Source organism: Myotis myotis, unplaced genomic scaffold (assembly GCF_014108235.1).
Source record: "Myotis myotis isolate mMyoMyo1 unplaced genomic scaffold, mMyoMyo1.p scaffold_m19_p_6, whole genome shotgun sequence".
Classification (NCBI taxonomy): Eukaryota; Metazoa; Chordata; class Mammalia; order Chiroptera; family Vespertilionidae; genus Myotis; species Myotis myotis.
Window position 1 is genome coordinate 88,877,715 of NW_023416368.1, and position 72,089 is coordinate 88,949,803.

At 45.3% G+C, this 72,089-nt stretch overlaps 1 protein-coding gene across 1 annotated transcript; it reads right to left on the bottom strand.

Annotated features, from left to right (window-relative positions):
- Positions 1–19,316: 19,316 nt before the first annotated feature.
- On the bottom strand, positions 19,317–20,810 carry LOC118658560 (dual specificity protein kinase CLK3-like). The gene has a single exon (XM_036314063.1). The coding sequence runs from the start codon at positions 20,793–20,795 to the stop codon at positions 19,317–19,319; it is 1,479 nt and encodes a 492-aa protein (XP_036169956.1). The 5' UTR covers positions 20,796–20,810.
- Between the last annotated feature and the right edge of the window lie 51,279 nt (positions 20,811–72,089).

A 72,089-nucleotide genomic window follows, 5' to 3' on the forward strand; every position in this document is an offset into this window, starting at 1 on the left:
ACAAAATCCATGTTTTAAATTATGCATTACAATATTCTCAGGGTTTTGTACATTCTCAGAAAGGCCCATACATATTCAAATTCTAATTTTTAGCCCTAAATGGTTTGGTTCAGTGGATAGAGTGTAGGCCTGTGTACTGAAGGGTCCCAGGTTCAATTCCAGTCAAGGGCATGTACCTTGGTTGCGGGCACATCCCCAGTGAGGGTTGTTCAGGAGGCAGCCAATCAATGATTCTCTTTCATCATTGATGTTTCTATCTCTCTCTCCCTCTCCCTTCCCCTCTGAAATCAATAAAAATATATTAAAAAAAAACAAATTCTAATTTTTACAATGTAGTTAGAAAGGACATCAGCATCAGTTCTTCCAATATCCTACCCAGAGAGGTAGACACCTTCACAACAGCCCCAGCAGATGGGCACCTGGGCCTTCCTGGGCTTCCTAGCATGAGAATTACAGAAGGATTCACCTGTTATTTCTATAGCAACTCTCAAACTTTAAAAGACGTTACAATTGACTTTGTTTAAACAATATTTTGAAATTTTATTTTTATTGATATCTGTGAACATTCCCTGAAATTCAAACTTTTTGGGAAAATGCATTCATAAAGTATTTAATGATATGAATTATGCACCTTGAGTTGTGGTAGGTGTTGCAGTTATAACATTCATACATGTGGAAAATGTAAGACAAATCCTGTAACCTCCTAAGATAAGAGCACTGAAAGTCAAAAATCTGTGTTCAGAAAATAAAAATAAAAGTTGGCAAGGGTATGAAGAAATTGAAAACTTTATACATGGTTGGTAGGAATGTCAAATGAGAGTCGCTGGGGGAAAGGTTGACAGTTCTTTAAGAAGTTAAACATAGAATTACATGAATCAACAATTCCACAACTAGGATATATCCAAAGAATTAAAAATAGGGACTCAAACAAATACACCTACATGCATGTAAATAGTAACACTATCTACAATAGCTAAAAGGTGGAAACAGCCCAAATGTCCATCAACAGGTAAATGGGTAAAAATGGTGTTATATACATACTGTGAAATATTTCTCAGCCATAAAAAGAAATAAAGCATTGATGTGTGCTACAATGTGGATGAACTTCAGAAACATTATGCTAAGTGAAAGAAGCCCGACACAAAAGGTTGTGTATTGTACGATTCCTTTCATGTGAAATACCTAGAATAGATAAATCCATGGAAACAGAAATCAGATTGCTGGTTGCCAGGGGCTGGGGTGAAGGGAACATGAAGGGGTGACTACTTACTGGATATGTAGCTTCCTTTTTGGGTAATGAAAATGGCTTAGAGGTAGAGAGAGGTGGTGTTTGCACAACATTGTGAATGTACTAAATGTCACTGAATTATTTTGTATGAAATGCTTAATTTTATGTTTTGTGAACTTCACACCAATAAACGTTTTTTAAAAGATCTGTTTTCAAGTCTCATCTCTAAGACTAATCTCTCATGTGTCTGAGCAATTTGCTTCCCTGCTCTGGGCTTAAGTCTTCCATCACATGTAGCTCATTAAAACTGATTGACACTGGCCAGTCAGCATGGGCCATATCTAGAACCACAAAACTGATATCCCAAATTAACTAAAAAGCACTTCAGTATTTCTGAGATTAAATGATCATTAGGAACTGCATCTAAGAATTTCTCTCTTCTATTACTCAGCAAAATTAATTTTTAAAAGAATAATATTAGCCTGGCCAGTGTGGGTCAGTGGTTGAGCATTGACCTATGAACCAGGAGGTCATGATTCCATTCCCGGTTGGGGCACATGCCCAGGTTGCAGGCTCAATCCCTGGTGTGGGGAGTGCAGGAGGCAGCCAATCAATGATTCTCTCTCATCATTGATGTTTCTATCCCGTTCTCCCTCTCCCTTCTTCTGTGAAATAAAAATATATTTCAAAAATAAAAAATAAAATAATAATATTATCCCCACACCAAAAGAATTACTAGCACACACCAAACAAGGGAAAGACACATGATTGGCCTGCCACCCTTTTTATAAATAAAGCTTTATTGGAACACAACCACACCCATTTGTTCACATGGTCCCTGAGGATGCTTTCATGCTACAATCAGAGTCGAGTAGGAGTAGTTACAACTATGGCCTCCAAAGCCTGACACATTTATATTGCCTGGCCACTTACATAAAAAGTTACCAACCATATTATAGGATAACCTAAGCAGAAAATTGTCAGCAATACAAACACTTGTGCATAAGATAATAAAACAACAAGATGGCATACACAGAAAGTGAGATTGAAACCACAGGGAAAAGACACAAGGGAGGGGCCAAAACCCTCCTTTGTAGCCATTTGAAAAACAAGGAACATGAAAGATGTCTCTGGGAACCAAATTACTGCATAGAAAGTAGCCTAAACATTGTGATATAAAGGACCAAAAAATTAAATTATCTTTTATAAAGAGAAGCAGAGAGATTAAATGGGCAAGTGTCGCTTAAAAATCATAACTCTCACCTTTTAATATTTCAAAATCTCCCTTTTTAAAATTAAAGGGATGCTTTTAAGAAAAGCTCTTCCCTGTGGTGACAACAGAATTATTTGAAGTTCAGAGATTATTGCAATTGAACATCAGCTTCTTTTGCTTCTAAGTTCAAATAAAATTAAATTAATTAATTTTAAAAACAGGATCTGTTGTATAACTCAGTTCTCCTAAAAGTATACCCAAATGTTCCCCTTTCTATAAATGTATTTTCAGAAAAAGATGTCCAGAATGGTGCTACTCTACTTCAATGATAATTATTTCTAAGTGGTATAGTTAGAGGTGATTTTAATGTCATCTTTGTATTTTCCTATATTTGTTTGAAAACTTAAATTATTCTCTTTTTTTGCAAAAAAAAAAAAATGTAAATTTTCTTAAAAAAGGGAGACTCGAGGCAAATAGCTAAAGTGTCATCTTTTAGGTGGTGGCATCTGGATGACTGGCATCTTCTTCCATGAAACTTTGTCTATTTTTGAATGTTCCTCATTTGTAACCAGTATTTTAAATACTATTTTGACTGATTTGTTCTTTGAAATTGCCCAAAGTACCTAGTATTAGCAAGACACATAATCCATGTTCATTAAAACTTTTATTGATTTTTTTTTTTGCTAAAATTTCCTGGGGAATGTTTACTATTCTCAGTGGCAATAAGATTTTAAAATATGCTTGGCATAAAATTACTTGTAATTTATTTTATATCTTATTAATTTCAGCGGAAATACTACTGAATCCTTTTGTAATAACAACAAAAGAGAAAAATCACTTTACGTAGTTTTAGATGCCCCCAAGACTTTGCCTTTTATGACAAACTAATATATCTAAGTCATAAAATTTTCATCCTTTCTTCATTTCAGTCTTCCTCACCACAGACAGTAGATAGCAGCTATCTGGCCAAGTGCACTCCCCCACATCCTCAAAATCTCTGGCAAAGTTAACCCATTCTGGTTTTAGAGACTTCTTCTCCTCCTCCTCCTCCTCCTCCTCCTCCTCCTCCTCCTCCTCCTCCTCCTCCTCCTCCTCCTCCTCCTCCTCCTTTTTCTTCTTCTTCTTCTTCTTCTTCTTCTTCTTCTTCTTCTTCTTCTTCTTCTTCTTCTTCTTCTTCTTCTTCTTCTTCTTCTTCTTCTTCTTCTTCTTCTTCTTCTTCTTCTTCTTCTTCTTCTTCTTCTTCTTCTTCTTCTTCTTCTTCTTCTTCTTCTTCTTCTTCTTCTTCTTCTTCTCTCTTTCATAGTACTCAGCCTTTTCTAATGTAAAGATCTTGAACTTTCTAGGATTTGTCTTTCTTTCTATCAATTACCTACATCCGTGGTTGGCAAACTGCAGCTCGCAAGCCACATGCTGCTCTTTGACCCCTTGAGTGTGGCTCTTCCTAAGCCTTAGGGGTACCCCAATTAAGTTAATAACAATGTACTTACCTAAATGTTTAAGTTTTAAAAAATTTAGCTCTCAAAAGAAATTTCAATAGCTGTACTATTGATATTTGGCTCTGTTAACTAATGAGTATGCCAACCACTGAGATCAACACAACATCAGAGTAAGCCTGATAGTGCCGAGAAAAAGAGGATGGTGGATACTCAGAAACAAGGAGACTAAAAACTCATAAACACAGACAACAGAATAGTGGTTACTAGAGAGGAAGGGAGTGGAGAGGACAAAGAGGGTAAAGGGGATCAAATATATGGCGATGAAAGGGAACTAGACTTTGGGTGGATAGCACACAATAGCATATACAGATGTTGTATACAGGAAACTTATAAAATGTTATTAACCAATGTTACCCAATAAATTTTATTTTCTATAAAAGGGAATGAGAACCAACAATACCTAAGAGCTCCTCCAGGTCTAACTTAGGACTATGCTCTTCCTCAAGCAGATTTCAACCTATTGAAATCATTGATAAGTAATACAGGAGCTAATTAAATCATCAAATATGCACTCTGTTCAGTGAAGAAGGGTGATCAATATGGTGGGCTGTAGTAATTGAGTATGATGGACTGGGGAACTTGGGGCTTGTGCCGGACCCCAAAGGCAAGTAAGGCTTAGTTAAATGAGAAGGAAAAGGGAGGAATGGAATTCCTAGAGAGAAATGTCATTAGCAAAGTGCGGAGATGAACAGGGGCATGGACCCAGGGTGGAAACCACATGAATGGCAGGGGGCACAGAAGAGGTGCTGAACTGGGTAGAATGAGAAACAAATTGTGAGATCTAGTGTGTATAATCCTATATGGAACCATGACATTAAGAATTTAGAAATAGGTGCTAGTTTATAGGGTTCCAACTGCGTTCAGCCACAGGCAGTTTTAGAGGGTCATCCTTTCTCTTTCTCTACCCATATCCTGGCTGTTGTCTCAGCACCTCCCTCCCATATTCTATTCCATCAGGACAGGAAGAAGGATGGAGTGAAGTGGGCAGCCTGGCTATGGTTGATCAGAGTAAGGAGACACTGGAGAGCAGATGGGAAAATTCAAATAGGAAAAGGAGAATAAAGAAGAGGGAAGAAATCTGCTCTTCTCTTTTGCAACCTTTCCCTGAACCTTAGCGCTATCAGTTATGGACAGAAGACACCAGCATCATCTAACAGTGCTTGTGGAGATGCAGCCATTCATGCTGAAGCTGGTGGCCCTCCTGGGCTGTCTAACACACTGCCTACTCTGGTAGCTTGCTCCCCTTGGGTGTCTTATAGGAGTAATGTCAAGCTCAATGTGGCTAGAATGGAGCCCATCTTCTTCCTCATCACCAGCTCCTACTCTGTGTTCATTTTTCTCACCACCATCCTTTCAGGTATCCAAGTTGGTCACCTTTTTATCCCTCAAATCCCACATCCAAGTGTCTTCAAGGTTAGTTATGGTAACTCCACCTCCAGAGCATCTCTTGATTTCATCCCCTCTTTTTCACTTCCATTGCCATTGTCAATTTTGGTCCCTTGTTACCTCTAGGACATCAGTCTTTCAACTGTCCTGCCCATCGTCTTCCTCATCCCTACTTCCTTTACCACTTTCTTGATGCCATGTCTAGGATTTTTCTTCTCATGCTAGATTATCATGTCATGCCCTTGCTTAAAAATTTGTCACTACCTCTAGCAGAATGCCTGGTATGCTATGTCAGGCCCTCTGAATTCTGACTCTAGCCATAGTTTTGGCCTCACCTCTCACTCTTTCCTCACATTTGCCCTGTTTAACAGTTAACTTATTTATTCATTTATTTCCTTAGCCTTTGTTAGTGGTGTTTCTATAGCTCTAATGTGTGCACTGTCATTCCTTCATATTTTTCCCTACAACGATATTTTGTTTCCTTTTAAGCTCATTTCAAACAACTCATCTTCCTGGAAATCATGCTGCATCTCCCAGCTAGAATGTGCTCAGAACACAGAAAACCATAATGCATCTGCTGAGAAAGGGAGTGACTCAATCAATGAATGAATAAAGAGATTAATAAAAGATATAATTCTCACCTTTGAAGTATTCTCTTTCATTCCAAGCTATCTTTTCTTGGTCAGGCTGAGCTTTCCCAGAGACTGTTCTGATTGATCCACAACACCCACTTAAGTATGAATGATTCACCAGTTAAATCTAGGATTTAACTAGTTTTTTTTGTAGGCTCTTCTGCTCAGGGTCTGTAAGAGCAGCTGCAGGCTAGGCTTCGGCACTGTGCTCTGAGCCTTCAGTTTGACGTTTTAGGCCTGAGAAAACACTAGCAAGTTCAAAGGCAGACCACACACCTGAATACAATGTTTAGAAGGCCATTTTAAGACTATGCTCCTGGACCAAAACGCTGAATGCACGTGGCAGCTCCCTTAGCTCTCCAACACCAATGAGCTTTGTGGATTCTTCACCTTTCTCTTCTCTCCCATCCAACCTGACCTGCAGACTTGGAGGGCTTAATGAACAATGACCTTAAGTTCCCTGCCCCAAATTCCTACACTAGGGATCTATTCCTTCATAGTATCTGATACTGTAAAGTAGCACACACCCCAAGGGTTACAATTAAGTCATTAGAGCCATAACCTGAGACAACCTTAACCTTCAATAGCTGAGGACACCACAGCCCCTAGGAAAACAGAATAAAAATGTTTAAATGTGGGCACAGAGGGTGTGAGCAGAGTACAGAGAACTCCTCCACAAGGCATTATGGGAGCAACTTAGGCAAGTAGCAGAAAATTTCTAGGAAATGAATCCTGATGGGACAGAGGGGTGAGGAAAGGGCTGATAGAGAAGGTATAATTCCTCTTCATTTCATAGATGGGAAAGCCTAGACACAATTAGGTCAGTTTACAAACTCTGGGTTAACCAATTAGTCATGGGCTAGTCCAGAATTTCAAGCTAGTCTTTTGACCTCTAGTTTATATTTCACACAACCCTGCTTCTAAATGTGTCTTTTCAGTAGCAAAATAAGTTTAGCATACATCCTGTAAACCTACCATCTAACTAAATTTTTACAAACAATGGTTACCAAGTCTTGGGAATGAGGGGGGACTCCTGGGAACCTGGAGGAATACTTCCTGACCTTTTCCCTGGCCTCTCAATTGACAAGATCTCAAACATGCTCAAGATGCTATTACTCTTGCTAATCTTTGTGAACTTCTGGCTCCAAGGTCAAAAATTATCTCCTGATGTCTATATGCTAGCAAGTACCCCATGCAAACTGAACACCAGTGTATTAAACTGGCTGTTTTGAGCTCCTACCTGCTCCTCCAGCAACTATATTGAACTATTCAAAGTGGTAAGCTGGTGTGTGGCAGTTGCTCAGACTGAAAGTGCCCATCACTCATGGAGGGTGGCACAGTCTCCAGAGTTCCTGTGTCTTTTGCCAGAGCCAGCATTTTTTCTCAAAGCCTTTACTCATCTGAACAATTTATTTCTCCAGCATGCCCTTCATTGCCATCAGCATTGTTCACTTACCCAGAAAGCCAATCACCAGGTGCCAAGAGAAAGTAAAGGTTCCTTGTAGGAGATTTAAAGGGTGGCTTAGACTGAAGATGTGAAGTGGGGACTGGTGACAGCAAGAGAAAGGAGGGGTGCCATTGGAATGAGAGAAGACAGTGCTTGAACTCTGAGATGGGACACGAGTAGGCACAGGTGCATAACACATGGACACAGACAATAGTGGGGTGAAGGCCTGGGGCAGGGGGCAGGTGTGGACTAGAAGGGTTCAATGGGAGAAAATATGTACTATTTTCAATAATAAAGATTTAAAAGTTGGCAAATGTTGGGGTTGAGGGACTCAGCTAATAATATCCCTTTCTTTCACCTGAATTCAGAACCAAATGAGAGAGTTTCAGGAGTCAGACAGATGAAGATATATCAAAACAGTGACATTCCAGAAGAATTTTTACTGTAAAAAAGAAGGAATTCTTACCATTTGCAACAGCATGAATGGAACTGGAGAGCATTATGCTAAGCGAAATAAGCCAGTCAGAGAAAGATAAATATCACATAATATCACTCATTTGTGGAATATAATGAACAACATAAACTGATGAACAAAAACAGATCCAGAGACAGAGAAGCATTGATCAGACCATAAAACCTCAGAGGGTAGGTAGGGGAGGTGAGATAAGGGTGAGAGATTCAACCAAAGGACTTGTATGCATGCATATAACCAATGGACACAGACACAGGGGGATGAGGGCATGAGTGGGGGGATAAGGACACATATGTAATACCTTAACCAATAAAGAAAACAAAAGCAGTGACATTATTGCCAATAAGGGCCAGGTGGAGACATATCTTAATCAGGTCAGACACCCTAGGTGTTGACTATATGCCCAGCCTCAGATAGCTCCGGACATCAGGCCTGCTCCTCTAAGACCCACTGGGAAGTGGAGCTGAGCTCCTCTTCTGTAGACAGGCTGGCTTAAGAGAGAAGAAAGTGAAGGTCCACATGTGCTCTCCTCTTTCTCCCAAACTCACCAATCAGAGCGGCCGGAGTATGGGCACAGAGGCCCAAAGAGCTCCTCTAATGGAAGAGCCTCCATCTAGAACTTGATGTGTGGGGAATAAGCATCCTGTCCCCTAGCACCTAACATTTGTGTGTCCTTTACAGCTTATAAAACACTGCAGTCTATTCGGAAGAGAGGTCTTTATAACAAGCCACCACGTGATCCAAACTATTGTTTTCATATCTACTTCATCAATACAAAAAATGAGGTGTAAAATGGTAGGTGAACTGACCCTTTCTTGTTGTCCAGTCAGTAGAGAGTAGAGCTGAAATCTAAATCAGACCTCTGATAAATTTTTGAAACGAGGTTTCAAAAACTATTACAAACAGGTCAGGCAAGAGAGGCCTGCAGCCAGCATTGTTAATAACTTCACGGAAGTGAACAGACAGACTGATTGAGTTTGTGCAGGTAGCTGAGGACCAGGGAGCAATTTTTCATTTAACAAATACTGACCTGCTGCATGCTGTGCACTGGGGATGAAGCTGCAAACAAGACAGACAGGATTTCTGTCTAGTAGAACTTGGGTAGAAGAGGGAGGTGTCTAGGATTCAAGGAGATCTTCAGGAGGGAAAGCAGGTCACAGGGGTTTCTAGGAATGCTACTGGGCCCACATCCCAAGAGGTCACTGAAGATTCAGGATTAACCCCCAGTGAAATTGACTATGGTTGTAGTTTTGAGAAGTCAGGCTGGCCTTGGGGTTCAATGCAGTGAAACGAAGGTGTTGAACCATCCATGCCCATTGAACTAGAGTAGCACAGCATGGTCTAACTATAACAAAATAAAGCTTCCTGCTCTGCTACTTCAGCATTTCTTTGTGCTCACGATTTTCCTATTTAGCTTATTATATTTTTCTCTGCATCATTCAATAAAGTTATATCTTAAAACCCCAAAATTTTAGAGGATGAACCAAAATAAAAGAAAATCACCCATGTTAAAGCTAGGACTGCTAGACAGGGACTGAGAAGTGAGGTGTGGTGGTCACCAAAGCCAATACTTGAATAGCCTGGGAGGACTAGTGAAATGGGCAAATGGTGTGATAAAAACGCATGAATGGGGGCACCAGGAAGTTCCCATGGTTTGATTTCCCATCACTTGGTTTGAAAACCCACTTAAACCCAGAGCACCAGAATGTAGACTCTTTCTTACTGGGTAGTCTTCCTACTTTCAGTTTGATAAAAAAGAAACAGTGATTAATGACTGGAAATTACCTTCAGATGTCCAAGAGTGGAGGACTGCAGAGTGGGCTCTGCCAGCATTTATCACCTTGAGCCTTACCTCTCAGCCATGTTCTCCCAGAGTTATGTGGTGCCCCCAGAAGGCAGAGAGAGCCTGTCTCCCTATCTAGGTGTGACGATGCTCCCCCAGGGAGCCGCAGAGCCCTCTCCTTACACATGCTCTCCTGAGTCCGTCTGTGCATAGCAGGCTGGTCAGAGAAAGCAAAGCAGGGCTCAGCTCACACTCAGTTCAGAGGAGTATTTGGAACAGGTATTTGATGTCCAGAATTCATCACTCTTTTCAAGTCTTCCCAACTTGCAATATCTACCTTAGATTTGACAATGATCATCTGTGGCTTCTGTTATTCTGATATCTCACATTTAAGGTTATCTGATAAGGTCCCCCTCCCCCACCCCACCCCCCCCCACACACACAAATGTTTAATTTGTGAACAATAAATGCATCCACTCTATAAGAGCAATGAACTTTTTAGCATCAGGTTGTTGTTACTTATTTAATAACTAGAGGCCCAGTGCACAGATTCGTGTGTGAGGGGGGACCTTGGGGTCCCTCAGCCTGACCTGCACCCTTTAGCAGTCTGGGAACCCTCAGGGGATGTACAACTGATGGCTCAGTCAGACATCCTTACGCTGCTGCGGATGTGGGAGAGGCTCCCAACACCGCTGCTGCATTCACCAGCTGTGAGTCCGGCTTCTGGCTGAATGGTGCTCCCCCTATGGGAGCACACTGACTACCAGGAGGCAGCTCCTGCATTGAGTGTCTGCCCCCTGTTGGTCAGAGTGCATCATAACGACCGGTCATTCCACCGTTTGGTCAATTTGCATATTACCCTTTTATTATATAGGATAATTTAATGTCATGTGAAGTGAATCAACAATTATGGACTTCCCTGAATAGAGTATCTCTAAATGCTCATCATAACTAGCCTCCTGACTTTGCCATTAATTGATCAAAACCTATCCTATCAAAACATCAATCAGAAAGAATATATGCACCCCTATGTTCATAGCAGAGCAATTTACAATAGCTAAAATATGGAAACAGCCCAAGTGCCCATCAGTAGATGAGTGGATAAAAATGCTGTGGTACATCTACACCATGGAATACCATGCAGTTGTAAAAGAAAGGATTTCTTACACTTTGAGTCAGCATGGAGGGACCTGGAGAGTATTATGCTAAGTGAAATAAGACAGTCAGGGAAAGATAAGAATCACATGATCTCACTCATATATGGAATCTGATGAACAAAATAGATTCAGAGACAGAAACATGAACAGACTGATCAATCTCAGAGGGAAGGCAGAGGTCGGGGTTGGTGGGGAGAGATTAACCTGGAACGTATATGCATATATGCATAGCCCATGGAACCAGACAATAGTGTGGTGAAGGCCTGGGAGGGGCCAGTATGGAGTGGAGAGTCTTAATGGGGAAAAAAGGGGAACATTTGTAATACTCTTAATACTAAAGACAAATTAAAAATATCTGTCCTTCATTTTTTGTTTCTTCAATAGCTTTATTGAGGTAACACTGCAGATAATAAACTGTGTATATTTAAGTGAACCATTTGATGTCTTGATATAGTACACCCATGAAAGCATACCATAATCAAGACAATGAACATAAATATCACCCCAGATTTTCCTCATGCCACTCTTCCCGCTTCCTGCTCTCCTCACTCCACACCATTAACCTAAGAACCTACGATCTGTCATTATAGAATGTTGTATATTCTATGATTTTATACTGATGAAATCATATAGTATGTACTCTTTTTTGGTTTGTTTTATTTTTCATTCATAATTCCTTTCAGAGTCATTCATGTTAACATTTGTATCATTAATGTATTCCTTTTTATAGCCAGTAGCATTCCATTGTATGAATATACCACATTTGAAATTATCTGTTCAAGCCCTTCATCTGTTTATAGGCATTTAGATAGTTGTTCGCTTGGGCTATTACAGATAGAGCTCCTTTGAACACTTACATATAAATCTTTGTATGGACTTATGCTTTTCTTTCTATTGGGAAAATACCTAAGAATAAAATGGCTACATCACAGGGTATGTGTATGTTACTTATTTTAAGCTGCGCCACTGTTTTACAAACTGGCTGTACCATTTTACATCCCTAACAATTTATTAGAGTTCCATTCTCCATATTCTCTCCAATACTTGGTAAGATATATATATATATATATATATATATATATATATATATATATATATATATATAATTTATATATATATATATAATTTATATATATATATAATTTATATATATTTTATATATATATAATTTATATATATAATTTATATATATATAAATTTTAGCCATTTTTAATAAGTATATACTGAGTCTTACACTTCCCTAATGATTGATGTTGCTCAGTAACTTTTCAGTTGCTTTTTTGACATATGTATATTTCTTTGGTAAGTTGTTCAAATCACTTGCCGATTTTTTAAAAATTTGGCTATTTTCTTACCAATTTGAAGAGTACTTCATATTCTAAATACAAATCCTTTATCAATTGTATACTATGCAAATACTTTCTATCAGTGTGTGGCTTCTATTTTATCATTTTATACAGGTCTTGCAAAGAACAAGTTTTTCATTGATGAAGTTTCATTTACCAATTTGTTCTTTTATGGGACACGCTTTTGGTGTCATACCTAAGAAGTTACAAAGATTTTCCCTGTATTTTCTTCTCGAAGTGTACCAGACTTAAGTTTTACATTTAAGTTTATGATTCATGTAGAGTTAATATATTAATGTTGTAAAAGGTGTGACTCAAAGTTTATTTTTTTATATACGAAGGATGTTCAACTGTTTCAGTACTATTCATTGAAAAGGCTAGCATTTTTACACAGAATTTTCTTTGTAGCTTTGTAAAAAAAAGAAACAGTACTCCATATTTGTTTTGGCCTATTTTTATGCTATTATATCCAATTGAACTGTTTAACTATCTTTACATCAAAACCATACTGTGTTCATTACTGCATCTTTATAGTAAGTCTTAAAATGAGGTGCTGTTAATTCTTCAATGTTTTCAAAGTTGTTTTGGTTATTGTAGATAGTTTGCATTTCCATGTGAATTTTAGAATTGGCTTTTTAATTTCTACCTAAAACTTTGTTAGGATTTTATTGGGATTGCCTTGAACTTATAAATTATAAATCAATTTAGGGAGAGCTGACAATATTGCTATTGTTATGACAATAATAATTTATGAACATGGATGTGTTTTATTTACTTGGGACTTAGTGAATTTCCTTCAGCAATGTTTTCAGTTTTGAGTGTATGGAAATCTTTTGTCAAGTATTATATATATTTGATGGTATTATAAGTGCTATCTTTAAATTTTCAATTTCTGTTTTTTTCTTGCGAATATATAGAAATATAAGTGATTTTTGTGTAGAGATCTCATATCCTGCAATTTTCTGAAGTAACTAATTGTAATATATACATAACAACTTCTACTTAGACATTTATGTTGGCATCGACATTCATGTTGTCTGCATATAAAGACGGTTTTACGTCTTCCTTTTTTCCTTTCCAGTTTGTTTTCTTGCCTTATATCTCTTGCTAGCATCTCCAGTATAATGTTGAATAGAAGCAGTGAGAGTGAACATTCTGATTTTAGGGGAACCATTAAGTACAATGTTAGCTGTAGGATTTTGAAGATCAGGTAGAATAAATTCCCTTTTATTCTTAGTTTGCTAAAAATTTCTTTCACAGCATACATTGGATTTTGTCAAATAAAGCATTATCATAATTTCTCAAAATGACTGAAAAAGATCAATATCTAAAAGCAGCCAGAAAAAAAGACACATTATTATGTACAGAGAAGCCAAGGTAATGATGGCAGTAAGTTTACCATCATTAAAATAAAAAAAATTAAAAAATGGTAAGAAAGAACATAGTGGAGTAGCATCCTTTAAGTACTGAAAGAATAAAACTGCCAACTTAGCAATCATACCAAGTTAAAATGACTTTTAAAAATGAAGGCAAAATAAAGACTTCTTCAGATATACAAAATTTGAAAGGATTCAGCACCAGCAGACTGGCACTGCAAAAAAAAATGTAAAAGGAAAATGACACTAAACAGAAATACATATCAATACCAAAAAGAAACAGAAAAATGGTAGCTATGTAAATATATATATATATATATATATATATATATATATATATATATATATACACACACACACACTAGAGGTCCGGTGCATGAAATTCGTGCACTGGGTGGGGGGGGGGAGTGTCCCTCAGCCCAGCCTGCCCCCTCTCACATACTGGGAGCCCTCAGGTGTTGACCCCCATCACCCTCCAATTGCAGGATCGGCCCCTTGCCCAGGCCTGACGCCTCTGACAGAGGTGTCAGGCCTGGGCAGGGGACCCTCATTTCCCCCCATCACTGGTTCTGCCCCAAGCCCAGGCCTGATGTCTCTGGCCCAGGCGTCAGGCCTGGGCAGGGGACCCCCAGACCCCTCCGATTGCTGGTTCTGCCCCTTGCCCAGGCCTGATGCCTTGGCCAGAGGTGTCAGGCTTGGACAGGGAACCCCCATCTCCCCTGGATCACTGGCTCTGACCCCCGCCCAGGCCTGAGGCCTCTGGCCCAGGAATCATGCCTGGGCAGGGGACCCCCATCTCCCTCTGATCGCTTGCTCCACCCCCCGCCCAAACCTGACGCCTCTGACCCAGGCTTCAGGCCTGGGCAAGGGGACCATCATATCCCTCCAATCCCCGGCTCCACCCCCCACCCAGGCCTGATGCCTCGGCCAGAGGAGTTGACCCTCATCACCCTCCGATCACCAATCACTGGATCGGCCCCTTGACCAGGCCTGAGGCCTCCGGCAGAGGTGTCAGGCCTGGGCAGGGGATCCCCAGCTCCCCGCGGTTGCAGGCTTCACCCCTGCCCAGGCCTAACTCCTCTGGCCAAGGCACTAGGCCTGGGCAGAGGACTCCCAGCTCCCCGCGATCTCCCGCTCTGCCCCTGCCCAGGCCTAACACCTCTGGCAGAGGCATTAGGCTTGGGCAGAGGACCCCCAGCTCCCCGCGGTTGCAGGCTCAGCCCCTGCCCAGGCCTAACGCCTCTGGCCTAGGCATCCGGCCCAGGCAGCGGGGACCCGTAGTGGCAGCAGGCTCTGCCCCTGCCCCTGCAGGACGCCCCTGGGGCCGACTTTGCCCTGCCCCCCACCTCTTAGCTCCCCCCTGGGTTTCCGATCACTGTCAGTGGCAGGGGGCTTCTTCCTGCTTTCCCTTTCGCCTCCCTGCATTGTGCCTACATATGCAAATTAGCCACCATCTTTGTTGGCAGCTAACTGCCATCTTAGTTGGCAGTTAATTTGCATATAGCCCTGATTAGCCAATGAAAAGGGTAGCGCCGTACGCCAATTACCATTTTTCTCTTTTATTAGTGTAGATAATTTTTCCTTTTTATTTAAATCATTTTTAAAATAGTTGATTTTTTGAAGCAAAAATAATAATATAGGATGGTGTATGTAACATGTGAGAAAGGAAAATATCTGTCAGCATTGGAACAAAGGAGAAATGAACACATACCAGTGTAAGTTCTTACACTGTACATGAAAATGGTACAATATCACTTGAAGGTAAACAGTGGTGAGTTAAAGATGTAACCTATAAACACTAAAACAACTACTAAAATAATACAACACAGAATTACAGGTAACAAGTGAACAAAAGGGATAACATGGAATAATAAAAATTAGTCAATTCAAAAGAAGGCATGAAAAGAACAGATGGGAGACAAAAGTGAAATGATGAGTGATCTAAATCCAATCGCATCAGTAAGTGCATGAGTTGTATGCTCACTCTCATCAGGACTGTCACTTCTCATTTCCCCCGCCCCACCCCTCTCCCCCACTTTGCATCTAGCACAGGCACAGGCATGGGCTTACTGAGCATTTGGCCTTTACAACAAAAATTATCCTCCTCATTTTACTAGAGATTAAGGCTTGAAGTTCAGTTACTCACACAAACTCACACCGAAAGCTGTAGCTGCTTAAGACTATAACTAAAGGCCCGGTGCACAAAAATTTGTGCACTCGGGGAAGGGGGGGGGGTGGTCCCCTGAGCCTGGCCTGTGCCCATTTGCAGTCCAGGGCCCCTTGGGGGATGTCCACCTGTAGACTTAGGCCCACTCCCTGGGGGATCAGGCCTAAGCTTGCAGTCAGACATACTTCTGGCAGCCAGGGAGCCCTCGGGGAAGTCTGACTAAAGGCTTAGGCCCCCAAGGGAGCTGTGATGAGGAAGTTGGGGTGACAAAGGAGCCACACTGTCCTGCCCCGCCGCCCTGGGTCCGGTCGCACACGGGACGCCCGCGGCCCCCAGTCGCAGAGAGCAGGCCCGGATGGCGGCGGGGCGGGTGGGATGGTGCTGTCCTGCCCCACCACCCTGGGTGGCAAATAGCAGGCCCAGATGGTGGCAGGGCAGGTGGGATGGCGTTGACCCACCCTGCCTGCAGTATGCAAATTAGCCGCCATCTTTGTTAGCGGTTAATTTGCATTTTGCACTGATTAGCCAATGGGAGGCGTAGTGAAGATACTGTCAATTACCTTGTTTGTCTATTATTAGATAGGATTCCCTGTCCAGATTCCAAGTCTGAGATGTTTCTAGGTACTGAAAACTCCCTGTTATAATAGTGGGGGGCAGATAGGATAGAGCTGAGAAAAGGGCTATAACCCCAGTGATGGTGGACCTAAGGTGAGATGCAGTCTTTTTGACATTCCTTTGTTGGGCTGACCTGCTCTCTGAATGGACAGCACCTCACCCACATTCACCCCTCTGGCCTTCTCTCTATGCTCAGGTTGTTACACATTCTCAGGCAAGCCCTATGTAAGGTCAGCTGAAATCCTCCCAGATCCACTGACCAAGCTACGCTGCCTGGGACAGGGCTGCGGGCACCTGGAGAATGAATGGCATCCTCCTAATTTGCCTAGAAATGTCCTCTGGGTTAGCAGTGGCCCTCACTACTCCCCTGGCCCATCCCTCAACTGGGAATTTATTAAAAAGAGGAGGTGCTTAACTCTCTGTTGTATTCTCACAGAGGATTCTCACTCAAGGCCTGCCTCATGGTCCATGATCCTTACAGAGTGGCCAGAGCCATATCCCAGTGCTGGCGAGGGTGTCTGCTGCTTCTCTTCTCCGCCACTTTGGTGTATATGCATGAGGGGTAGGCAACCACTATGCCTCTAGGAATCTAACTGTTTTAATTACTTCCCTTTCCTTTAACCTTCTCCCGCCCCCAGGGGTGGAGGTGTATCTGGTTTCATGATCTCCCATCTTGAATGGCAATCAGTGTTGCACCAGACGTGGCTTCTCCTATCCTTGACTTTATCTTAATAAATAATCCAACATATTTAGCAGAAATCATTACATCTTTGTTTAGGGATTAGGACTGGAGATATATTTAAACTGCGCTGAGCACTGGTAATCCTGAAAGGGCTGAAGCAATCCTGAGAGCACAATGGGGCCACAGCAGTGAGTGCGCTCGCTCAGCTGCAGCTGTTATTAAGGCAGCTGTCTGCTCAGCACAGAGTAGATAAGGGAAAATCAGTATGCGTGTGCACATATGTATACGGGCTCACTCTGCTGTGCATGGGTGCATGCAAATACACCTGCCTGCACACTCCAAAGGCATGAACTCATGTAATTATGTTTGCAAGCCTAAGCAAGCTCATATGAGCTCACACAGACACAGGCATTTGTGGAAAGTGCCTGTTTATGCATATGAAATCATATATGCCCACTCATATAATTTTGCACATGCACACATGACTACCTCCCTACACTTCTGGTGGTACAAATACGCAAACAAACAGCTGTTCTGTAGCCCTCTGGAACAAGGCATCGTGCTCAGAGTGTGAGTCCCAAGGTTTCACATGTACAGCTTGCAAACAGCTCTGGATCTGTTTTCGCTATTTCTTCCTGCGTCTGTGCACAGCAGTCTCCATCTCCTGGGAGTTTTAGCAGAACCTTCCTTGGCTGGCTTATGATGCCAGGGGTCACTTGGAAAGACTACTAGAGCCTGATTTATTCAGTTTCCCTTTGCCCCAGGAGTTAGGACACTAGGAGCTAGATTCATTAAAGCATATCAGCTATCTGCCCACAGACGTCATGAGGCTCAGTACTGCCTCAACCATAGGTGGCCTTGACATATCTTTCATTCATTCATTCTCTCAATAGGAATGTCTAGGGTTTTTGCTGGGTGTCCTGTGCAATGTGTTGCATGGTGTAGAAGTACTTATGAGGTATATTTCTGTCTTTCAGGGTCTTGTGGGAAGGGGTACAGGCCTACATACAAGCATCAGTGATGTAACAGTAAAAGGCAGTTACATAATGGTACAAAAGGTTCCAATTGAGCAGGTGTCCAGGGTCCATGAAACTATGTTCAGGAGATTGATCAGGAGATGCCCAAGAATGACGCACAGGTCTCAGCATCTAGCCATCCTCAGGGCTAATATTTAGTACAATGATGTAGTAGGGATGCACAGTTGAGTCCCAGGGGGAAAAGCACAGGTAGGGACTGAGGAATCCATGTGCAGGTTTTTCATGCTCTTTCCTTCCCCTGATGGGGCACACTGAGTACACTATTCCAGTGAAAACACAGTGACACAATGTTTCTGCCAAGGAAAGTCCGGAACTCAGCGCCCAAGACTATTACTGGGGCTAGTCATAGAGGCACATACCTATGCATATGCCCAGCACATGCCAAGACTCCAGCCTCTTGGAAGGCAAGCCTGTTCAGCATAGACATAGTCTAGTGGTCAGCAAACTGTGGCTCGGCAAACCACGGCTCACGAACCACATGCAGTTCTTTTACCCTTGAGTGTGGCTCTTTCATAAAATAATGGCTCTTCCACAAAATACCAACTTCTGCACATGGGCCACAAAGTTTCAATCGCACTGTACGTGCGCGCCTGCAAGTGGTATTTTGTGGAAGAGCCACACTCAAGGGGCCAAAGAGCCGCATGTGGCTCGTGAGCCTTGGTTTGCTGACCACAGGTCTAGGCACAGCGAGTCACTCTTGCCATTTAGGGGAAGTATTATATGACTGTAAGGACCTGCTTGCCAGCCATGTACCCAGATGTAAGCAAGCGTTTGTGAGGATAGCAGTGTCAGACCTGCTCCGTCTACTCTTTTCTGCACAGTGTGGTAGGAAAGAGTGGGCAGTTCTAGGAAGAGAAAGATGAGCATGGGCTGGAAGGTTAATGGAGCAGAGAGCTCTTGAAGACTGATTGGGTTTGAGCAACAGGCAGGACTGGAGGTGGGTGGAGAAGACTGAAAGGCTCAGTTTCAAGGGAGAACATCAAGGCAGGTGGGAGGGTGGGCAATGGGGGAGCAAGTTTCTTTTTTTTTTCTTTTTTTCTTTTTTTTTTTTTACAAGCAGTAAGAAACACTTTATTATAACTTTACAACATATAAATAGCTTGGGTCAAATCTGTGCTTTCTGGCAGCTGGGCATGTTTCCACCCTTGCAGGCACCTGCCTTCCTTCACGTTGCACTGTTCATTGGGTGGCTCTGGCCCTGGGGCCCAGTGGTTAGAAGCTGGAGAGAGAGAGGGCCAGGCAGCCCAGTTCCATCTCCACATGTAGTGGCCTGTGCCAGTCATAAGCTGGGGTTGTGGCTGGTGTGGAAGGACCGCTCGTCAGGGGTGAGGCCAGCAAAGAAGGGGTGCAGCAGGGCCTCCGCCAGTGTGATGCGCTGGGCAGGGTCAATCTCTAACATCCTCCTCATCAGGTCAAACAGCTGCACGTGCTCCAGGGAGTCTTGGAGCATGTAACTCTCCAGAGGTTTGTAGTTCTCCATCACATACTGGCCATCAGAGCTGTTCTCATCCCAGACCAGGGCCCCTTTGTAAAAATATTTCTGCTTCCTGGTACGGTGGATCATGTGTGATGGGATGGGTCCCAGGATCTTCTCCATCATCACCAAATGCTCTCGGTTTTCGTGGGTCTGGAAAAGTACGAAGCCCCGGTAATACTCGAAGAGAATGCAGCCAATGCTCCAGACGTCACAGGGCTGGGCCCAGCCCAGCTCAAGGATCACCTCAGGTGGGCGGTAACAACGAGTGGCCACAATGGTTGTGTGATGCTCGTGGTCAAAGGTAGCACCGCCGAAGTCAGCAACTCGGATGCTGGAGTCCTTCACTGACCTCTCCTCACAGCCTGTGTGCTCATTGTAGAGCGTTTCGAACTCAGAATTGACAAACAGGATGTTCTCTGGCTTCAAGTCTGTGTGGGTCAGTCGGTTCTCATGTAGGAATCTCAGGGCGTGGCAGAGCTGGTGGGCCATGTGCCGGACATGTGGTAGGGGGTAAGGCTGGAAATGATTCTCCTTCAGGAACTCAAAGGTGTTCTTGCCCAGGAGCTCAAAGGCGATGCACATATGACCGTGGAAGTTAAACCAGTCGTACATCAAGACGCACAAGAACTGGTTCTCTTTGTCCTTTTCCTTGATTTTTTGGAGAACATTGATTTCTAGTCGGGCAGCCTTCCGGTACTTGTCCACGTTGCGAATGATCTTCAGGGCAACCTGAGACTTCCCTCTGGCATGGTCCAAGCACTCCACCACCTTGCCAAAGGTGCCTTTGCCCAGGTCCCCCACAATCTCATATCGCTCTTGGAGCCAATCGCCCACCCGGCACACCAGGTGGCCCTCCTTGTCATCTTCCACGCTCCGGCGGCTGCAGTTACTGCTCTGTTGGCTTCTCGAGGAGGCACTGCTACCAGCCCTGGGGCGGCGTCTGTGGCAATGGCAATGGCAATGGCGGGCATGTTTGCGAGTCCGGTACAGCTCCCAATCCCGGGAACGTTGATGGGACCGTGAAGATCCATAGCAGTCCTCTCCAAAAGATGGGCTCCGCTCTTCACATCGGTATGTGCCGCTATCACGGCGCTCCCGGTACCGCCTCTGGGAGGGTAAGCGGTCATGGCTTCTGGACCGAGATCTCCGGGGTGGAGGCTCCCATCGAGATGGGTATCGCAGTCTCCCTTCGTGCTCCCGACTGTAAGACCTCCTTCTATTCCATCGGTAGCTCAGGTACGGGTGTGGCTCAGGGGAGCGGTATCGCTTACACTGATGCATCCTCTCCCAGGCTCTGGCGGCGATGCGCAACCAACCGCCGGCGTTTTAAATATGCCCTACCCCAGTCTGGATTCGCTTTCGAGGTATGTGTCTCTCTGGCGGGCACAGAGCAGGCCCTCAGGAACACACAGGTCTTCCCTCACGCTGGCCTCCCGAACCTACTCGGTCCCTTCTCTGGACTCACCAGGAGCAGACGGCTCTTGTCTGGTTCGTGGCGCGGAAAGCGAAAGGAGAACCTCCCACAAGTCTCTCTGTAGACAGTCTGGCACAGGACTGCGGGAGCCATGGCCTGACCCTGGTATATATACGCCATTACCAGGACCGAGTTATTAACCACGCCCACCAAAGTCCAGGGGCTCCGCCCCCAGGGGCAGGGATGAACCAGAGTAAGAGGCTTTTCAGTGCTTTCCTGAAGCCAGAGAGGATTAAGTGTTAATAAGCATGATCTAATTTGCCCCTGGTATTCTCTCTTAATCCTGCCAACAACATTTATAAATTTACTTATTTTTTTCAATTCTTTATTAGTTAAGGTGTTACAAATGTGTCCTCATCCCCCCCCATTAATCCCCCATCCTCTCCGCCCTACTTATTTTTTTTAATTAAATCTTTATTGTTCAGATTATTACATTTGTTCCTCTTTTTTCCCACCATAACTCCCCTCCACCCAGTTCCCACCCCACCCTCCGCCCTCACTCCCCACCCACTGTCCTCATCCATAGGTGCACGATTATTGTCCAATCTCTTCCCTCATGCCCACACCCCTCCCCCCCTCCAAGAATAGTCAGTCCATTCCCTTTCTATGTCCCTGATTCTATTACAATCACCAGTTCATACTGTTCATCAGATTATTTATTCACTTAATTTTTAGATTCACTTGTTGATAGATGTGTATTTGTTGTTCATAATTTGTATTTTTACCTTTTTCTTCTTCTTCCTCTTCTTAAAGGATACCTTTCAGCATTTCATATAATACTGGTTTGGTGGTGATGAACTCCTTTAGCTTTTTCTTATCTGTGAAGCTCTTTATCTGACCTTCAGTTCTGAATGATAGCTTTGCTGGATAAAGTAATCTTGGTTGTAGGTTCTTGGTATTCATCACTTTGAATATTTCTTGCCACTCCCTTCTGGCCTTCAAAGTTTCTGATGAGAAATCAGCTGACATTCATATGGGTATTCCCTTGTAGGTAACTGATTTTCTTTCTCTTGCTGCTTTAAGGATTCTCTCTTTGTCTTTTGCTCTTGGCATTTTAATTATGATGTGTCTTGGTGTGGTCCTCTTTGGATTGCTTTTGTTTGGGGTTCTCTTCGCTTCCTGGAGTTGGAAGTCTATTTCTTTTACCAGGTAGGGGAAGTTTTCTGTCATTATTTCTTCAAATAGGTTTTCAATATCTTGCTCTCTCTCTTCTTCTGGCACCCCTATAATTCTGATGTTGGTACGCTTGAAGCTGTCCCAGAAGCTCCTTACACTATCTTCGTATTTTTGGATTCTTTTTTCATTTTGCTTTTCCAGTTGGGTGTTTTTTGCTTCTTCGTATTTCAAATCTTTGACTTGATTCTTGTGATCCTCTGGTCTGCTGTTGGGAGTCTGTATAATATTCTTTATTTCAGTCAGTGTATGCTTAATTTCTAGTTGGTTCTTTATCACAACATTGAGGGTTTCACCAGTCTTCTTGAGGATCTCACTACATTTATCGGCGGTCTCACCAGTCTATTCGTGGGCCTTATTAAATTTATTGGCGGCTTCTAGACAGTTCTTTAAAGACCTTAAAAGTGTGGTTTTGAACTCTATATCCAGCAGTTTGCTTTCCTCCAATTCTGTCATTTGTGTCCTGTTTCTTTGTCTCGGCATTTTTCATGCTTCCCTGTGTCGATAGAGTGCCTTTCTGTGCTAAGTGTCCCAATTACCTGAGGTAGACACTCTTGGTGCACCACCTTGTGGGCTTTGTGCACAGTCTTGTTGTAAGTAAGCCTTGATTGTTGTAGTTATCACTGTGAGGAATTGACCTCCAGGCCAATTGGCTGTGAGAATCAGCTGTGTCTGCAGTGGGAGAACTTCTGTGCTGGAGACACCCCTCTGGGGCTAGACTTGCTTCGATGGGGCTTTGGTGCTCACTGAGTCTGCCCCCTGAGTGTGTCTTTTATGGTTCCACGGAGCTGAAAACTGGATGGTCCCACTCTGACCTCTGGGCTTCTTGGCTCCTGGATCTCTAGGGAGGTGACAATCTAGCCTTTGACTGAGGCTATCCAGCAAAAGTCTCCCTGCAGGGCTTGGGCGGGGCGGGTCCCATGGGATCAACAGGGTGGGGTTAGCAATTATGGCTGCTCTCAGTCTTGCCCTCAGAGACTCTGCTTCTCAGTGTCCCAGTAATCGCTGCAAGCCACACAGAGAGAAAGCTGCCCTAGGGTTTTGAGCAATGCCAGATAGTCCAGCTTCTCCCGTATGAGTCTGGGTCCCTAGAGACTCGCCGGGAACTGGAGTTCAGAGCCTGAGACTCCCTCCTGATTGAAAACAACAACCATGCCCTCAGCTGCCAGCCCGCTCCGCATGCACTCAGCACCTTAGTATTTTACTTCAGCACTGCGCCTCCTCTGAGTCTTGGTATGCTTTTCTCTTTCCTCCTAGTTGTAGAACTTCCACTCAGCCAGCCTTCCTGTGGTTCTGGATGATGTCCTTTCCATCTTTTAGTTGTAGTTTTGAAGTGGTTGTTAGAGGCAGCAAACTCTGGTGTTTACCTATGCCGCCATCTTGGTTTCTCCCCTACTTATTTTTTAAAAATACATTTCAGCAGCAGATGGCTCTTCTCCGTCCTGAAATGCCAAAAGGGAAAGCTGAATCTCCCACAAGGAATCTCTACACAGGATTCCAGGATGTGTTTCTTACAGGAGCAGATGGCTCTTGTCCAGTCTGTAGCGCTGAAAGCGAAAGGAGAACCTCCCACAAGTCTCTCTGGCAGTCTGGCATGGGACTGGGAGCTAGTTTCTTGACCTGTTCAGCAAACTGGGGTATCCGCCATGAGCTGAAATTCTAGAATAGGTCGTGGTATCTGGTCCTTAAGTCCTATAAACTAAGACAGGATGTAAGCATCCCAGCAAGCCAGCAGGAGGATTGGAGGAGAGGAACCTAGTCTTATCTTAGGAAGTCCTTGAACATTCTATTCTAGCAGGAACCTGAAGGATGAATAAGGAGTATGCCAGGTGAGGGTGGATGAGCAGCCGGCTAGTGTCCCAAGACTGCACATGCAAAGGCCTAGGAGAAAGAGGACACAGTGAGTCCAACAGTCTACACCAAATTATTGTCCCTTGGCAGGCCAGGCACTATGGGAATGTTTCTTGCTTGTTTCTTTTGTTGCCAAAATAAGATCCCAATCAATCATCAGGGCCAGGTTCACATTCAGTTTTATAGTTATTATACTATTGAATGCCTGCTAAGTGTACAGTATAACCACTTTATAGGAAGGGCACCAAAGTTTATCATAGTTGGGGGGGGGGGTGAGATTTTCTTGTCTGTAACTCATGTCTCACATAACTGTGAATACTGTTGATCCTATTTCCAAACATATGCACATGCAGATGGCCTCTTTTCAACTATAGCACTGTCCCTGGAGTCCGAGTTGCCAGCATCCCTCCCCTGATTTCCCTGAGCAGCCAGGATGTATCTTTAAAATGTAAATAAAACTATATCTCTCTCCTGCCTAAACCCTTACATCATTACCATTGCATTTGGTATCAAGTCCAAAGTGCTGACCATGGCCACATGCCCCAGTGGGCTTGCTTCTTCATGCTATTCATTGGATTACACTCACTATGGCCTTCTTTCTGTCTCTGGAAGACACAAGCTCATTCTTGCCCCAGGACCTTTACCCTTGCTGTTCCCTCTGCCTGTAACTCTCTTTTCTCAGATCACCAGGTGTCTCTCTCCTTCTCATGACCCACATCTCTATTTCAAGTTCTTCTCCACATCACCCCCACCTCCATAACTTACTGTTTGATTTATCCGGTGTTATTTTCTTCATATAGCTATCACAATTCGGAATTCCTTTTCTTATTTGAATTTATTGTCTTTCCCCCTCAATTTCAGTGTAAAGCCCCTGATGGCAGAGCCCTGCTTAGCTTGCTTATTCAGCGCTTAAAAATGTGCCTGGCATCAAACATATTTGTGAAATGAATGAAGTGTCACTCAGCTAGTAAGTGGCTAGACTGGGGCATCTACAGAGATTCCTGTGCTCCATATTTTATCTGTGTTGGGACATTCCACTCCCTCCAGCACAAGGATGAGAGGGGAAATACCTGTAGAACATGCCACAGAGAGGAAATACAGGCAGCAGTGGACAGCTGGAGAGGGGGCTGAAGGGGCATCTGTGGCCAGTCCCTCAATAGACAGTGCACAGCAGCCTAAATGGTCAAGCTGAGCAAAGAGCCTTAAGCAGAAAGAGTCATGGGATCTGTGGAGTCCAGACAGGTGGTCTGAAAGGTCATTCCCGGCTAACAGGGCATTCTTATTGACAAGGGAGGAATGCAGCCAAAAGGGAAACTGAGGCAAGCCTGTAATGTCAGCTGTGGTAGCCAGGCATGGCAGCCAGGCACTAGCTGCTAGTCTGAATGAGGGATCAGACTTTCTTCCCTGGGCCAAAGGGCAAGAGTTAGGCATGCAAAATATAGGAGGAAACGGGGCACCCGCCAGAGTGTCAATTCAGAAACCTGCATGGGGTTCAATTGGTGAAATTACAGACGTGGCTGAAGTTGGGGTGTTTTAGCTGGGCCATGAATGCCTGGGATCAAGAGCAAATATGGATGTGGTGTGGAACCGCTCCTTTCTTCCTGAGATGAAGCTGGGGTTGGCCTCAGGGCCCAGGGCAGTGGGAGTCTGCATGGACTCATCACAAGGCCACAACTGTAGCTTCTGGGGGGCTGAGGAGCAGAAGCAGGCAGCCAGGAGGCCACCACATCAGGAGCCAAGTCCAAACTTCTCTGGAACCAGCAGGAACAGAGGCTGGTATAGGGCTTTAGAAGAAATCTCTTGCACAGGAAAAAGCCATGCCAGTGGCCCTTCCCACTGCCATGCAGCTGAGCTGGTCCCACTGAGGCTGGGAGCTCAGAACAGAAGTGCCTTGAAGGTGAGCTCTGCCCCATCTCTGCTCAGAGTATGTGCAAGCTAAGATGATGTTCCTCTACACTTTACAGCAAACCATTGGCTTTCTTTGGCTCCAGAGTGTTAAATGAGGGTTGGGGTCAGAAAGAGAGTGGGAGAGGTTCCAGAGCCTCTGAGCACAGCCCCTTCCCCACATGTAGTAAAACATGATGGGAGACCCCTGCCCGTGTGCACCTCTGGGGCCCGATGGGCCAGTGCCCACTACACGTCCTAGCATGGAGGTAGCTCCCAGCAGATGGTGGATCAAACCTTGATGTTTCTGCATGTGCTTTGCACATTTTACTTGTTGGTAATGAATTTACAAATTTTTTAAAACAGAAAACAGAGCCTTCCCCCAGGCTGAACAGATGGGAAAGAAGGCTTTCTAAAGGCTTTTCAAAGTGGCCCTTTCTTCCCCCTTCTGTCTTAATAGCTCTCTTTGTCTACACATTCTGTATTAGCTGGGAGTGAGGGAGAATCTGCCCAGCCTTTGTTCCTCTGGCCTCCAGGAGAATACCCAGCAGGCCCGCCCCAGTCACAAACCCATGGGCAAGAGAGCATGGGGTCCTGGCCAGGCACCCTTCATCCTCCATCCCCAGTGCATGAGTCACTGTCCGAGGAGGGAAGAAGGGAAGGAAAACACCTTGCTAAGATGATACCGATTTCTCGGGCAGGGGCAAGAGGCCAACAATCCCCAGCAGCAGGAGTGGCATTGATTGAGTGGGTTATAGTGGAAAACTCGTGGTGGATTGATTAATGGCCCCGGAGTCTTACCCTTTCTTGATCCATCCCCTTGGCCGTATATCACTCTGCAGTGGGCTCCCACCTCTGGGGGTGGCACGAGCCCCACCCCTTAACTTGGTCATGTGACTTGCTTTGGCCAATGGGATGTTAGCAGACCTGAGGAAAGCAAAGGCTTGGAATGAACTTGCCCATTGAAGCTTGTTCCCTTGCTCCAGGAGAAGGGCATGCCTGTGTAAGTGGGCTGGTTCGAGGAGGAGGATGAAGAGGAGGAGGAGAATATGGAGCTAAGCCAATCCCCAGTCCACTGGAAAGGAAACTGGGACCAAAACATGCAAAGCAGGGGCCCTAGATCGAGAATCTAGAGAACAGCCAGTCACCTGTCTCTTCATCACGAAGACCCCCTCTGGAAGAAAAAATAATTCTGAAAATGGCTACAGCTTACCAAATGTAAATTAACTGAAAGGGCAATCACTGTACTAACCTCACAGGGTTGTTTAGAAGAGTAAGTGAGAAGCATTTAGCATAGTCCTTAACCCATGGACACACTAAATAAATGTCAATTGGTACATTATTTATGTGTATTGGCTTTAATCATTAAAATGACCCCCGAGTTAAACATTATTATCTCATTTTACAGATATGGATGTTGACGCACAGTACAGTTGAGTGACTTGGTCAAAATTACACAGCCAGATAAGTGGAAAAGCTGAAATCAAAACCCACATCCATTCAGACATGGAAGCAATTAGAGAGAACGCAGAACCAGATGCAGGACAAGCACACGTCCAGAATTAGAGCACACAGACAATGCTGGGGACGCCACAGGGGATACAACTAAGATCGGTCTTCAGCAGAGTTTCTCAAATTTAGCACTGCAGACATCTTGGGCGGATTAATTCTTTTCTTTTTTAGGGGGAGGGACGGAGCCAGTCCTATACATTGTAGAACATTTAGCATCATCCTTGACCTCTATCCAGCAGATGCCATTAGTATCCTCCAACTTAAGTGGTTACATCATTGCCAACTATCCCCTGAAGGGGGCAGTCACCCAGGTTGAGAACCCCTCGTTTGGAAAAATCAGGGAAGGTTGCAAGTGGTGGGTAGAGTTTTAAGAGCTTACATGGCAGATCCCAAGCTGTGAATTTTGAGGACTAATAAAAGTGTAAAAATTTAAAATAACATAGAAGAGACCATTTCAGAATGAAAGATAGCCCTTTCTAGCAAAGCATTACTGACAAGTTTAAACAAATATTCTAAAAATACATATATTTTTCAAAGCTTAACACAGGAAATTTATAGAATACAATTTGGTTGTAAATTATAGTGTATGTGTTTACTTTCTTGACAAAGTTAACCAATTGCATATTTATCAGTACAAGAGTAAACGTGGACCAAAAGTCTGACTTATTCCAGTACTTTCATTTAGCTTTACAAAAAGCCTCCTACATGGTTATTGTTATTATTTTTAATTTTACCAGCAACTCTGGCACATCATCATGACCTGGAACCAGAATGAGGATCAGCATTTGGTTAACAGTTGCCTTGTTTGGCTAGTCTTCAGTCTCTCATTCATTACCTCCTATTTCTGGCTTCCCTGAATGTGGGGGGGAAAAAGACAGGATTTATAATGTCAAATTTCCCTTCGAGAACTGGATTCGTTTCTAGGTCTGCCACAACAAAGTACCACAACTGGATGGCTTAAAACAACAGAAATAGCAGAGTATTCCCTCACAGTTCTGGAAGACAGAAGCCCAAAGTCAGAATGTGGGCGCGTTGGTTCTCTGTGGATGCTGTCAGGGACAACTGGGCCCATGCCTCGCTTCTGGCTTCCTGTGGGTGGTTAGATCCTTGGCTGGTAGATGTATCACCCCAATCTCTGTCTCATCTTCGCATGGCATTTTCTTATCTCTTATAGCACACCAGTCATGTTGAATTAAAGGCCCACCCTATGTTATTATGACCTCATCTTAACTAATTAGTATCTGGCATGAACCTACCTTCTAATAAAGTCACTTTCTAAAGTACTAGAGGTTAGGATTTCAATGTGTCTCTTGGGAGAACACAATTCAACCCACAACAGTAACTTATCCTGTGACAATCTCTTACAAGACAATGCACCCGGCCAATGTGGCTCAGAGGTTGAGTGTCCACCTTTGCACCAAAGGTCACCAGTTCAATACCTGGTCAGGGCACATGCCTGAATTGCAGGCTTGATCCCCAGCAGGGGGTATGCAGGTTGGATGTTGATCTTCCTATGTCTCTCTCCCTCTCCTTTCCTCTCTCTCTAAAAATCAATAAAAACATATTTTTTAAAAAGAAAATGCATCCTTTGTTCAGATAGTACAATGTGTGTTTTTACGAGGTCTTTGGCCTTCCAGTTACATTATGTCCACTTAAATTAGAAAGTTGTCCTAGTTACCATGCATCTTAAAGTTAGGATAGTATGTAAAATGTCTAACTGCTCTGAAGTGGGCAATAGGCAATAGGTAAAGATAAGGAAAGCGGGGAACTGGAGGAGGTCCTAGGAAGGCAGGTTGGAGCAGGGGGAAGGATGAACCCTCCAAAGGAAGTAATAGTGATTCTAGGTAAGATCAGTGGGAAACACTTCTCAGGGGCTGATAGTGAGAAAAGGGGACGAGGGGGAGTCAATGACAGCTGCCTACAATCGGGCATGGACTGACTCAGGGTTGGTGCTACAAGGGAGGGGTGTCACCAGCTTGTGCATCTCGAGTCCAGCTAGCTGGGACACAACGTGGGACCCATCCACCTGGCTGAATGCTGAAAGGAAAGACCCTGATAAGTATCACTTATTTTTTTGCTTCTAACAATTGTTTATTCTAGTATTTATAAATGGCCCTATCGCCAGGCAGATCCCTGCCAAGGAAATCCTAGTAATACTAACCAAGAGATCCACCCAGGAAGAGTCAACTTGAGTGCATACTGAGGAAACCGCATGGGCTGGGTCAAACACTGCTCTCTGAGCCTCCCTGGCCTCAACATGTAAAGGCCTCTAAAGTATCTGCACAAACACAGGGTCCCCACATTCAGCCCCAAGAGTGAAGGCAGAGGGGAGTTCCATTCTAGTGCTTTCTTCAACCTGCTCCCTCTTCTGCTTCTTCCTAGATACCCCCCACCACCCCATCTTGCTGAACCAGCTGTGGATTTCTTGTTAGAGCCCCAAACTAATAAATGCCACCATGGCCTGCAGTTGAATTTCTAAAATGCAATTTGCACGCAAACTCAACATGTAGAACCCCACAACAATTGAATTCTTCTCCGCCCAAAATCAATTGTAAAAGTGTAGGTAAGACTACAATAGCGCTAAGCTCCCTGTAATAAGGTGATGTGCTAAGTGAGCATCTGATTTAAGAAGTGGCTGGCAGTACAGGACCACATTATGCCCTTTAATCTGGAAATGCACTGGCTCCCAGGGCAGCAGAACGCACTGGAGGCACAGGGAAGGTGCAGAGCCAGTTTAGAGGTGCAAGGGAGAAGCTGGACTCATTAGTGAGGGCACACCCATTATTCAGACTCCCTTCCCTCTTCAACCTCTTTCTCAACCTCCAAGAAAAATGGGAATTAAAGTTTAGAAGCCAGGGAGAGAGCAAGAGCTTTTGAGAAGGTATAAATATAAAGGAAACAGGCAGACAGGAGGGCTGGAGGGATAGATGAACAATGAGGAAGATTTGAAAGGCAGATGGGGGAGGAAGGCGCTCACAGAACAATAATGACCCACACAAGGCAGCTTGCTCTGTCTTAGGCTATGTAATTCCCAGTCTTCCACACTGAATGTAGGTGCTGGGAACAGCGACTGAATCTTCCAGTTCTTCATGTTCCGGGTGACTGCTACATGCCTCGCACATGAGGTGCTCTGGGGAAATTTGCCCATGATGATGAGACACAGGGTTTGAGAGGGCGTCAGGCTCATGGGAGAAGCCGGAAGGAAGGCCTGTGCTCCAGGAATGCCCCATGATGCTATCTGGCCTCAATGGCAGGCCAGGTTGCTGAGCAGACAATCTGGGTTGGAGCCTTGACCTCTCCACTCATTAGGGGTGTGACCTTCATTTGTAAGTCTGGGCTAATAACCTAGCACCTGTCCTGATGGCCTGGCAGGAGGATGAAATGAGAGCATGTGTGCTGTACTTTCCATACACAGTCTGGCACCTAGACACGCATAATAAACATTAGCCTAAAACATAAAAAAATTAAAAGCATATGAAGTCATTTAAAATGCTGCTGTTGCTCAGGTCTGCTTTGAGACTATACTAGAAACTCAGGCCTCAGGCTTTTACTGATCTGCTTGGTGTCAGCCTGGCTTCTAAGGAGAGGAGTGCCCTGCCCCTTGGGGGATTTTCCTTCTTGCTCAGTGGAGGCCACTGATAGAAGAGAGTTTCCCAAAGAAGATCTGAGCAGGGAGAGAGATGACTCTGAACCAGCCCAAGGCCAGGACAGGATTTGCCAAGCTTCCTAGTAGAAACCCAGCAACAATAAACCCTTACCCCCGAAAGGCATTAAGCTGCTGAAAAAAATTCCACAGACATTAAAAATGACTGTCAGAAGTATCCTGGGTTGGTAGCATGATCTCCTTTTATTTAAAACTAGAGGCCTGGTGCACGAAATGTGTGCACTCGGGTGAGGAGTCCCTCAGCCCAGATTGAGCAGGCCAGGCCGAGGAACCCCACCAATCAGGGCTGGGGAGGGACGTGGGAGGTTGGCTAGCCAGGGAGGGACTGTTGGAGGGCTCCAGGGCATGTCTGGCCCGTCTAGCTCAGTCCTGATCAGCCAGACCCCAGCAGCAAGCTAACCTACCAGTCAGAGCATCTGGCCCCTGGTGGTCAGTGCACATCATAGCAACTGTCGACTAGTTGACTATCTGCCCCCTGGTGGTTAGTGCATGTCATAGCAAGTGGTTGTGCAGCCTTAGGGTATCATTAGCATATTAACTTTGATTAGTTGAACAGACGACTGGACGACTGGACATTTAGCATATTACACTTTTATTATATAGGACTAGGGGCCCAGTGCACAAAGATTCATGCACTGGGGGACGGGTGGTGGGGTCGAGGGGGTGGTCCCTTAGCCCAACCTGCACCCTCTCCAATGTGGGAGCCCTCAGGGGAGCCCTCTCCAATCCAGGAGTTTCTGTCTGTCTTTGCAATCATATGAGTGAATTGTCTGAGACCCCCAACCCAGTTTGGTTTGTTGCTCACAGAATAATAGAGGCTTTTTTTTTCTTTGCTTCATTGGTGGAGATTTCCTGGAAGTTTTAGGATATCTTCCCTTTAATTTTTCCTAGACACTCTGATTTTACTTATGTCTCTCACCTTTGCTTTCCCTCCATCCCCAACCACAACAGCAACTTGCTCCAGGCTCACTTTGCTCTAGTGCAGTGGTTCTCAACCTTCTGGCCCTTTAAATACAGTTCCTCATGTTGTGACCCAACCATAAAATTATTTTCGTTGCTACTTCATAACTGTAATGTTGCTACTGTTATGAATTGTAATGTAAATATCTGATATGCAGGATGGTCTTAGGTGACCCCTGTGAAAGGGTCGTTTGACTGCCAAAGGGGTCGCGACCCACAGGTTGAGAACCACTGCTCTAGTGTCTAGGAGATCCGTCTGCCACCAGAACTACGATTCCCAGCATTCCTGGTGCTCCCCGCACTCTGGGTTTTCCCCGACTGAGGGAGCCACATCCCCCCAAGCTGCCAGCTCTCCCATCTGCTCTATGTATGCAAATTACCCACCATCTTTGTCAGGTTAATTTGCATATTCACGCCTCATTGGCTGGTGGATGTGGCTTGAGCGTAGTGGATGGATGGTTAATTTGCATGTTTCTCTTTTATTATATAGGACTAGTAGCCCGGTACATGAAATTCGTGCACTGGGGTAGGGGGGGAAAGGGGCCCCTCAATCTGTCCTTCACCCTCTCCAATCTGAGACCCTTCAGGGAATGTCCAACTACTTGTTTGTGCCCACACTTTTAACAGATAACAGCTCCATTGTTGTTTCTTTCTTATGTTTAAAACCATTGGAATTAGTAGGTATTTAAAGTGTGTATACATTTTGGGGGGACACCCTGTATATCTTTAGTCAGCAGTGAAAAAAAACAACAGAAGATTTGGAACCCCCAGACAGGGAACCTTGCTCACTCCCCACATGTCTCCCCACTTCACTTTCCACCTTCGTGGGCAGCAGGAGAATCAACGTTTCCTCTCATTAATTCGGAAAAGCACGTCCTGTCACCCGCTGCCCGGCAGGAGTGTGCTAGGCTCCAAGCAAGCGAGGCTCAGTCAGGGCAGCTTTCACTCATGGGTGCTGGCACCCAAAGTGCACATTCCTCCTCTACAGTCGCCTCAACTATCCCACTGTTTCACTGAGAGGACGGAATTCCTCTCAGCCCCTGGGTTCTTGATCTTGAACGCTGACCGAAGGCACCTCAGCGAGGGCGGCCTGTGCCCACCAGGTGTGTCTGTCTGCACCTGCTCCTGCCTCAGCACCTGCATTAACCCCCCAGAGGTGATCTCGTAGCTGCACTGGCCTCCGTGGGAACAGGGCATCACCACTCTGCCCTCTCACTGTCATCTCACAGGCTCCCACCCTCAGCACCCAGAACACCCAGACACTCTCCAAAGGACGTGAGCACATCAGAGGGGATGTGTGCACATCCTTTGGGGGTGTTAGGCATGCTGGGTTGATGGAAGTGCGGTGGAGAGGCGGGGGGAACTTGTGCACGCCTTGTTTTGCAACTGTTGCAGGCGTGGGAGGGTGACAGTGTGCTGGGGGATGCTTGCACGCCAGGGGGGATGTGCACACCAGAGGCCTCGGGTGGGCCTTGGCCTGGTCAGAGCCCACTGGTGAGAGCTGTGGGCACATCACACACTCAGTGTGTCCACTAGTCAGAGCACACTCTGAGCTCTCCACACTCATGGTAGCCACCTCTGGGGTCGGTGCAGTTGGCCCAGGGACAGCAGGGTGGGTTTGAGGGCCTCTGGTATCCAATTGGACTCTGATGATATCCCCCTTGCCTTTATGGGGAAATTGTTATTACATCTTCAACCCAAGGTCATGTTGCCTATCACTGCTGATTCCTTTTCCAGGAGGGATTCTGTCAAAGACCTATGTCACTCAGCTCCTCTTCATTTTCCTCTCTGCTGTCAGTGGGGGACCATGTAATCTATTATCTAAATGGGGTTAGTTTTAAGAATAAAAGGAGGTACCGCCTTGGACAGGATACCAGGCCAATCAGCATAAAAGTGAGGGCTCACCATTCAGGCAAGCCAGATATATGATCCCTCAATGAAGGAGTCCTCATTTTTAACCCTGTTTCTTCCTGACCCTGAAGTTGCAACCCTGTCTTGATGGAGGAGGCCCTCTCTGTGCCCCATGCAATCACAGAAAAGCTGCTTCCATATGAGGAACACTCAAAAGAGACAAGGTCTCAAGGGGACAGGCTTCCTGTCTGCATAATGTCCTCTCTCTGGGAGGGAAAGAACCAAGGCAGCCCATTTCAGAGATGCACTAGAGGGGAAGGAGGGAAGAGCCATGCTGCTCAACAGAGTAAGGGTCCCCAAAAGATAAAACACTCCAAAGAATGCCTCTCCCTGCCCTCCACATAGACAGATCTGCTTGTCCTTCAAAGCTAATCCACATCCCTCTGCCTCTGTCATACCCAACAGAATCACCCAGGTACCAGGGACCCTCTCTCCTCAAATCATTGAGTTCTCACTCCTGGAACCAAAGGGCCTAATTATTTCCTCTGTAATATTCCTTATCCTGAGTATGTATTTTAGCATTCTAGGAGGGTAGTAGTCTTAGAGTTGCATTTTTGTAATATATATACCTATGTGTGTATAAAACATATACGTTCTATAATACATTCATAAAAACATTTTTGGAATATATATATATTCACTGAATGTAAATATACATCTATATACTAAATATGTATCCATATAAACATGTATGTGTACATATGTGCATTTACATATACATGAAAGAAAGGTGGTCATGTTAGGTAAAGAGATGAACTGAATATAAATTTATCTCAAAATAATCAAAGGAAATAGCCCCAAAGAACAAGCAGTCATTTACCCAGTAGTGAGCCATGAAATGTTTACTGTGGCGAGTATAGGTGTAGGAGGAGTCGATGCCTGTGCATTGTACATCTGGTCCTTCGGTTTGTGACCTGACATGATGGGATTTACCCAGGTGGTTTTATTGGAGCAATCTGACCTTGAGAGGTAGAATAACACAGAAAGTAAGACGGGAGATCATGCTGGCTACCAGGTGGGCAGAGTTTCCCGGAATGGATTATTCAATCCTTTTACTAGTACGAGTAATGCCCTGGATTACTACCCACTCCTGAAGCTGTTCTGTACTGACTTTTGTTGGGCTTCAGACCCTGTGCCAGTCAACAGCTTGGAGACAGAAGACTGGTTCCCAGAGACCTATTAACATTCCTGTTCAGATTTTCACGATGGCGGGATACTCTCCTAGGTATCCCTTGTTCACGTGGGCAGAGATGGGTCATTGCTTGTCAAGTTTCCCACCTCCTCCCTGCCATCGTACATAATAAGTAAATCCTATTCTTGCCTTCACATCTTGGAAGCTTTCTTCCAAGATTAAGTTACTAATTAGAAATTATTTATGCCCCAAACATATGCATGCACATCGCTACTCAGCATGTCTCTTCCTGAGCACCCTGATGCACCCGCTGCTCTTGGAATGTCCCCATCACTCTATCTGCCTGCGCTGAGGTCGACAGGCACCCTGCCCCTCGAATCTCCTGTCTGAACAGCTCTCTTAATCAATGTGTGCGGAGCCCCGTTACCTCGGCTCCATCCATCTTCCCAGGGGTTGTTTGTCACTGGTCGGTGGTGTGCTGGAGAAAGTCATGATTGAGATGCCTTTCTCCACTCCTGGGGGAGGGGCACCTGAAGGCCAGAGCTCTTTGTGATCCCTGTGAGGAGCCTCAGGAAGCCACAGAGACCTGGGGATGACACCCCCACACACACACACACATAAACACAGCCTCATCATAGTAATCGAACAGAATTTTTTTTAAAATATATTTTATTGATTTTTTACAGAGAGGAAGGGAGAGGAATAGAGAGTTAGAAACATCGATGAGAGAGAAACATCGATCAGCTGCCTCCTGCACACTTCCTACTGGGGATGTGTCCACAACCAAGGTACATGCCCTTGACTGTAATCGAACCTGGGACCCCTCAGTCCGCAGGCTGACACTCCATCCACTGAGCCAAACCAGTTAGGGTCCAACACAATTTTTAAAAATTGACTCGGTGATCTCCATGAGTCCAGTGACTGGTGGGGAAGTTAAAATTCTGATGCCTGGGGCATCAGCCCTTGCTTTTTTGGTGTTTCATTTAAAAGAACAATTTTGATTAGCTTTTTAAAGAAAAGCCAAATAGGTGTGCTCAAAGCTTGCAGAAAAGGGAAAAGTCTGACAGAGAATGTTGGAATAATTAAACCATTGCTGCTCATCTAATTTTCAAATTGGAATCACCTGCTCAGGGTGTGCCTGGCTCACTCCATCCCTCGTCATATAGCCTGATTAAGGATTCCTGGCGCCTCACTAGTGCTCCTGGACATGCATAAAGTAAACTCCTAATCTGCAAGCTGATTCACACAGCAACTTCCCTAATAAAGCAGGAGGGAGGGCTGCCCTGGTCCATCTGTTTGTAACACAGATCTCCAGCATATCCTCAGAGAGGCAGAGGCGAGGCTGGTCCCAAATGCACTTATCGTGCTTCTGTGAATGGGTTCAATGTTTAAGATGTGGCCCCAACCACTCAGACAGTGCTGAGGGTACAGCTGGGTTCAGGCATATAATTAATTATGAAATTGTTTAATTTATTCCTAGAGCAAACATTTGCTGAGTATCTACTCCATGCCCAGCACTGGGTTGGGCACCTGATGGCAGAAGAGAAAGTCACGAAGGGAGGTAATTACTACACTATGATAGGTATTATAACAAAAAAACACATTTTGATTACTGTAGGAATGTAGGAATGACTTGACCATCTCAATCTAAAAAGGAGAAGAGTGGAGGAGGAGTCAAAGAAGGCTCCATAGTGGAGCAGTCGGGAAGGATAGAATTTGGGGAGCCATTGTGGAATCTGAGAGGAAAACTTGGCTTCAGATAAATCATAAAATTGCACTTTTCCCTGTGTGATTTCAGTGCCTAGTTACATGTTGGGTACCTCACCTTTATTCTTCCCAGCAACCCACTGAGGGAAGAGCAGTCTCATGCCCATCCTTACAGTGTAATTTTCCTGCTGCTCAGATTCCACCCCAGGCCCTGTGAGTGCTTTGGAAACACTATTTTGTTTTAGACAGTGAGGATGGGGCAACCTGAGGACTCTGAGTGGATGCAGAGCCTAGCCTTGGGGACAATGCCTTTCAGTATTCCATACTCTTCTCCAGAATGCTTCAGTCTGGCAACCACCCCCAGTGTCCTGAAAGTCTTGATTTTGCATTGCCATCTTTCCCTAAAAGAATAGTCTCTTGCCCTAGCTGGTTTGGCTCGGTGGATAGAGTGTCCGACTGGGGACTGAATGGTCACAGGTTTGATTCTGGTCAAGGGCACGTGTCCAGGTTACGGGCTCAGTGCAGCCTATCAATGATTCTCTCATCGTTGATGTTTCTATCTCTCTTTCTCTCTCTCCCCCTTCCTCTCTGAAATCAATAAAAATACATCGAAAAATAAGAATAGTCTCTTAATACTCTTTGTGCATTTTCAAGTCAGTGACACTTAACACCTAGTATAATGTCTGTCAGGTCATAGGGCCTCAATTGCTATTTGGTAAAATCACTTATTGTAAGCATGTGCTCAAGACATATAGGTAAGAGAGGGATGCATTTCCATGGAAACTCTCACCTTTTGTCTTCAGCAAGCATTCCGTGCAAACACACACAATTATAATATTTACAGACAGGACTGTCCAGACATTAGAACCTTCAATTCATGGTGCCAGGAAAATCCTCACTTACTTGCAGGCTTTCTCATTCCCATCATGTATGGTCAGAGAACAGGCTAAGGGAATCTCAGCAAATTTCCCTCACTCAGACTCTCTCTTTCTTTGAGAGCTGCTCCTCCCCATTCCCAGTCTAGGGTCTCACTCAGTCCTCTGTGGTCTTGGGCTGGTCTTACCTGGCACTTCTACCAACCCCAGGCATGAGTATGGGAGGTCATTTTTATCTCCCTGACCTGCAAGCTTATGCACATAACTTCCTTAATAAAGCATGAGGGAAGGCTGCCTTGGTCCATCTGTCTGTACCACAGATTTGGCCCTATCTCTTTCTGGGAGCTCACAGGCAAAATGTTACTTGAACTCAGGACAACACTCTGTGCATTTTCCCTGATAGTGAGAAGTAGAATCTGCAAGGGAGTAAAATGCCTCCCACTCAGCATATCAAGAGCAAGATCCAGCTGTGCTTCCCCGAAGGTCCCAGCATTCATATTCTAAGAACAAGAGAATTCTCTGACATTTCACATCTATCTTCCCTGGGAGGATGCAGAATGGACTTTCTTTAATACAGACATATTTGGTCATCTTGCATCCACTGTGCAACAACAGGGAGAGAAAGAGCCACATGAAAATGACTCCCATACTCATGCGTGGGGTTGGTAGAAGTGCCAGATAAGACCAGCCCAAGACCACAGAGGACTGAGTGAGACCCTAGACTGAGCATGGGGAAGAGCAGCTCTCAAAGAAAGAGAGTGTGAGTGGAGGGAATTTGCTGAGATTCCCTTGGCCTGTTCCCTGACCATACAGGATGGGAATGAGAAAACCTGCAAGTAGGTGAGGATTTTCCTGAGATGGCGAAACAAGCCATTGTCCGTCCCTCACCCTTAATGCCCAACCTGATGGGAATCCTGAAAATCTTGCCTGAGATGGTGTTGCTGATCAACCCTGTGTCTTTCATTTTATGCTCATAGAGTGTGCCATTCCCAAATATTGCCACACATTCTAGCATCTTCCTTTTGCACAAAATATCTCTTAATTAACTATATTAAAAATATGTTATGATGTTGCTTTATGAAAACTTGGTATGGCCTGGCCAGCATCACTTAGGGGTGGAGCATCGACCTGGGCACCAGGAGATCACAGTTCGATTCCTGGTCAGGGCACATGCCCAGGTTGCAGGCTCAATCCCCAGTAGGAGGTGTGCAGGAGGCAGCAGATCAATAATCTTCTCTTATCATTGATGTTTCTATCTCTGTCTTCCTTTATCTTCCTCTCTGAAATCAATTTAAAAAGAAAAACTGGTATGAGGTAAATGAAAAGAATAATATAATTTTTCTCAATTGTATGTATTTAAGAAACTGGAAAAAAGGCTAGTTTTTAAAGAAATGTAAATTACCAAAATTGATTGACCACAAAACAGATAAATTACCAAAGGAGGAATCAATATTAGCATAATGAACCAGGCAAAAGATAAAAAGAATAATTAACCATGACTAAGTGGTATTTATCCTAGAATGCAAGGACAGTTTGACTCTGTTATTATAATTGGTCATATTATGAGATCAAAGGAGAACCTCCATAATATGGAAAAGGCTGCAAAAAATGTCACATAGTTTCTTAACTTATAAAGATAGTTTCATGCAGACACACTTCCTCATTTTGATAAAACTTCATATATCTTATATGTCTTACACCAAAAGCTTCATGCTTAATAGAAAACCATATTAGAAGCATTCCTTTTAATATCAGGAACTAAATAGTGATGTTTAATATTGCTACCATCACTTAACATTTTTAAGGAATTATTCACTGCAACATAAAAATAGGAGCGCAAATGGAAAAGGAAGAGATGAATCTTTCATTATTTGTAAATTCTATGATTAAATAACTGAAAATTTTAGAAATCAACTAAAAGTCTGTTACAAAACATAAAAGAATTAAATAAGGTTCCTGGTAGAAAAGAATCTACAGTCTTCTCATATAATTGGAAGCTATAGTGGATACAGAGATCTTATTTATAATATCCACCACAAAGATAATGTACCTAGTAATAAATGTAACAAATGCATGGTTTTTGTCTGTCTTTGCCATTAAAACACTTAAATTTAAACTGCAAAAAAATATATATATAGGTGATAAATGTAGTTTTGACTATCACTGGGAAATATTTGGATTATTCAAGAAATTATAATGATAGAGAGGTTTTCAGCAAAAACTTAAAGTTGGAATGCATACCTTATACCCTACAGATTAATCAGCTCCTAAGGTATAAAACATAAAAGTATCAATGCACAGAAAGCAAACAAATTTTTAATAATCTCAATTTTGAAAATTAATTCATATAAGATTTGATTAAAATTGTAATTTTTCAAGATAAATTCTGCTACATAAATTTCTATTTTTCAGTAACAAATCTGCCATAAAATATCCCAAAAAGTCACAGATGTAAAACATTTTCAATATTTATTCAAACAAATATATAAAGAACTCTCATGATCCAGTAAGAGACCAAAATGGGCAAAGGTCATGAACAACCAATTCACAGAAAAAAATTATAAACAGCTTCTAAACATTTAAAAAGATGCTCAGCCTCACTCCCGAAAGAACAGTACAATGGAATCTCATGGACATACCCTGTTTTACATATTGTTTTGCCAACAAATAAATATTTAACGACATTGTTTGCCAAGATGATAAGAAACCAGTTATTTTCACTCTGGATGAGTAGCCTTGTTAGTTAGAGCATAGCTCTGATACACCACTTACAGGTTTCATCCCTGGTAAGGGCACATACAAGATTCAGTCAAAGAATGCATAGATGGGTGGAGCAGCAAATCTATCTCTCTCTCTCTCTCTCTCTCTCTCTCTCTCTCTCTCTCTCTATCTCTCTCTCTCTCTCTCTCAATCAATCAGTAAAAAATAAACCAGTTATTTTCACTCATTGCTTGGTACAACATTTTCAAGGGCAATTTTATAATATCTATGAAAATTTAAATGTGTACCTTTTACACCAATGATTCCATTACTTGACCTTTCTGTGGATTAACTTGCTCATGTAAAAATCCATGCGTATGTAATATTATTCATTATAGCATCTTTGCAATAGAAAAATACTGGAAAATTGGAATGAAAAAGTCAAAATGTCCATCAGAAGAGCACAGCTTAAATAAACAATGATATATGCATGCCATGGGATAGTATACAACTATTAAAAATAAGCAGCTTTATATGTACTTATATAAAAAAAAAACTCAAGTTGCAGTTTTAATTTTAAAAAATGAGGTACAGAGCAAGATGTTTAATGTGCTCCATTTATTTATTATAATTGAATAAACATTCATAAGTTCTTGTATATGCACAGAATTGCTCTAAGACATATGAGAAATATAAGATGTGACCTCAAGAGTGGGGAACAGGGCAGCTAGGAGATGGCGTGCATGTGAGACTCACCATTTTCCACATACCGGTGTCTACTTTTTTAATGTCATACTGCATTTAAGGAACTAAGTGTCCATAGACCCCCCATGCCCCGAGGGACACTCATTTGTCTGACACTGTGTCATCTTTGCCAGAATCAGCCTTACATTCCATAGGTCCTCTTCATGGCCTTCACTCCTGGCAGAGCTCTCTACCCACTGCTTCTTACCACACCTTGTTTTCCCCCATTCCGTGCTTTTTCTGGTGTTTTCTACCAACCTCGAACATCTTCCTTCCCACCCACATACCTTCAAACCTTGCCAAATCCTCAACACCAGGTGCAGTCACTCCACCTCCATAAGAGTCTCCCTGCTCACACCCTCAGGGTCCCTGTTCCTCTGGATCCACAGCCCTTTCCGACTACTGCTGGTCACCCTGCCAGCTAGAACATAAATAAACGCCCTGAGGGTACAGACCTGTGGTGCCATCGCTGTAACTCCGCAGTGACCTATAGGTAGTAGGTACTCAATAAAGAGAATGATGGTTTGCTCCTAGCCCCCACAGTGGTCATCACACTCCTCCAGCAGCTTCTATGGCTCTGGTGCGAATCCTACAGGGAATGGAAGACCCGCTGTTGCACACTTGGCCAGAGGGCTGACTGGTCGGGTGAAAGTGCCTTCAAGCCTCCCCCCTACTATGATCCCAAAGACCCATTTCCAGGGCTGGTCTCACCTGTACTCCCTCAGCAAGGAGTGCTGTGAGCTCCGGAGTCCTCGGCTCTACAGCCCAGGAGAGTTGGAAGTCACTTTCTGCTGAATTTACTATGTATCCCAGACACACACTTCCAGTCTTCAGGGGAGACAGGAGAAAAGAGCACACACCCAGCAATATAACCAGATCTGACAGGTTAGTTTAAAAACCAAAATGCAATTCCGACTGGATCAGAGAATGTGAAGCTGGCAGGGTTTGGAGGGTGAGGACCTAGGCCTGGCAGTCTGGTTGGGTGGGATGCCTTTTCCTTCCTTAATCACTGCCTCCACACCCAAACAGATCTTTAAAAGAAGCCCAAGCAAGAATGAGACAACAGAGTAAGTAAGACAGTGTCAGTAAAACAACAGAGGGGCGTTGTTGGCAAGGGTCCTCGATGGCTCATCAGGCCCAGGGGTAGAGACTCACGGGGTCTCAGGAGGGGGTCTCCATATCATCTCCTCTTCACCAGAGCCCCTTTCTTAAATTGGGAAGGTTCAATTATTCATGTTGGCGGTGGATTATTTTTTCTTTTCTTCCTGCCCCTCTTTTGATCTCTTTTAACAAAAAATACAGCATGTTTGAGACAAAGTGTGTGCAGTTCCTCTCCCAGAAAGAAGGTCTTTGAAGAAAAGGCGAGTGATCAGAATGGAGAGAGGGAGCCTGGAGGGAGGGGCCGGCTGGAGGCAGGCAAGGAAGGGGGGTCTGGGCTCTGAGGGCAGCTTTGATCTCTCTGCACAGGATTTGCCTTTTGTGGCTTCTTTATTTCACTGTTGGGGTGAGGGGAGTCTTCTGCAAGGGTGTGGACTGAGGTTGTTAAGGAAAGGGAGGTGAGGATGCAAGTCCTTAAAATGATAGAATCGGGTGCCTGTGACCTCTCCCTTCCACCTCCAAAGGCCATCACCGTAAGGAGTCCACGGGTGAGGGATGGGTAGGGAGAAGGGCCTCTTCTCATCCACCTTTCCCCAAACAAACCCACACTCATCCATACACACACACACACACACACACACACACACACACACACACATTCACCCCACACGTGATCATTTGCACTGTCTTACATGTGTGCACACATGATACACTGTCTACACATTCTATTCAACCACACATTCACAGGACCTAGTCCTCACAAGACTGTGCAAAGGTGACAGCAGCAGCTTCTGTGCTTCCATCCCTGGAGCCTGTGGCATGTCCTTCCCCCTAACCCCCAAGGACCCCAGCCCCCTGATAGCCCACCCGTGTCTCCTGCAAGCCCTATGCCTCTGATTTAGGTCAAGTTTCTCCCATTGCTCTTCAACTTCTCCACTCATCTCCTCACAGTCCCTGCCCTCAGCTGCCTATATTAGTCCCCTAAGCCAAGGCAATAATGGCTAAAGCAGCTTATTTTGCATTGGAGCTCGGTGAGTCATGGATGTTACTGAGTGACAAGGCATTCACCCTGGAGTTAGCTGTGATAATGGACTTTCGGCCTCAGCAGCAGGGACTGCTGCTGGAAGTGGATGTGGGCAAGCCCTGCCTTGTGTACCACAGGACAGGACCTCAACCATGTGGGGCTGACTCTACTGGGCACTCCTTTAGAGTTTTGAGATGCCTGGAAGAGGGAACCCCAACAGCAGGCCAGGAGGGTGGACCTACCCATGCCCAGGTCTCCTAACTCCAGACACTCTGGGCACCAGGAAGGCATGTCCACCATCCCCTGCCATTCTGTACAAGTGCTTCTCAAGATGATGATGTGTCAGGGCAAAGAAAGGCCCACAGACTAAATTGGGATCTCTCCTTGAACAAAGAACTATGTTAAATAGGTCATACACGTGCTCAGCAAATAACACTTGAGTGATATGAAAAATACCACCCACATCCTTGCTAGACCCTTTGGCCCAGTCCAAGCTCAAACAATAGGCTCAGTTCCCATTCTTAGGGCAGTTCATTGTCCGAGGTCTGTCAAGTTCCAGGTCCCCACTCTCCCCTGATCTCATCCTTATCTTCCCCTGGATGGTACAGAAAGTGCTACTTAACATCTCTCCTTGAATATATAATGGAGGATCTTGAACCCAGAAGTTCAAAAGCTAAACTTCTGGTCTTCCATCCTACACTAGCTCCTTCTATCAACTCCTCATCTCTGTGGACATCAACCTCATACTCCCACTTGGTCAAGCCAAAACTGTCATAATTGCCTTTTGTACCCATAATCCAATCTCCCAGATGTACCTTCAAATATCCAGAAAATCACGCTTCTATCCTGTTGAGTTTCCATGATCTTGCCCCAGGCCATCACCTCTCCTGAGTCAGTGCCCACTGGTCTCCAAGCTTCCTAAGGTCCCACAAAAGGGCTAATGGAAAATGGTAGAGTGATCCCATTAAAATGTAACTTGTTTGTGTCACTCAAATCCTGCAGAATCTCTATCTTACTTAGAATAAAAGTCAAAGCCTTCTCAATGGCCTATGAGGCCCTTGCAGACTCTGCTGCCCCTCAAACCCCCATGCAGACCTGATCTCCTACTGCTTTCTCTCTGGTCCTCACTACTCATCACACCAGCTTCCTTGCTGTTCCTGAGCTTACCAGGCATTCTCCAGCCCCTGCACTTGCTTATCTTCCACCTGGGAAGCTTTTCCTTCAGATCTACATGCAGGGAACACAGTCCCCATATGCTTTAAGATTGTGTTCATATGTCACCTTCTCATCCAGCGCTCAGCACCCCTCTCTGCCTCCTGACTTTGCCTTTCTCCATGGTTTGTATTGCCATCTAACACCGTGTGTGTGTGTGTGTGTGTGTGTGTGTGTGTGTGTGCATTTTCACTTACCTATGTGTTCAGTTTCTCTCCTCACTTGAATTGCTCTCCATGGGTAATTGGTCTTTGATATATCCCAAAGCTTAGAGTAGTGCCTGGCACATAGTGGTCCCTAGTAAACATTTGTTGAATGAGTGGGTAGCTAGTGTTATTTATTAAGCACTTGCCAGGTATTAGGCACTCAGTCATCACTTTATGTGCACTGATTCCTTCAGTCTGCACCCTGGTTTACCAGGTACCTACTCTCTAGCCCCCATGATAAGAGTTAGAGCCTTTTTTGACTTGTGGGGAAGAAGAAATGAGATGTTATATGCAAGTATAAGGCTCATAGTAAATAATCAATAAATGGTGACAATTGCTGTTATTCTCAACATGATGTAATCTATGTCTATTTACTGAGTAGGTCCCCTGTGGTCAGCCCTACCCTGGGCAAGAGAGGGCTGGCAGCTGTGGCTGGAGGGAGAAGAAAGATGCCAGCAGCATAACGTATCTCAGGAGGTGAGACCCACAGCCCACCTGGCTGCTGGCACCCCAAGAGGCTGCTCTGTGTCATACTGGGTGAGGGTCTAGGCTAAAGCTTCCATGCAAGGGCAAAACCATTGGCATGGGTACACTTTTTAAAAATATATATTTTTATTGATTTCAGAGAGGAAGGGAAAGAGAGAGAAAAACATCAATTATGAGAGAGAATCATTGATTGGCTGCCCCCTACTGGAGCTTGCAACTTGGGCATGTGCCCTGACTGGGAATCTAATGGTGACTTTCTGGTTCATAGGTCAAAGTTCAACCACTGAGCCATGCCATCTGGGTAGGAGGTCACTTTTATATGTCAAACAGAGTGGGAGGGTTGGGTTTCAGCTGTGTGCTCCACCCACCCATCTCCCCACAGCCTTCCCACCACTCATCCTGTCCCTCCTGCGTGACCCAGAGGACAAGCACTCCCCTTTGTGATTCCTCATCTGTAAACTCTGTGTACAGCATTCCAACATCTTCCTTCAGCTCTGAAACTCTTTCTGCTTCCTCTGGTTGGGTGTACCAGGACATCCAAAATGCCCCAGTGGCTGCCAGCCTGGTGGGCGGGATGAGAGAGAGGCTAAGGCAGATACTGTTTGCCCCCTGGGCCTCTGCTGGCTGGCAGAAGTAAGCTGGGGCTTCCCTGGAGGCTGCCCACATGCAGGCAGACCATTCAGACCTGGAATTCCCCAAAGTGCTGACTCCTGAGAGGCCATCCTGCTTATCTTCTAAGCCTTGAACTTCAAACACTGAGAGGCACCCAGGCAGCAAGACTGGAGGAGTTGGCCATTATAGTCTCGCTCCTTTTCCCCTACATCTCCAGCTAGACAGGATTATGGGCTGCACCTATTAATTCTTGTCTGGAAGCAATAAACCAAGCATTTTTCTTTGCAGAGTTTTATAACTTGTTTTCTCTCTTTTCTGTCATAGTGAGGAGAGCAGAAGCCATTCCTCCACCCCAGCCCAGCAGGGTCTGCATGCATGTGTGGTCTGAGCTAACTGGTGGCAGGTGGAGTGATTCCCCCAGCCTCCTCCCCAAAGGCAGTAAGTAGTACATGGAGGTGAGGGAAAGGTGTAGGTGCCTGGTACCTAGGTCTCCCTGGAATAGGAGGAGGGCACATCTGGAATTATCTCCCCTGCTCCCCAAGGACAAGCAAAGCAATGGAAATAAAATTGTGCCCAGTGAACTCCTGTATCCACTCACTGCTCTTAGCTGGGTGCCTCCCAATTCCAGGTACTGTGCAAGGCCCAGGTGCAGGGACAGACGGTGACCCAGCCAGGTGGAGAAGCCGATGAATGGGCAAGGACAGTGACAACCATGCTCTACGTACATTGCTAATGGAAGGCACTGGGAGTCAGACTCTGCTGGGAGAAACACAGAATGTCCCTCCAACCTCCAGCCCAGCCCATGGGAAGGCTCACCCAAGAAGTAACACATGAGTAGACTTCTGAAAGCTAAATAAGACTTAGGTATGGGAGGTGGGGGAAAGAAAGGGAACCAAACATGCACAGGACAGGAGACTTGCAACCACAAAGTAAATATCTCAAGTTATATGGATTTCCACGTGGCTGAAAAGAGTGGTACATATGGGGGAAAGCAAGAGATGATTAGAGAGAAGGGAACCCTGTACATCATGATAAACAGTTCATATGTTCCCCTAGAGCCGTGGTCGGCAAGCTGCGGCTCACGAGCCATATGCGGCTCTTTGGCCCCTTGAGTGTGCCGACCACTGCCCTAGAGCAATGGGGGAGCATCTCAAGGATGTTGTGTGAAGGCCTGCCCTGGTCAGATTTGTGTTAGAAAATTCCTCCTGTCACAGTGGGATGAAGAGATGGGACTATGGCTAGGAAGTTGTGCAAGTCTGAAGACTAGAGGAAAAGCCATGAGGAGGGCATGCTAGCAGTCATCCTGGGAATGAACAGTGGTTCTCAACCTTCTGGCTCTTTAAATACAGTTCCTCATGTTGTGACCCCAACCATAAAATTATTTTCGTTGCTACTTCATAACTGTAATGTTGCTACTGTTATAAATCATAATGTAAATATCTGATATGCAGGATGGTCTTAGGCAACCGCTATGAAAGGGTCATTTGACCGCCAAAGGGGTTGTGACCCACAGGTTGAGAACCACTGGACTAGAAGCTGAGCAAGGCAGTGAGGAGGAAGCAAACCGGAATCACCTTTATAAGGTGGAATTAACAGGCCTCGGAAACAGATTCCTTGGTGGAGGTAAGAGGAAGGAAGAAGGGAGCAGAAAGAAACAGGATGGGAGGGACGACGTTCTAAATTACTTGTTATGGTGACTGGATAGATGATAGTGATATTTGTTGGATAAAAATGTCCAGCGTGAGGAGCAGATTTGCAGGGGAAGATGGCAAGCTCACTTCCAGGGAGGCTGAGTTTGACTTGCTCATGGGCTATGCAAGGGAAGAAGCCTAAAAGCAGTGGATGAGTCCAACAGTTGGCTATCTGGACCTCATTGTATGCCAATGACTAGCTGTTAAGCTGGTCAATGAATACGGGGCTTGCCAGTGGGGTGGCAGCCCTGTTCCTCCTCAGAGAGAATCTGGGGGCCAGATGCCGGGCTTCTTTCTGTCTTCTTCATTGTAACTGACCTGTCTCCTCTGCCATAGGCACTGAAGCCCTGTATGATAGTGCACACCCATCTCCATCTCGTGTGCCAGTGTCTGCTTCTCTCCATCTATTGCTGGACTGTTCCCATAGCACTGCCTTGATACACAGCAGGCATGCAGTAATGACTTTTTATGGCAGTGATGGATACAGTGGGTGCTCAGTGATCTTACTGAGAGACAGAATCTGCTGGAGACAGCACTGGAAAATGTGTCTTCCCTGCCCCCAGCTTCTTTCTTCCTTGATTCATTCCCTCATCCCATTCTCTTAAAACAGTAAACATCCTATTATCTTTCTCTATCGAATCTGTTCTTAGAGATGTTATTGTCTTTGCTCCAAGGCTGAGTCCCTGTCCTGGATAAAGTAGTCCTGTGATCCAGTTGGGAAAAGGGGCTCAAGGTCTCCCAGGCGGTGAGCTGAAGAGCCAGTGCTTGCTTCCGAAGTCTGTGCCCTCAGCCTTCTCACTGATGGGCCCTCAAGGAGGGCAGTAAAACAGCCAGGTACTAAACACCTGCTGTGAGTACCAGGCCCTGCACAGGAGTTCCAACCAGGACTGCAACTCATTTCATCTTCATGGGAAGTCTACAAAGGGAAGCATCAAATACCCATTTCACAGATCACGGTAGAGCTGGGAGAAGACTTGGAGGTAGACAATGGGAGAAGAGCAAGAATTGTTATTTCAGCCAGTGAGGATGTTGGAGATACTCTGGAGGTTGACATAATGCTTCCCCTTTGATCCCAGTTTTCTCATTCGAGCATTGGACAATAGGATTAAATGACCTCCAAAAACATTCCAGCTGCTTTTCTCCCTTCAGCACCATGCGGGAGTCTTTGAAAAGCCAGAGGAGGATGCCCAGCACTTTGCTCTTGGACCACAGTTCTCCCTTGGAAAGGCAGCCAGCCTCTGCTCTCCAGGGTCACCGAGTAGCTCCCCCACAATGTGCTGGGATGCACCGAGATTCTGAGGCAGGGTCCTAGAGAACAGTGACATTATAACTGCCACTAATGGGAGGCATGGCCTGTATGCTTCCTAGGAGACCTACTGGGCTGCCTGCTTAAGGCTTGGGGATGAGAGTCGGGGAGAAGGCACAACTGAGAATGAGACTGAGAGGAGGACAAGGAGTCCAGGAGTCAATCTCAGAGGCAGGTGGAGTGTTTCTTCTGGGGCTGGGAGTGCAGGCAGTTCTCTGTGTCTTCCCATGAGAAACATGTTCTCCGTTCCCCTTTCAAGAAAGCACAGGTGCCCTGGCCAGTGGCTAAGTGGTTAGAGCTTTGGCCCATCCACCAAAGTGTTGCAGGTTCAATTCCCAGTCTAGGGCATGTACCTGGGCTGCAGGTTTGATCACTGCCCTGTCAGGGCTTATACAGGAGGCAACCAGTAGATGTGTCTCTCTCAAAGCAATATTCTCTCTCTCTTTCCCTTCTTCCCTTTCACTTTCTCTAAAAATCAATGGAAAACACACACACACACACACACACATTCTTGGGTGAGGATTAACAACACAAAATAAAAAACACAGGCGCCTGCATTCAGAAACCCACAGAATTTGTTGGTCTTTTTAGCCTCCCAGGAGGAGACAGGATGATTTCCTGCAGTGGTTTCAATCTGTCTCTTTGTGTGAGCAGTGGGACCCCATGGTCTCTGATGTGTGGAGGGGCTGCCGTGTGTGGACATGGACACTGTCACTGTGTAGCAGGGCCTCAGGAGGGTGGCTCTGTCCCCCTACCCACACCCACTCCCTCCCACGCTGGCTCTGAGAGCGCTCTGAGGGTACCCCAGGGCTGGGATCATGATTCCATGAAAGAACAGCTGGAGACAGACCAGCTCATTACAAACAGCCCAACCAAACATAATCATACACCTTGTGTCACTTAACAAGCAGCAATGCTGCAACCTCACCTCACAAGAAAGTAGGAGCTCCCTCTGCTCCAAAGCCTCATGAAGACCAGGTATCTTTGGTTTCTCCTGATGCTCTGCCATAGCTCAGATGTCCAACACCTGGACACGCTCACGAGGCCGCCTCCCCTCACAGTCACAAGAGGACTGCAGTGTCTCCGGGTGTCACTTACAGAGGCAGAAATGGAGCCTCTCATTCTTAACATCTTTTTAAAAATTAAGAAACCTCCAGAATATCCCAACTCATCTACCTCTCATGGGCTAGCACACAATCACTGGAAACTCTTCAAAATCTACTGTCCACACTGAGACGGGGTGAGGCTGTGATCCCTCGAATTTTGTGACTGAGTGAGAGGGGGGACTCCAGAACACTGTTGATTCTATTGGGTCAGGAGGAGAGGCCTTTTACCCTGAGGCTGGGGGATTTGGGTAGTCACTGGGCTCTGCCACTCACAGGGGTTTACCCACCTGGACTCTCCAGCGGCCACTCGCCTCTTGCTTACCTTGGGCTCAAATCCTAAAGGAGGTCTAAGTCCTTTTTCTCCAGGTAGTGAGATTGTGAGCCTACACTCCAAAAGGAGTGAGAGGATGGGCTGCTGTCCAGGGCCAGCAGGGTGGCTCTGGGCCCCTGGACCTTAGTGTTTCCATGACAGCAGGCATGCTGGCAGTGTGTGCATGATGCCATGTGGTGGAGAAGACCCTGGTGGCCAGGACTTCCAAAGTATGGCTATGCCACATGCTTCATCCCAGCATTTCTACTCTAGCTGTGTGGCCTTGGGCAACTTACCCAATCTCCCCAGTGCTTCAATGTATATGCAATGGAGATGCATGTGTGTATTTAATATGTAATGTAGATCACATGCACATGATAGTACTAATTCCATAGCAGTATATGAGGGTTATCTGAGTTCCTGCACATCAAGCAGTTAGACATGGCGAGTTCTCAAGAAATGGAAGGCCCTCAAGAAATGGAAGGCCATCACCATCATCATCACAATTATACAATCAACACAGCCTCCTGACGCCAAACAGACATCTAGACAGACTCTCGGTAGGTGTCAGCCCTAGCACTAGGAGACTGCTGACTGGATTGGGATGGAGGAACACACTCAAATCCCAGAGAGCTATGTACTGTGGGCTCAGCAGCAGCCGTGGGGAAAAGGAGGCAGTTAGAGGTGGATGGTTAGCATCACGACATTAATGGTGCTGACCCACAGGCAGCACCCTCCCATGTCCCCCCACTCGGGCTGGTTCTGAGGCCCTAGCTGCCTCTGGCTGTGTCACTAGCCTGCCTTTGCCAGGATCAATGCTAGGCAGGGAAGGCATGTCCAGTCCAAGCATGTGGCCTCCAACCCCAGCACAGCGTAGGAGAAGGAGGTGGGTAAGCATTGAATCTCTGTGCACTGCACACAGGAATATCAGGCAGCCATGTGCTGCTTTCTGGAGGGGGATGGCAGGGGGAGAGGCAGGGATAGCACTCTATCCCAGTGGTTCTCAACCTTGGCTGCACATTAGAATCACCTGGGAATCTTTTTAAACTCCTGATTTCTGGGCCTCATCCTCCAAAAATTCTGTTTCTTTGTTATGGGGTGGGGCCACAACATTAGTAACAAAGAAACAGAATTTCCAGAGGATGAGGCCCAGAAATCAGGATTTTAAATCAGATTCCCAGGTGATTCTAATGTGCAGCCAAGGTTGAGAACCACTGCTCTATCCCCTGCCATGGTTCTGAATGTGGAAGTCAGCCAGGCGTGCAGCGTTGATAGGATGGCACCATGTGCTTTCAACACTTGATCTGGGGCCACTTCCAGAATGTTCTCCCTTCAAAACACCCTGCCTGACTGAATTACCTCTGCTTTCTGAAAAATGCAGCTCTTCCAGCTGGGTTTTCTCTTCCTCTTCTTCTGTTTACACCTTACCCCTCTCTCTTCTCTGCCCCCCTTCCTCTCTGTTGCCCCCACATATTTGTGTGTGTTTTTCAGGTTTCCTTCTCCATCCTTCACATAACTTCTGTACATCCTCTCTGTCTCTAGTTTCCACCCTCTCAGCACTGCCACCCACAGCCATCCCCAAACACCTCCTCTCCCTGTGGGATCTCCTCTCCTAGTGAGATCTGTGCTTGCCCCGTCCCTGTGCTCACACCAGTTCCAGCCCAGCCCAGGAGGATCCAGCCCAGCCCAGCCTAGGAGGACCCAGCACAGTCCCCCTTCAGCTCTCTGTCCAGTTCGGACCCGCTACTCAACCAGGAAGCTGCTTTGTAGAAATCAGCAGCATCAGGTATCCCACTGATGGTGACCAAGTGCACAGTGAGAGGAATGATTGATGAGGGAGGAGATGAGAGCAACCTCAACTCCAAGTCCACAGGCTTCCATTGACAGGACATCAGCTGGACCAAGCAGAAACATGAATATGCACCTGTCTGCTGGGACAAGTAGAAGTGGGGCCGGGCACCCAGAGGACCAGACAGGAGCTCCAGCAGAGGACAGCTCCACGGGTGCCTGTGAACAGCCTGGGCACAGAGGACAAGGGTCAGAGTGCCCATGGTGGAATCAAGAAGATGCAGGTGGTAATGGGTGACAACAGCAGTGATGGCAGTGGGTAGGTGGGGAGAGTACAGTGCCAGGCAGAGAGCTGGCCCATGTGTTAGATAGATGCTGAAACTACCAGGCAAAGGAGAGAGGACAGAGAAGAGAAGGAGACTTGGCCAGATTTTTCAGTCTAGGATCAGGAGATTGCACATGTGAGTTTCATATTTTAACACTTAAGTCCTGAATAAGGTTAACGATGAGTAAGATGATCAAGGCAACTATATGTGTCCTTATCAAGTTCCTGCTGCTCTTCTGCAGCTTCAGCCCCTGCTCTCGGGTAAGTGTGGGTCCTGTCAGTTGCAGGAGGGGAGCATGGGGAACTTAGGAATTCAGCCCTGGGTGCCAGACAGGCTCAGAGCAGCAGAAAGCCCGCTGTGGCTCTCCAGAAGAGACCCCCCAGCCAGATGAGAGCCGCAGGCGTGGCCTTTGCTTATCCTGAACTGTCTTCGGCTCAAACCACTTGGGCTGTGGCTGTTCCCAGGGTGGAGTGTTCTTCCAGCAGCAACTTTGCCTTCTTTCCTAGTTGGGCTCAGGGTGAGCGCCCCTGTCCCAGCCAGCTCCATTGGAGGCCCCAGCCCTGCAAGGGGAGAGAGCTGCATGCCCTCAGCTGTCAGAAGGGGGTCTGCATGGGAAGAGGCCCAGATCCAGAGAGGAAAAGGCACCTCGCAGGGAAGCCCTGAGTGCTGGAAAAGCAGCGTCCAATGGTGGGAGAGGGTGGCCAGTCTGCCCTCGGGGGCCCACCTGGGAACCGGTTTTATTTTTCTAATAAGGGCCCTCCAGCTGAGCTGTCTCAGATGCCCACATTCTCACTGGACATCAATTCCCTTAATGACAGTTTGGCCCAGTTCCAAAACTTACCAACCACTTTCATTTATTAGAATAATTTCCTGCTGGTCCTTAAGACACAGTTCTGTTCATTTTAGAACTTTAATCTCCAACTCAGATCAAACTTCTGTCCTGTGGCTATAATTGCTCTGTGTGTGTGTGTGTGTGTGTGTGTGTGTGTGTGTGTGTGTGTGTGTGTGTGTTGCAGTTAGAAAACATTGTGTTGCCAGATCTAACAAGTAAAAATTCAAGGTGCCTGGTTCAATTTCAATTTTGGATAAATATTCATATTGAATATTGCATGAAAATATTCACATACATTTTCTTAGGATCAGTTTGTCCCACGCAATATTTGGGACATACTTATCCTGCAAAATATGTGTTGGTTGTCCGAAAATCAAATTGAACTGGGAGTCCTACATTTCATCGGGAATCCTGGAGTACATAGTTTGGCCCAGGGGATCTCCACCGCTTCTCAATACCACTGCCCAGGGTCAGGCCAGGGAGAAGGGGTGACTGCAGTAGAGATGCATCCTCACCTGGCCACATGCCCGGGTGGCAGACCTCTTTCCAGTGGCTGCCATTGCTTCTCTGCTTGTCAACGGCAGGCTTTGCTGCCCTCAGTGTGGTGGGCACCATGCTGCTGGCCCTCAGGGAGTGCGCATGTGGGTGCTTGGGATCTGCCCCACCGTTCGTTGCCCTAGGCAGGAGATCCAGCTTGGCCTCTCCCTCTTCCACCCCCTCTTAGCTTCCGTACCAGTATCCTCACCCCTGAGCACACTGTCCTAGGGTGGGGAATTACAGAGGATCCTTCATCCTCATCAAATGAGGCAGTGCGGCTCTTCACCATCTCTCTCTCTTTCTATCTCTGCCCCTTCAGACTACACAGGACCGGACAGCCAGCTTGGAGGAGAGGCAGAGCACCAACCAGAAGCGAACACCCACCTCCCGATCTTGCAGAGCCCCCAGTCTTTGAGAGTGATTCTCTTGGAGCTTCCCCCCTTACCTTTGAGGAGAGGAAGCATTTTCCTCCTCCCGGGTAAAGTCAGCTTCCTTTTGGCGGGCCCCCCTCTTACCTTCGCTGGGGAAGAAGGGGTTGGACAGGAATTCTGCTGGCCTGAGTATAGGGGTCCCTTCCCAAGAAGGTGGGAAACTCCATGATTTTTGTGCTCAGCTCTGGATCTTAGCTGCAATTCATGGACAATGGGAGAATCCACTTGACATCTCGTTAAGTCCATTTAACCCAAGTCTATTCTGGGAAAAGGAGAGAGGTCAGGCTCTGTGGAGGAGGTGGGCAGAAGGTAGAGGACCTTCATGCTGGTCACCACTGTCTGACCATGAGCAAGATGCCCTCTCTCTTGGTCCTCAATGCCACCTTCTGGTAGAGAAGGGGCTCACCCAGATGGTCTCTTCCGGAACTCCTCGTGTGTTACTGTCATTGCAGGTCCTCTCTGGGAGGAGAGGAAAGGGAAGAAGGCCAAGGGAACCCTTCCTGTCAGGAGGTGGAGCTTTAGGAGTTCGAAGTGGTATCTCCCCTTCCTAGCAACCCCCCTTCTCTGCTAAGAGGCCGCCAGAGTCCTTTCCTCAAGTCACATTCTCTTAACTCTTGTGCAGCTAGAGAAGCAGAGAAGAGCAAGGCAGCACCAAGGATAGCAGCGGTCTCCCCAGGAAGGGAGGCAGGACTCCTTCGGGCCCTCCCCCATCACACAGAACTGAGCACCTGCTGTGCAGAAGGCTTTCACTTACATTCTATGTGCAAGGGAATTAACTGTGGTCTCTGATTTATTTCTCACCACAGCCTTTGAAACATCATTGCCCCATTTCACAGTCAGGAAACTGAGACGTGTTTAATTCAAATAGAATGCATTTCATTTCTGTTCTAGGGCACATTTTTTCACCTTTTAATATTTTTCCTCCCCACTTTGCCATCAAGTGAGGAAACCAGGTATTATCCAACCATTAGCCCATGCTACCATTGGTGATGCTAACATTGTGATCCAACACAGAGGATCTCAAACTGCATGTGCCTGACTTCAAAGACATGCTCTTCTCTACCACCATATTGCTGTGCACGGCCTCTGGCTCATGCAAGGTGAAGGTAAGCATGGCTCTCGTGGGCTCAGGGCCCCTCCCTGATCCAGGCTCAGCTAATCTCAGCTAACCTGGGCTGGCATTCAGCCAGCAGCCAGGAGCATGTCTCCATCTGTTGTTCAGATCAGTGTCTGTTCTGATTGGTTGGTAACCATCCTGTACCAATTATTTAATATTGTCAATATAATCCCTGACCCAGCATTCTGCACCACCAGGTCATCCCAGCAGACTCTGCATAAAGAGAACCTTATTGTACACACAGAACTATATTGGGCCCTTAGAGGGGATGGGGAAGAAAAAGAATCTGGCCCTCTCACAAAGCCCAGGCTAGGTGGGGAGGTCTGGTGTATATTCACAAGGCAATTAGGAAGCAATACGGTTTTGAACAGAGTTCTTGCCTCAGATTTGGGTAGGAAGCTGATCTGAGACCAAGTGACTCATGTGAGACAAAGTCTCCCCAGCTCATCTCCATTTCTTTAAACAAAAGAATAAACTAAAAACATTTTTTTCTGAGAGCCTACATTATACTAGGTGCTTCTATATGTTCCATCTCACTTAATCAGCAATATTAACTTAGCACATATTAAGTACCAAATGAAGTGGAAGAATGAATGGATCAGGAAAAGATCAAGGCTAGGTTTTGCTGTCAATAGTCAACCAGGCGTGTCTTGCAGAAGTGGGAGAAGGCCTGGTTCTAAGATCATGCAGACCTGAGCTGGAATCCCGGCCTCGGCACTCACAACATTAGCCGGGGCGAGTCTCAGCTTCTCAGCGCCTCCAAATATTAAAAAAGGAAGAAACCCTGATATCTGCCTTGGAGGATATTTGATAATTCAGAAAAATAAAATGCCTGCCACGGTACCTCACACACAGCGGATGATCTACAATCATTAAACAGGCATTTTTTATTTTGCATAGGCATTTCTTTTATTTTATGGGACCTTTATTCTGTCCATATTGACAAATATGTTCTTCCTTAATAGCCCTTTATGGTGTTTTCCTTTTAAATAAACTTTTACATTTAGAACAGCTTTCCATTTACAGAAAGTTTCAGAAATAGTACAGAATTCCCACTTACCCCAGTTTCCCTGTTGTTAAAATCTTACATTTGGCAGAGCTAAGGAACCGATATTGATGATGCGAATATTAACACAGTCCACGCTTTATTCAGGTACACCTAGTTTTTTACTGGTGACCTTTTCTGCCCTGGGGGCTTGTCTAGGACACCACATGCCATTTCATCCTCGTCTCCGGAGGCTCCTCTTGAGTGTGACTGACAGTTTCTCGGGTTTTCCCTGTTTTGGATGATCTTGGCAGCTTGGAGGCACACCAGCCAGCATTTTGTAGAATGACCCTCGCTGGGATTTGGCTGATGTTTTCTTATGACCAGACTATGGTTACAGGGTTTGGGCAGCAAGGGCACAGAGGGAAAGTGCCCTTGTGGTCAAGTCACATCGAGGATGCATGCAACCGACTTGACTTACCACTGATTGTGTCAACCTCAATAACCTGGCTGAGACAGGTGAAGCTGGCTGGTCAGGTGGCTCCACTATGCATTTACTCTTTCCCCCTGTGAACCCTTAGAATAAAAGAACACCCATGAAGAAGGGCTCTTGGTGGCTAACTGGGCTTAAATTTTAAGCCTGGCAACCAATTCCGATAGGGGCCCCTCATGCAAACTGCACTGCCCAGAGAAGCCTAGGTGCTAGACTGCCCGCCTGCCCTGTGTTTCTGCTGTCTGAGCCAGTCCTTATAAAGGAGATCCTGGAGTCCTATTCAACCAATAGGACTAAGGCTTTCCCCATCCAACCAGAGCTGTACAGCTCTGACCAATCAGAGTGGCTCTATTCTGACCAAAAGAATGATAACTATGGCAACTCAGAATGTGGGCACTCCAGGGGTCCCATGCCTTCTGGAAATAGGGTCTACAAGGAAACCACTTGGCTCGTGTGTTTAAATCTGGCCACCACTTAGGAAGGAATTGTCCTGGACACTCTTCAATCCTCCCACCGCCCTGCCAGGTGGGTATGCTGTTGACTCCCACTCTTGGGCCCTGACCCTGATGAGGAGGGCAGCCAGGGCAGGTCAGACACCAGCTTTATTGACAGTCAGGCTGCACTGGACTTGGACCTGTGACCAAACAGAGCCTCCTGCTAGTGGTCCCTCCACAGGACAACCCTGCTTCGCAGCGGAGCTTCCTCAGCTGCACCCTGGGTGGGTGGCTCTCCGTACCCTCAATCCCTGTGGAGGGAGAACTTCAGAGACAGGGTCCCAGGCCTGCTCAAGCAGGCAGATGCTGGGCAGCAGACCCAGTGGCTCAAGCGATGGGAGCAGGAGACAAAATTGAAAATGGGTTCCTGTCTGGAGAAAGCTGAACTCGGACAAGAGGATTCATCATGAGAAGGGATCTTTATCCTGACCTCACTAGACAGGGAACAGCTGGTGTAGACAGAAAAACCAAGGGGGTGTTTTCAATCCTATGCCCACTTGGGAAAACATGAGGGCTGACAACAGGTGTCTACCCTACAAGCACGCTGTCCTGCTGTGAAGTGGGGGAAAGCTACTCAGCCAGCGCTGAAACCCAGCTGTGAGGCCCAGCACCCTGCTCACCAGCCCCCCACACTGCACCACCGGGATCATGCCCTGAGCTTGCGTGCTACTCTGGGCTCCTTCCATCTGTTGCAGGCTGCTGCTCACGTGGTCCCTCGCCCAGGCCCTCTGACTGCCCTGCCTCTCGCTTGACTGCGGTAGTGCTCCGCATAGCACACTGGCAGGAGGCGACACTTTTAGACTGTCATGATTAACCACCCAAGTGAATGGTACAGATATAAGTGCTATCTGCTTTTAAAAATAGCCCAGAAAGCCCTGGGCACAGATGGAAAGGGCAGAATGACATTCTGAGTATCTCAGAGAAGGAGATGCAGAGAAGGCAAAAGCCTGAGCCAGGGTGACTCTTCCCCACGGCCTTGAGCTCAGGGCTGCAGGAGCTCCAGGGCCACAGGGTGGAGCACCAGCGCACAGAGGGGTCCTCTGGCAACATTTGTCTGACAAGAGGTCACTGAAGGAAGGCACTGCCCAGATCAGGTCCTCCCTGGATGCTTACACAGGGAAGGGCTTCACACTGCTGGTGGCCGAGCACATGCAGGACGTTGCACTGACTTGAGACGGTAGTGTATGGAGTGGGGGAAACAGGGGACAGAGTGAAAGCAGTGCCCTGGGACAGTGGTCGGCAAACTCATTAGTCAACAGAGCCAAATATCAACAGTACAACGACTGAAATTTCTTTTGAGAGCCAAATTTTTTAAACTTAAACTATATAGGTAGGTACATTGTTATTAACTTAATTAGGGTACTCCAAAGGCTTAGGAAGAGTCACACTCAAGGGGCCAAAGGGCCGCGTGTGGCTCGCAAGCCACAGTTTGCTGACCACGGCCCTGGGGGAAAGAAGCCAAGGCCTGAATGAATAACGAGATGGGAGTTACCTTCCCATGCCCTCCCCAGGCAGGGTCCCTCTGTGGATCCAGACAGCCCAGGCTGACCGTGGGATCTCCCTCAGAGTGGTGAGTGCCTTGGAATCCAGGTGCTCAGAGTCAAGACCCTGGAACTGAGAGCAGGGGCAGGTGTGATACATCAACAGGGCCCAGAATCAAGGGGGTGAATCTGAGGCAGATTCGGAAACTGGACTAAGGCTCAGGGTGGAAGAGCCAGGTGAGGAGAATGAAGAGCCACCATTGGTATAACAAGAGGGAGGAACATTCTGGGGAATAGCTGAGACAGACAGATATGCACTGTGCGGACTGCCTCAGCCATTGCAGCCATGGGCCCCACGTTGTGATAACCAACCCCCTACACACATACACAAGCTATTCCTAGGGGGAGGAGTGCCTCCATTGAGGTTCAACAGTGTGATCCAGGGCTGTTCTGGCAACACAATCACTACACCCACCAAGAGAGCTCAACGCTCCACAAAGAGCCCTGGGTAGCATTGTTCTTTTGAACACCAGCCATACAGGGACTCTGCTGGCATCTCCAGTTGCACTTTGATGCTTCCCCTCTCTGACCTGTTTTTTACTTTGCGGTTCTCTCCCTTCTTCCTCACCTTCAACCACAGGCTCTTGCAGATAGGAGCACCCTCTTGCCTGTCCTGTGGACAGAGGGCCTTTGCTGAAGAAATGCTCAATACAGTAGATGTACCTCCCAGGTCTTTGAGAGAAGGAATATGCGGTCCTTTGTCTCCCATTCCTGCTTCTTGATCCCAGTGCTTTCACAGGTGAGAAATTCACTCAGAGTCTGTGTAAACAGACTTCTGATTAAACTGGAGGAGTTAGAAGATAAACACCAATGCAAAGATTTTCATATTTTTTATTATAAATAGCCCAAATATTTGGTTCCATTTCCAGTTTAAATGGGTAAACCATAATATTGATGGCTTGCAACAGATACAAGATGAATTGAGCCTCTCTCCCAGCTAGCTGAACCACTTTTAATGGGGAATATATCGAAGCTATAAATTCCTGCAGACAGGATTGCTATGCAATAGCATAATATATCTTCTATTCAATCTTTTATACACTATGTTTTGTCCTGCATTCCAGTGGATATATTTATGGGTCTGAAGCTTTTCTGTGAAGAAGCCCAAGTACCACCTCTTGCCTTCTCTCCGTGTCCCCATGGCCCCTGGAAATGTCATCACTTGTTCTTGTGTTTTTATATGAGAGCTAGAGTGTGATCCCCTCATCCTCCAAGGCGGCTTTCCTCTCTGGAGATGAGGCTCTGTGGCCCTAAACATTTCTGGATCTTATTACCCAGTGGCAGGCCAAGGAGCCAGAGAAAATACAGGGATGCTTATTCTCAATGGGAGAGTCGGCCAATTGCCCTCTCCCCTGGTATGGCAGTGGGTGACTCTGGCTCTCGGCACCTTTTATATGGCATCAGGTACAGTAGGTAGACGCTCTGCAATCATCATGCCCTTTCAACGTTGTGGCTTTTCCAACAAACTAAGTATAAAATGTAGCCTCACTTTTAAGAAAAAGCAGTTCACTTGGGCCAGCTTCTTTGAGACAGCTCTACCTGGGTCTGCCTCTTGGCTTTGCCATTTCCTTCAAAAACTCAGTCGTCTTCAGTACTATTATCAAGGACAACTTCCAGTGGTGTGCTGAAGTATTGGACCATGCTACTGCGTTTATTGCCTTTGTTTTTCATGTAATTTATTTAACTTTCATGTAATTTATTTAACTGTAAGTTTATATTGTATTTTTCTTTTTTTAAGGTCACTAATCGTAAGAGAAAAGCAAATTAATACTTCAGTGAGGTATCATCTTACACCTATCAGAATGGCTATCATCAATAAAACAACAAAGAAGTGTTAGTGAGGATACAGAGAAAAGGGACCCTTATGCACTGTTGGTGGGAATGCAGATTGGTGCAGCCACTGTGAAAAGTTACCTAAAAAAATTAAAAATGGAAATGCCTTATGACTCAGCAATTGCACTTCCAGGAATTTGTCCAAAGAAACCCAAAAATGCTAATTCCAAAGAATAGATGCAGTCCTGTGTTCATTGCAGAGATATTTACAATTGCCAAATTTTGGACACAATCCAAGTGTTCATCAGTAGATGATTGTATAAAAAATCTGTGGTACAATGGAATACTACTCAGCCATAAAAAGAAGGAAAACTTACCTTTTGACACAGCATGGATTGACCTGGAGAGTATTATGCTAAGTGAAATAAGCCAGTCAGGGAAAGACAGGTACCATATGATTTCACTCATATGTCAAATCTAATGAACAAAATGAATTAACAAGCAAAAGAGAGATAGACTCATAGACAGAAAGAGAAAAAACCTCAGGCACAGGAACAACAGTGTGATGATTGCTGGGGGGAGAGGATAAAGGGGGTACTAGTTGTGAAGGACAGAGACGTGACTTGGGGTGATGAACACATAATACGGTGCACAGGTAATGTTTAGAATTGTGTACCTGTTAACCAGTATCACCTCAATAAGTTCAATAAAATATGGAAAAAAAACAAAGCAAGTTTATATTGTTTTATTTTTTGTAACAACTGGATTGCTGACAAGCTGGTAGAAAGAAATGAGCTCTGACACACTGAGTCCCACAGAGCATGGTCAAAAAGGTTGCCACTGAGGTCTTACATGGGCAGCCCAGCCTGGCACAGAGGGATCTTTTATTTAGGGATCGTCATCCACAGTGATAATGAGAACAAGAGTGCGGGGAAGGGGAGAAGAGGATGAGGAGGAAGTTGGTGCTGAGAGGTGAGTCAGACCATCTTCAGCAGGGAGGCTCCGACAGGCAGGCTGGTGACCCCTCCTCCTTCAGTGCCCAAACATCACAGGTAGCTTTGTCATTTGGTTTCCACTAACTGGTCTGGGGATTCTCCAAATGGCATTTTCAATATGGGCATTTCCAAATGCAAGGCCAAGAACCATCCTCCAAAGCTGAGTGCAGTGATTTTGCATTACTTCTCGTTACCTAGTTCCCATGCCCATCTTCCCTCGTGGGCCCACTCTCAGCAGATGGGCACAACCAGCTTTATTTTTAGCAAGGTGGACACTGAGCTACTTAGGGATGAGAGACACGGATAAGTAAATGGAGCTTTCTCTTTGTGTAGAGCATGGACACCTACCTCAGAGGAGTGTTGTGAGGATCGGTTGAGATAATCCATGTCAAGTGATTAGCCCAGTGGATGTTTTTGGCTGTTCTCCTCCTTGTTGGTCCTGAGGAAACCCAACGGTGCAAGTATCTGGCAATTGTTTGGAAAGAGTGATTAAGTGTCTGACAAGCTTTTATCTTCCCTGTGGTATGAACCTAAGAGATCCTGCCCTCCTCTGTCTCAGCCTCCCATGTTTATCTCACTCTGCGAATTAGTAGAAATAAAAGTTCCCTGACCTAGAGATCCAAGGTGCCCTGAGTTTCCCACCAGGCATTCTCAAAGGGGGCACCCCGAGGTTGGTTAACCTACCCCATCCTGGTAAGTTGACTGATTCCAGAAGCTTCCAGCTCCCCACAAAAACAAGGGTGATCATCACTGGCTCCCACTCACACCAATCTCCTCTCCTCCAGGAACCAGAGAGTAGGGGCACAGGATCTGTAGGTCAAACCCTGGGTCTGACAATAGCCACACTGCTTGCTGACCAGGTGAGCCCAAGAAACCCCTCACCCTCAATTATAAAACCAGAGCAGTGATTCCTAATTCAGAGGGTGCCTTGAAGAGCAATTTAAAATTGCTTTTGTGACAGCATGGATGGAACTGGAGAATATTTAGAAACAGAAGCATAATATATAGGACAGACTGACAACTGTCAGAGGGAAGGAGTTTTGGGGGAACTTGGTGAAAAAAAGGGTGAAGGGATTAAGAAAAACAAACAAACAAACATATAGACACAGACAACAGTATGGTGGTAGCCAGAGAGAAAGGGCGGTGGGGTAGGTAGAGGAGAGCAGTAATGGGGACAAAAAGAGACTTTCCTTTGGGCAAAGGGCACATGATGCAGCGGCAGATGGTGTTTTCTTGAGTTGTACACTTGAAGCCTGTACAGTTTTGTTAACCAGTGTCACCCCCAATAAACTCAATTAAAAAATTCCCCGTAAAGGGAGCCATACTCTACTCGGGTTAGTGCTTTTGCTGCCAGGGTAGCAATGGGTGCCTTACGAAGCATTTCACATCCGTTATCTCACTTGAAGTTTAAGGTCTTAAAGTAGGGACAGAAAATGGGGATGTGAGGTGGCTGAGAGGAGCTGCTGGCTGGGCGGACGGACAGCTTCTCTCTAGGCAGAAGCAAGAAGTTCATCCCTGGGAGAATAGCATGTGACAGAGGAAGAGTTTTCACTTCAGGTGCAGGTGAAAGGATCTTAAGGGCTCTGAGCTGAGGAATGATGTGTTGAACTTGCTGAATCCTGAGGAGATGGCTTGGTCTTCTGTTTCCACTTTCTCAAGTAGAGAGAGCCAGTTCTTGGAGTTTGGCTTCAGGCATTGGTCTCCTCCCCAAAGCAGATAAGACTGAATATTGAAAGGTACTTTTCCTGGTGCCCCAGAATTAACAACCAGACCCCAAGCTGGCAACAAAAAAAAGTGCCAAGAATGGCATATTCTAAAGAGAGCTTCCAATAGTTGGAGCCAGACCCTGCCCCTACCCTGATCCAGGGCCTGGTGCCTTAGCAGGCTCTGAAGTGCCAGTTTAGTGAGGCATGTGCTCCAGTGAGGGGCTCAGAGCCAAGGAGGCGCTGGTAGGGATCTGCTGTGACTACAGAGCACCTGCTGTTGAGACAGCATAGCTCAATGGTTTCAAGGAAAACCCCAGGGCCTGCCTCCCTGTGTCTGTTCTGCTGCTGCACCAGAAGTATAGCCTTGATCAAGTCACTTAACCTTCCTCTTCTGATTCTATTGCCTCACTTTTCTCATGTGGAAAATTGAGACAATAGTAGCTACCTCATACTGTTACTGTGAGGATTACGTGCTGCTATGGACTGAATGTCTGTGAAGCCCTAACCCCTAATGTAAGGGTATTTAGAGATGGGGCCCTTGGGAGGTGATTAGGGTTAAATGAGGTCATGAGGGCATGCCCCCACTCCCCGCCATGATGATGGGAATAATGTCTTTATAAGAAGAGGAAGAAAGTTCCCTCTCTTTCTCTCTCAGTGTGCACATAGACATTCCCATTTCCTCCCCACTGGGATGATCTATACTTAATCTTTTACTGTTTTGTTGATTTTTCTTTGTTGTGTTTTTTTGTTTGTTTGTTTCTTAAGGTTCTTTTGTGCTTTTTCTCATCCTATACAGCTAAGCTGATCTGTTATCTCTTTTTTAAAATTTTTAACATTTTATTAGGGAAGTTTCCTTTTTTTAGCTTTGCTAGGGTATAACTGATACATAAAAAAGTGGGCACATTTAAATGTATAAATATTAATGAGTTTGGACATAGGCATATGCCTGTGATAACATCACCATAACCAAGGCAACTATACATACTGGTATTCATCACCTCCCAAAATTTCCTTGTGCTCTTTGGTGTTTTTGCTTTTGTAAGAACAACTAACATGAGATCTATGCCCTTAACATATTCTGAAGTATGCAATACTGTATTGCTAACTGTAGGTACAATGTTGGGTAGCAGATCTTTAAAACTTATTTACTTTGAGTAACAGAAATGTTATACCCATTGAAAAACAACCCCCCACTTCCTCTACCTGTTAGCCTCCAAGCAACCAGCATTCTCTTCTCCATGTCTATCAGTTTGGCTGCTTTAGATACCTCATATAAGTGGATTCATGCATCATTTGTTCTTCTCTAACTGGCTTATTTCACTTAGCATCTTCACATAATGTCCTCAGGTTCATCCCGGTTGTCATAAATGGCAGCGTTTTGATCTATTTTAAGGCTGAATTATATTCCACTGTATGAGTATACCACATTTTTTGTCCATGTATCTGCTGATGGACATTTGGATCATTTGCAAATATGGGCTATTGTGATTAATGCTTCAATGAATACGGGGGTGCAAAAAATAGACCTACCATACGATCCTGAAATCCCACTTCTGGGTAAATAGCCAACAGAGTTGAAATCAGGATCTCGAAGAGATAAATGCACCTTCATGTTAATTCTTACCCAATAGTGAATTCCATTTTAGCATCCACTTGTACCTCTGCTCTTTCATTTTTCTTTTCTTGTACAAAATTCCCTCTGATCAGTTCTTAAATCCAAGCTTATTTATCATCAACAGAAGTAAGCATCTCACTACTGCAGGAAGCCTTCTAGTGTGGTCACTGCCAAGCACTCATGGAGAGAAATAAATACCATTTTATATCAGGTTCTAAAATTCCAAGGTAGAAAATGTGAAAGTGAGTGTCCCTCCTGCCCTATTCCCCTTATCTACTCTCTTCAAAGGCAACTACTGTCAGCTGTTTCTGTGTGTCTTTCTAGAGATAGTCTATGCATTTACAAGCCGATGGCTACATAGATGATAGATAGATAATAAAAAGTCTTCATTTTTTTTTCTAACATAAACGGTTGCATATTAGGCCAGCTTGTTATAATATTTCATAGAGATACTCCTCTATCAATACCTGAGAGTTCCCACAGACCTCTGACTTTATAGAGATAATTCCTCTGTATGGGGATCATTATTATTTAATAGGCCACTATTGCTGGACATTTGAGTTATTCACAATTTTTCCTTAATAGGTACAATGATACATTGAATAACAACGTTGTGCACAGGTGCAAAAGCAGTTGTGGGTTAAGTTCCTAGAGATTAAATTGAAGAGTCAAAGGTAGGCATGTGTAATTTTTGTAAAGATTGTATGAATTATGTTCCCATCAGTAGTGATTAGGAATTCCCTATACTCAAAACCTTCCCAATATATTGTGTCGTCAAACTGTTTTTATTTTTGTCAATTTGATACGTATCTCATTATAATTTTAATTTGGTTTTCTCTCCTTATATGTAAGGATTGACATACTTGCATATTAAGAATTATTTGCATTTCCTGTGTGTCCTCTTCACATCCTAATCCCATGTTTGACTTGACAATTAGACTTTTGAATGATGTTCAGGCACACTTATGTTTGATATGTGTTACAAGTATTTTTTCTCTGCCATTTTTATTGTATTATTTCCACAAAGAACATTATTATATTTGTATAATCTAATTTTTAGTACTTTCAAGGATATTGAGTTTTAGGTCAAACTCTAAACGACATCTCCCACCACAAGATTATTAGAAGCAGCAATAGAAAATTCCCATGAGTTCTGGCATTTTCTTTGTTACAACCTTGGTTCAGTGCAATTTATTTTGGAGTAAAGAGTGATTTGGAAAACAGACTTTATGGCTTTCTCCATAGAATGGCATGGCTATCCCAACATTATTTATTGAAGAATTTACTTGATGCCATTTATTTTAAATGCATCTGGAGCAAAAAAGAGATGCAGTATACCCCAGTGGTTAAGAGCAGGAACACTAGAGCCTGACTTCAGGGGCTCAAATGTCAGTTTAGAACAGGGAGTAAATCCCAGTGTGTCAGGTATCTGTTATCATTGTCATTGCACATTATTGCCTCCTATGCACTTGATGCCAGTCCTGGACCTTCTACTCTAGTCCATTGACCTTCCTAGTTATGCTTCAAATTACTGTAGCTTTACAATGCTTTATATGTATATATTACCATTTTGATTACTCTTACAACCAGTGTCTTCCAAAAGTTATCTGAATATATGAAGGCTTCTACGAATTATTTTCTACCACCTTCCTGACCAAATTCTCCTATGGTTATTGTGGTTTATAACTGTTTTAAGGTGATCCTCTCTGTTCTTCCAGGTGTACATTTATAATCTGCAATTACTAATAATTTTACCACCTCCTTTTCAACAGTTATACCACTTATTTCTTTCCCTTAGTTAATTATATTGACAAGTGCCTCAAGTAGTGGGCATTTATCTTATCTTGTTTCTGAGTTTAATGTGACTGTTTTAAAGCGTTACCATGATGCATAATCCTGGCTTGAAGATAGAGAATAGATATCCAATTAAAGAAATAGCTGTCTCTTTTACCGTATTAACACTTTTATCATGAATGAAGTTTGAATTCTATCCTAAATGCCTTTTTATAGTATTTTTTATCTATAAATCATGAGTTATATTCATTATTTCATTCAACAAATAGGTACTGAATGCCTAGTAGATGTGAGGCACTCTTCTGAGCCCTACGAAGTCAAGAGTGAACATAAAAAAATGGGTCTCTGCCCTCATAGAGCTCACATGTGAATCAAAGAGTCTATCAGTGAGCAAAAAAAGGGATGTGAAATATGACGACAGGTACTATGTCAATGCTATTATAGTAATAGATTGCTTAGTATTGCACTATCTTTGCATTTCAGTGTGTATTAAGTTTCTATTATTGCAAATGGCTGGACAACTTTTGGCTTTTTACAACGTTATCAGACAAGAAAGAGAATTTTACCAAACCATCCTTAAAGGCGGGGTTTGAAAAGAAATTCATCTGTGTGCCCTGATAAGGTCAGACAGTTCAATGAACTGATCATAGGGATTATTGATGGCATAGCATTAGAAGTTCTGAAAAGGTACAAATTAGAGAGTGGGTAACTGGAGACTACCATGTGAAGAGTCCAATCTATGGAGGGATGAGAAGACCATGGTGATCAGAGGTAGACCACCCAGCTGAGGTCTCCTAGACCAGCCAGGTGGCCCCATATATGAATAAGTTCATCCTAGGCCCATGGTCTGCAAACCCCGGCTCATGAGCCACATGCGGCTCTTTGGCCCCTTGAGTGTAACTCTTCCACAAAATACCACGTGCGGGCACGCACGTACAGTGCAATTGAAACTTTGTGGCCCATGCACAGAAGTCGGTATTTTGTGGAAGAGCCGGTATTTTGTGGAAGAGCCACACTGAAGGGGCCAAAGAGCCGCATGTGGCTCTCGATCTGCAGTTTGCCGAGCCACAGTTTGCAGACCACTGTCCTAGACCATCCTGTCCCAGGCAAGCTGCCAGCTGACCACAGACAACCGCCAAGCCAACCCAGACCACAAGAATCACCTGGATGAGCTATAGATTTGTGAGAAGTAACAAATGTTCATTGTTTTAAGCCACAACATTTGGGATAGTTGTTACACAGCACAAGTTAACTGCTTCTGCTACTCAATTGTGAGCACTTTGAAAGTCAAGATGATGCCTTGTCACTGAATGCAGCCTCCAGCACAGTGCTAGGTACATAGTGTCTATCTGAGCAATATTTTTAAGTGGAAATCCTGAATCTCAGAAGGAAAATGTTTGACTGTAGCCTACCCTATGCTGTATCAGCTAGCATGCATCCTATCCCACATTGTATGAGCTAGCATGTGTGACCCAGCTAGCACCTTCTTCTCCTGTCATAACATATGTTAGTATTACATTTTGTGTGGCTGTTTTGTTTAAGTGCTCTCCCCATCAGACTTTAAACACTGGGAAAGCAGGGACCTGTTTTGTATGCTCACTTTTGTGTCGTTTAGCATCTAGCACAGTAATGGAAGAGGTCCCTGACAAACATTTGTTGATTAAATGAACCAACACAACTTTTACAGCATACAGTAATGTGGCCTGATGGTAGGGGCGGCAGTCATCACCTGTCTCCACCATACACAGCCTCACAGCCCCTAGGGTTCCTCATGCCATTGGTCATTCTCCCCACAAAGGGAAAATGTTGTGGGTGGAACAGAAAAGTGGACAGCAGGGGCCTGCAAGGCCATTCTTAGAAGTCAAGCAAAGCTGGTCGTTTTCTATTAAATCTAGGCAGTCACTTGGACCACAATGTACAGTCCTCTCCAGGGTGCTGATCTAGAAAACGTCCTGGTCAAGAAAGAACCCGGAGTTATAAGTCAAGAGATTGGGGGATCACAAAGCAAGGCCTAACTTCTCTGGGCTACAGGGTCCTGCTCTGCTGGCCTAATATACCAGCTCAAAGGAACAAAAAAAAAAATGGATTTGCTTTAGGAAAATAAAAGCCAAAGAGACCGTCTTCAGCTCATAAGCAGGCTGCGTCGCACACACTCATGTTTCAGGGGTTGTTTGGAGTGGGTATTACATTTCCCATAGAAACCATATTGAAAATGATGGTTAGGTTCCCTGGCTCCCACTCAAAAACCTATTTAAACCATAATGTAACTGAAATAACATACATTTGTGAAGAAAAAGAGCAGAAAAAATACTGCTGCAGTACTGGTAATTAAAACAGAAAAAAAATAGCGTGCAATAAGGAGCAGGGTTGCTGCTTCATCTCCAAAGTGGCGCTGGAAGAAAAGTGGATTTAATTAGAGAAGGAGAAGGCGCGGGGCTTGGAAGGTTCCTCCCGCCACACCTTCTGATGCCCCGGGATTGAGCTGGTGACACCGTTCCCCCAAATTATCAGGGTGTCTCGTTGGCAATGCTGCGACCCAGGTGTGTGCCTTTCCCTATGATTTGGTCCATATTGTGACTCACGGGTGGGATGAGGAAAGGAAAGGAGATGGTGTGGCCAAGAGCTGAAGGAAGAGGCAGACACAGGGCAATGCTGCTCAGTCTGGGAGCAGCACGGCGATGTTTTTGAACTTGCCATGCAGCGTCTCTGGTGATTCTCTCTCCACAACAACCTGCAAAAGGTATTTCCCACAAGGTAAAGGAGAGGCTGGATGGGAAGATGGAGCCAGAGATGCATCTTATGGCTGCCTGGCTCTAAAGCCATGTCCTTTGTTGTCTCTGTGACGGGGGTGAGGAGGACAGAAGGCAAAGGCAGTACTGTTTCTCGGGAGATGGCAAGGAGGATGTGAGGCCCGCTGCAAGGGGCCAGGGAGCACCATCCCGCCAAGACATCTGGTGGAGCAAGGCTTTGAAGAGGCTGCAGGCTTGGGGCAGGGACAGAAACTGTGCAGACAACCGTCTAAAACATAGGAAGTGTTTCAAGTCAGGGCTGGTGACTCCAGTGAGAGCCAGTAGAAACGCAATACACTGTTAGCCAGATGGATAAGGTCCCTCTGCTTAAAATTGATGAGATGAAGTCCACAGAGAAACGAGGAAGAGAATGATATCAAAACAAAGCACTGAACCTGACAGGAGAGGGGTTAATAAATAAATAAGGCAAAATTAATAACAGAGGAGCATTGCTGAGTGGCAAATGCACCTAGTGACGACGACACTTTCTCCTCGGGAAACAAGTGGGAAGAGAGCACAGGGAGAAAGAAACTGTGCAAATTATCATTTTCACTCATGTTGATCAACCCAGGGACCCTTGCTCATAAAATTAAAAGAAATAAAATTCAACTGTAACCAGCTCTCTCGGGCTCCTCAGAAGTGCACACATGGCAGGGAGGGGACGGTGGGAAGGAGGAGCGTTGCTTCACTTCTGTCGGTACCTAGTGACAACTGAGTTACAGGATCAGCAAGGACAGCAACATCTCCCAGACACAGCCCTGGTGCCCATTTCTCAGGACCTGGGCCCATCAAGACCAGGCAGTGCTCACTCCCTTCTGTGGCCACCTCCTTCCCACTCAGCCCAGTCTGTATGCACATGGCCCTGTGCTCTGTGCTGTGGCAGAAAAGTGCCACTGGGCATGCAGATGTCCCCGGCAAGGCACCTGCCCTCAAGGAACCTCTGACCCAGTTGCAGAGAAAAGGGCAGCATGAGAACCAGGGAACAATTTCTAGGCACGTTCTGTGCACTTTCCACTGAACTCGGCAATCTGCTTCCTTCCCGGTCTCCCTCCCAATTTCCTTGGATTCCACTGAGATTCCCACATTTGCAAGGCATCCGGGCAGCCTCTGAGCTGGAAAATAGGATTGGTATAAAAAGTGAAGATGACAATTCTACCCAGCTCTTTATTTTGCAAGTTAACTCTATAAATAAATCATTCGTTTTAAAAAATTGATTCAGGAAATGCAAATATTAGCTGTTATCATTGGTGGGTCAAAGGTAATACCAAGAAAGAAGCAGAAATTGGACTACTGGGCCATTCCTGGTATTAATAACAAGTGGGGAGTACTGCCGGTGGGAGAAACCTTTGGTAACCTCCAGAAAATGACCTTGTGGCCCTCACAGCTCAGCCTCATTCCTCTCTGTCAGGCAGCACTGGGTCTTACAGGCCTGGATGGCAATGCTGTGATGTGTGCTTTTTTCTCTCATTTGCTCTTCCTCCTCCTTTTCCTCTTCTGTATTCTTTCCTCAGCCTCCTTTTCTCTCTCCCTACCCCCAATGTCTCTCTTTCTCTCTCTCTCCATTTAATTGTGTGATCAACAGGGAGACAAAAACTAGTCAAAGAGGAGGAAACCTGGTTTTAGAAGAGCAAATGGTGATGGGTTATCCAGGGTCCTCTACCAGGTGCTGAAGAAGCATTTACAAGTAAGCACCCTGCTCTTCTAACATTATTTTCCCTAACGTGGTAAAGAAGAAATAAAACCCCTGAAACACCAAGAGAGCCACCTGCATCACACAGCAGGGAAGTGCCAGTACATGAAATCTGAACAGATCCATTTGCCTGCAGAGATCATGCTCTTTTTAACATTCTGCACTTCACCCGCCAAGTCCTGGCTTTCGTCACCAAGTCTAAACTCTCCGAATAAGAATCTCTGGCTATTACATGCTGATGTCTCTCATCGCCTTTTCTGGGATCCCTTGCCTTAGTCCCAGCTCAGAATTTCTCATCACAACAATATTCAGGGGCATTAGCCACTCCACACTGAAAGAAATCAAATTTAGGCTGCAGTGGTCCTGGGGGTGACTGGCAGAGAAGCTGACAAGTCACCACCCCTGCCTCAGTCTCTCTGTGCACAAAAAAGCAGTTGGAACCCCTTTGGGACACCCTTTGGGCATCCTCCTTCCCAGCCTGGGCCCTCCTTCCCACCCTTCTTCAAGACAGCTGTTATAGAAGAATGCCTTCCCTTCTGGTTGACTAATTTTTTTAAAATATATTTTTATTGATTTCAGAGAAGAAGGGAGAGGGAGAGAGAGATAGAAACATCAACGATGAGAGAGAATCATTGATTGTTTGCCTGCTGCATGCTGCCTACTGGGGATCAAGCCCACAACTTAGGCATGTGCCCCTGACCGGAATCGAACCCAGGACCCTTCAGTCCGCAGGCCGACGCTCTATCCACTAAGCCAAACCAGCCAGAGCTGGTTGCCTGATTTTTAAGTACAAAGAACATTCAAGATGAAGGGCCTGTGGAGAGCCAAGCATACCTATCACCTGGGGAACTATTAAAATAGGTAAATCCCTGGCTCCATTTGCCTGATTCTTAGCAGTAGGTTTGGGGTTCAGAAACTTTTATTTTGTAAAGCCTCTTAAGTAATTCTGCTGATCAGCTGAATTTGGACACTGTTATGAGTGGATTGTGTCCCTCCCAAAACTTTACGTGTTGAGGTTCTAACCCTAGTAC

What these genes read in the sequence shown, in the direction of transcription:
- LOC118658560 (XM_036314063.1), bottom strand. Translation starts at nt 20,795, where the DNA reads ATGCATCAGTGTAAGCGATACCGCTCCCCTGAGCCACACCCGTACCTG.